Source organism: Aquarana catesbeiana, linkage group LG11, assembly GCF_042186555.1.
Source record: "Aquarana catesbeiana isolate 2022-GZ linkage group LG11, ASM4218655v1, whole genome shotgun sequence".
In the NCBI taxonomy this organism is placed as follows: domain Eukaryota; kingdom Metazoa; phylum Chordata; class Amphibia; order Anura; family Ranidae; genus Aquarana; species Aquarana catesbeiana.
This window is the reverse complement of record NC_133334.1, coordinates 210,722,251-210,794,339: the sequence shown is the minus strand read 5'-3', so window position 1 is coordinate 210,794,339 and position 72,089 is coordinate 210,722,251. Positions and strand designations below refer to the sequence as shown.

General features: G+C 45.4%; 1 protein-coding gene across 1 annotated transcript; it reads left to right on the top strand.

The window, feature by feature from the left end:
- The first annotated feature begins 15,629 nt into the window (after positions 1 to 15,629).
- On the top strand, positions 15,630 to 54,674 carry MRPL11 (mitochondrial ribosomal protein L11). The gene is made up of 6 exons (XM_073605243.1): positions 15,630 to 15,768; positions 26,592 to 26,716; positions 34,070 to 34,165; positions 41,207 to 41,300; positions 45,622 to 45,781; positions 54,318 to 54,674. Exons 2-6 carry the CDS (start codon positions 26,594 to 26,596, stop codon positions 54,421 to 54,423), a joined length of 579 nt encoding a protein of 192 aa, XP_073461344.1. The 5' UTR covers positions 15,630 to 15,768; positions 26,592 to 26,593; the 3' UTR covers positions 54,424 to 54,674.
- The last annotated feature ends 17,415 nt before the right edge of the window (positions 54,675 to 72,089 follow it).

The following is a 72,089-nucleotide window of genomic DNA, read 5'->3' as shown; positions in this document are numbered from 1 at the left end:
TATTAATTTTCCTATAATGCTATTGAGGCGTTTTGCTATTATTTTTGCTAATAATTTAATATCGAGGTTTAACAGAGAGATAGGCCGATAATTCACACAGGAAGTATCATCAGAAAGGGGTTTTGGGATCATACAAACAATTGCCATTAGTGTTTCTTGCCGAAAAGAATGTCCATCTAGAAGTTTGTTAAAAGTTTCAGTGAGAATGGGAGAGAGTATTTCTGAGAATGTTTTATAGTATAAAGCCGAGTAGCCGTCTGGGCCTGGTCTTTTGTTAAGTTTTAGGTCTTTTATGGCGTTAGCAACTTCATCTATAGTTATAGGCTCATCCAAACTGCTTTTTTGATTCTGAGATAACTCAGGTAAGGTTATTTTTGAGAAGAAGGATTCAGCCTCTGTAGGATTAAATTCATTGTTTGTCTTGTATAAAGTTGCAAGATGTGAGTGAAATTTATGGACTATTTTAACTGGATTACAAGTGTAAACATTTTTTGATAATTTCAAACGTATTGGTTTGAAAGATTTGTTAGTTGAATTTAATGCCCGAGCCAAATATGTACCTGGTTTGTTTGTATTCATGTAGAAATTGTGTTTGGAGCGTTTGAGGGATTTATCAACTGACTCAGTGAGAAATAGATCGTATTCCAATCTAGATTTTTCCAGATGAGATTTTGTACTCTGAGATGGATTATCTTGAAATGATATGTAGGCTGCATTAAAATTGAGTTCTAGTTTTTTTGCTAGATTTTTGCGTTCCCGTTTAAATAGTGCCATTTGTCTTTGTATTGTACCACGCAAGACAGGCTTATGAGCTTCCCACAGTGTTATTGGGGAAATGTCTGTTGTATTATTAATTGATATGTATTCCTTTAAAGCTTGTTCAATGGCCATCTGATGTAGTGGGTGTTTGAGCATTATGTCCGGTAAGTACCACGTTGGGTCATGCGCTTTTGGTATGGCTGAGGCTATAGTAGTGTATACTGCATTATGGTCAGACCACGGAATCGGAATTATATCTGATGCAATAATTTCTGGTATCATTCCTATTGTTAGAAAAATATGATCTATTCTGGTGAAGGTTTGATGAGGGTGCGAGAAATAAGTGAATTTCTTTTTCATTGGGTTACTTTCTCTCCATGAATCTACCAGATTGTATTTGGAAAGAAGTTGAGAAAAAGGTAATCTAGAGGTTATTTTGGATGGTGTAAAAGGTGATTTATCTAGAAATGGGAGGAGGACCTGGTTCGAATCCCCACACATTATCACTGTTCCTATTTTGTGTGTATTAATCACTTGTAATATATGTGAGAGGAATGGTGTAGGTTGTTTGTTAGGAGCGTAGTAGGAAATCACAGTGATTGCTGTATCCATTATATAACCCATGAGTATCAGGTATCTACCTTCTGGGTCTTTAATTTCTGATGATAAGGTGAATGGTGTGGATCGGTGAAATGCAATTAGAGTTCCCCTTTGCTTGGTACAGGCAGAAGCCGTGTAAATTTGTTGATAAAAAGGAGAAATATATTTTGGAGTAGAATCTTTGGTGAAGTGTGTTTCTTGGAGGCATACTATGTGAGCCTTCTTGTTATGGAAAGTACGGAAGGCTTTGGTCCTTTTTTGAGGGACATTTATTCCCTGAACATTCAGGGAAAGTATATTCAGTGGTGCCATGGCAATAGATCAAATAGTTTTGACTTACTTTTTGTTATGCAGAGCTGACTGCGCAGATCAACCTGTGTGGACTGAAGAGATGAATAGATAGAAAAGAAACCAGTGAATTCTGGAGTAAAGAGTAAACAAAAAACATATGAGATTAGAAGATACATTGTATAAATTATTTTTTGCAAGTAATCACAATTTACCCGTGAAAGAGAATAAATATCTCTCTCAGGGGAATAAGTGCCTTCGTCACACTCCCACATAATATGGTTGGGAGAATGAGGAGAGCTAATGGGGGTACACGGATCTTCCGCTTACAGGAGAGAAGTGCTATGTCAAAAGACATCAAAATGATGTTTCATTAATTGGAGTGCAGAATATAGTTTTTGTTGAAATTATTTATTCCAGGGTGGTTGTATATGGTTAGTCTTGCCCTAGGCTAAATAATTCAGTTAGAAAGGTACTGTTAATAACTTTGGTATTGATGAAGATAGTTTGAATTATTTTGGGATTTTAACCCTTTTAGAGTAAACAATTACATATTTTATTCATATGTAACTGTTTAGATATGTTAACTCATAAAATAGAGGTTGTATTGCTTCAGATTAGAATAAACAAAAACATAATTCTAGGAACTAGTTAGGTAATAATATATTTGTTTTAAGAAAAGAAAGAAAAAGCTTCCATTACTTCTGGATTATTGAATATATTTGTCCTAAAAAGTAATAAATCTATTGTTATTACTTGATAATATATAACTGAACAAGAATTTCCTTATTTCACTTATATATTCTAAGGCTATATGAATCAGAAGTAATAAGAAATATAACTGGAATGTAACATGATACCACACAGTGTGTGACTATCAGAATGCAGTTACATTCAGTTATAAATATAGGTTTTTTATAGAGAACCATCTCTTAGTATAATAAATGAAGAGATATCAGGAATTAGGATGTCAGTCCATTGAATCTTCTTGGTCCATGGATGATGTGGCATAACGGCCTCTTTTGTGAGAATGATGATTCCCATTTTGTTCTGAAATTTTCTGGGTGCTGCCTGAAGGTGAAGATGATGCCATTCTTCTGTGTGTGGGAGTGTTGCTGCTTGTGGGTTCTGTCAGATTTAATTTTAAAAGGGTTTGTTGTAGTTCATCTGCTGATCTGCTTCTGTAAATTGTACCTTGGTAGTTAAATCTGACTGAAAAGGGGAAGCCCCATTGATACATAATGTTGTGGCGTTGCAGTTCCATTAGTTGGGGTTTCATGGATCGTCTTTTAGTAATAGTAAGTTGGGATAGGTCAGCAAAAATTTGATAATTGTGTCCTTGAAAATTAAGTTCCTTTTTTTCTCTTGCAGCAATTAGTATTTGTTCTTTCGTTCTGTAATAATGAAATTTTGTGATTATATCACGTGGGGGTCCATCTTTCTTTTTGGCTGTGAGGGCTCTGTGTACTCTGTCCAGTTCTAAACGTTCAATAGGGATATCTGGCTTTAGTTCTTGTAATAGAGCAGTAATAGTAGATTGCAGGTCTGTCACAGTTTCAGGTATTCCCCTTATGCGCAAGTTTGAACGTCTGGCTCTATTTTCGTAATCTTCGAGCTTAGTTTGAAGTATTAAATTCTCTTTTTTTAATTGTTCCAATTCTGTTATATTTTCTTGGGTTGTAATTTCAATTTCATCCATTTTTATTTCTAAGGCTGCGGTGCGGTTTCCCAGCTCTCTTATTTCTTTGGTTAGGCTTTTTGTTATTTGGTCTGAGGTTTGTTTTAAAGCCTTATGAAGCATCTTTTCAAATTGTAATAATATTACTGGGGATACTGAGGAGGCTTGTGGAGAAGTTTGTGAGAGGATTTGTTCTGTATCTGACTCAAATGGAGAGTCTTGCTGTGACATTTTCTGTCTGTGAGAGCGCCCTGATGCTGTATCTTGTGAGGTGACTGGAGCTGCTTCAGCTGCAGTGAGTGCCTGTGAGCTCTTTGTGAGGTGATTTTTATTTCTGCCACGGCTTCCTCCCAGTACCATATTTCCTGCCCAAACTTTCACAGTTTGTTCCCTGGGGCAAAAAGGTTCAAATGGATACCTTTTGAGCCTGCAGGCTCCGCTTTGTCCTTCTCTTCTCTCCTCAGCGGTGTGGAGCTCTAACAATGCATGTCTGCTCTGCTAGGCTCCGCCTCCTGCCCCCTTGATCCCCTTTTTTAATGCATGCCAATATTCTGTTTGCTTTGTTAGCAGCAGCTTGCAGATTGCTGAGCCTATCATTTACTAGGACCCCCAGGTCCTTTTCCATCCTAGATTCCCCCCAAAGATTCTCCCCCCAGTGTATAGATTGCATTCATATTTTTGCCACCCAAATGCATTATTTAAAATTTTTCTACATTGAACCTCATTTTCCATGTAGTTGCCCACCCCATTAATTTGTTCAGATCTTTTTGCAAGGTTTCCACATGTCACCAATGAAAAGCAGTAAAACGCCTGTAATCTGCCAAAAAAAGAAGCTTGTGTACTTTTTTGAGCTACAGGCGTTTTGCTTAAGGTGACAGAACGCTCAGATGTGAACAGGGGCCATTGTAATGAATGGGATTTTTCTTGGGATTTTTTAGCTGAGGCTTAGAGCAGAAAATTGCCTGAAAACGCCTAGATGTGAACGGAGCCTTTGGTTCAATTCACATCTGTGCATGTTGCTTTTGAGCGTTTCTGCAGTGCTTTTTGCTGTGCTTTTTGCGTTTTTTTATTTTACCACATTTTGTGTTTTTTAACTGTTTTTTTTTTTTTTTTTTGCTTTTTTTTTTTTTTTTTTTTTTGGTGGGGGGTGATTACATTTGTTTTTAAGAACGCAAATCGCGGTAAAAACATACTACATGCTTTTCTGAAGCTTCTCCATTTAAATCTATTGAACGAAAAAAAAAGCACCGTTTTGCATTTAAAAAAGTCCCTGACCCTTTCCAAAAACACAGAGGCACAAAAATGCATTGATGTGAACATGTTCCAAAGGAACCCATGTTAAAAAAATGTCCTGCCTTATTGCCAAAAGCATAAAAAAATGCATTAGTGTGAATGGAGCCTAAGCCCTAGTTCACACTGGTGCAGCTTTGAAATCATGCTACTTCAGCGCAATTTCAAAGCCACAGACCAGTGAGATTTGAAACCTCCGATTTCTTTGCGACTTGATTTACCAGAAGTCTATGCAAGTCGCAAAGAAATCGACAAAACCTAGAGCAGGAACCTTTTTGCGTTGCAGCAATTTCAATGGTACCATTGCCAACAATGGGGTGCCACTTGTCATGCGATTTGGAACTGTAAAATTGCATGACGAATCAATGTATTCTCCGGCATGTAAACTGAGCTATGCATGCGCCACCCAGCTTACAATGCCAACCTGGCCTCTGTGTCCCTGGAGACTGACTCCTGCACATGTGCAGGGGTGACATCATCCTGCCCGGGCCAATGAAGATGACCAAAGACAGCCACACATCAGAAGAGGCTGGCGCTGGTGAAGGACAGGACTGTTGAAGTGTAGGCAAGTTTAGATCCTCTTTAATGCAGTGCAAGTTAACACAAGTGTGTGGATGGGCTCTTAATAAGGAGCCCATGTGACAATACTGGGGCACAGTTGAGAGACAGTCATTACCCCATATCAGGATGTTCCAAAACAAGCACCTTCATAACCAGTGGCTGACATAGCCGTCAAAAGGTCTCTGTACAAGAAGGTTAGGGCCACAAAAAAAAAATAAATAAAAAATGGCCCCATGGGATTGTCACCCCTATCACCCGTTTGTTTTTTAAATACATTTTACTCTTAAAGCGGAACTAAACCTTCCTTTTCTCTTCAGGCTAGGAAACTGCCATCTTGGCCTCTGTTTGATCTGTAACCGTCATGGTGCTGCACATCTGATCAGTATGATAGTTTGGTTGGAAGCACAAGCAAATGTGACAGTTAAGCCTGGAATACACTGACAGTTTTTTCCTTCAACCCAGCGGGCTGAACAAAAAAAAAAGGAGCTCGCTGTACTAACTATGCAATGGTAGTACAGCAATCCCCCCACTGAGCTATTGTGTTCTGAAAAGAGGAATGCCACCCCTCCGTTAGAACACACTGGTCAGCACTTGTAGCCATTGTCCCACTTGGGGAACACCCGTATTTGCAGGGTGTTCGGCGGGTGTTCACTCCGCTGAATGCACTGTGTGCTGCACAGAGCATTCTGCGCCCTGATTGGGCAAAGTTTTACCCAATCAGGGTGCAGTAAAAGCTGGTTGTTATAGAGTAGGGCCGGGAAGCTGAATGAAAAAAAAAAAAAATTGCAGGTAACAAAGTAGTAAAAAAACTATGTGGGGTCTCCCCCAAAATCCATACCAGACCCTTATCCGAGCATTCAGCCTGGCAGGTCAGGAAAGGAGGAGGGGTGCCCCCCCCCCTGAACCATACCAGGCCACATGCCCTCAACATTGGGGGGTACTTTGGGACAGGGGGAGCTCTGCCCCCCACCCCAAAGCGCCTGGTCTCCATGTTGATGGGGAAAAAGGTCTCTTCCCCACAACCCTGGGCTGTGGTTGTGGAAGTATGCGGGCAGGGGGCCAAGTGGCACTGCCCTTACCTATATAAGAGCTGTCAAGACAGCGGAGGAGGCAGTAGGCGGTCGGCCCTCGTGGATGGCGGGCGGCGTGATTGATGATGGATTTACATGTTTTTTGTTTTTATAATAAAGGAATTGTCAAAAACTGTTTCTGTGTTTTTATTACTTCTTGACACTTTTTTGGTGAATAGGTAATAGTTATTCATTCATATAGGGGGGGTGAGATCTGGGACCCCCCTTGTTAAAGGTGCCTTTCAGATTCCGATAAGCTCCCTGCCCTCATACCCCCACAACCACAGCCCAGGGTTGTGGGGAAGAGACCCTTGTCCTGTCCCCATCAACATGGGGACAAGGTGGGGGGGCAGAGCCCCTTCTGCCCCAAAGCACCCACCCCCCCATGTTGTGGGCATGTGGCCTGGTATGGTTCAAGGGGGGGGGGCACTCCCGTCCCCCCCCTTTCCTGACCTGCCGGGCTGCATGCTCAGATAACGTCTGGTATGGATTTTGGGGGAGTAATTCATTTTGGTGTGGGGTTCCCCTTAAAATCCATGCCAGACCCAGACTGGGGGGGGACCCCACACAGTTTTTTTTCTTAATTTTTTTACCAATAGCTGTGTGCCGGCAATTGCAACCGCGAGTCAGTTTAAATGTGATTTGACTCATTCTTTTTTCTTAAAAATTTCATTTTTGCTGCAGCATGCATGCTACAGATGCGTCACTTTACAGGCAGACTAAGGGGAACCACCAGAATTTTTTTGACGTTGTATAACGCAGGTGGGTATTATAACGATATTTTATGTGTATCAGATATGCCAAGTACCCCACATTGCCTTCTATATACTAATACAATTACAGTTTACTCATTTCATTAAAGCCTGGCTCCAAAAAGATAAAAAAATTGTCCCTTGCAGTGGGCTGTCCCTTGGTGTATTCACATTCAGTACAGGGCTATGGATATTGCTCTGTTCTTGATGATGTCAGAACCCTATACCGATGGAGGGTGGGGGTGTATAAGGTGCAGGGATCGATCTAGCTGCAGGGAGAGCTGGAGGATCGGGTAAGTACATCTGCTTTTATTATTTCACTAGATGTAGACGAGCAATTAACCCATGCAGTGTGTGCACAGCCCCACTGTCAGGGATATTTTTATGTTTGCCCTGAGTTGGGCGTTAACCCCTTAATATAAAACACAAAAGAGAGGACGCACTGACCTTATGCATTACCATAACCAGGGCTTTTTTTTCTCAGAGAATAGGTGCAGGAACTCAACAACGCCTCCTCCTCAAAACCATACCCCCCATCGCAGGGGGGACCACACTACATGAAAAGTGGGTGGGAAAGTCTACCAAAGGCATTGTTAAATGCCATGAGTATTATGCACAGGGTTCAGACATACGTACAGGGTGCAGGAGTGCGCTACATACAGGGTGCAGGACTTGGGATGCACTACGTACAGGGTGCAGGACTCAGGAGTGTGCTATATACAGGGTTCAGGGCTCAGAAGTGCTCTATGTATGGAGTGCAGGACTTAGGAGTGCGCTACGCACAGGGTGCAGGACTCAGGAATATGCTACTTACAGGGTGCTGGACTCAGGAGTGCGCTATGTACAGAGTCCAGGACTTAGGAGCGTGCTTTGTACAGGGTGCAAAATTTAGAAGCATGCTACATAAAGGGTTCAGAACTTCGTTCAGGAGGCAGAGTTCAGGAGTTAGCTGTGTATTGGGTGCAGGACTCAGGAGTTTCCTATGTACAGGGTGCAAGGCTCAGGAGTTTGCTACATACAGTACGCAAGGCTCAGGAGTTCGCTATGTACAGGCCAGTTTACCCCAGTACCCCCCCCCCCCCCCTTTCCCTAGTACAGAGCTGTTCGACCAAACCTGCCCTTACAGGACAAAGCTTTCTCACTCAAATCCTGTCTCCCCCCACCCATGGAGTACCAGAAAGTGCTGTCAAAGAGCATCTACAACTTACAGTGACACGTAGGGTTGCCACCTCAAATCCTTTTAAATCCGAACATATATGAATTACACAGGTTCTGAGGCTAATTCAAAGCAGATAAGGCACCAAGTGAGTTTAATTACCACCTTAATCAGCCACAGAACCTGTGTAATTAATATGTGTTCAGTTTTAAAGGGATGAGGTGGCAACCCTAGTGATGCAGGCTTTAGGAGAAGCAGCCACCGGGATGCTAGAGTGCCTGAGCAAGTCCCCAGCCCCCTCCCTCCTCTGCTCTCACAGGGATATTGCAGGGCAGGGAGGGCTGTGCGCACCACCAAGAGAGGAGCCTATCACCTGTACACACAGAAGCCAGGCTTCAGTGTGTGTAAGTGACAGCAGTGAGCTGCGGGTATAGGGCTAGCGCCGAGATAGCAGAACTCCGTTTTGGCACATTTCAGCCAAAAAAAGCCCTAACCATAACTCAATTTTATTAAGTAAATAAATAACAAGTGAATACTCACAAATGCATGTCATATATATGCATATCTTAAAAAGCTGATGAGACCGCCTCCAGATACACCATAATCCTCAGATGGCATGGGAAAACCCCATAGTGTACAGGAACGGCTGATGTGTTTTATGGGGTCAAGTCCTCTTCCTCATGGTTAGTATTTTGCGCATAAGCCAATAGAGGAATTGGCAGAGAGAGGAAACAGACACTAAGTGGTTGGTAAGGTGGGTGGGTCTGGCAGCAGCATTCATGATAGACTGAAGGGGGGATAGCCTATTATATACTGTATAAAGGTAATCCAATGAGCAGGGAATTGCAGTAATTGAGGCGGGAGATAACCAAGGAGGGAATTAGACGCTTTGTGGTGTCATTAGTTAACAAGGTGTGCGTATCTTGGAGATGTTGTGGAGGTTAAAGCAGCACCATTTGAACAGATATTGGATGTGGGGCCAAAAGGAGAGTTCATATTCTAACTATTTGGAATATGTTTTTATTTTTTTTAGGGAAGCGGGTACCTTTTTCAGTAGGTACTTGCTCCCACTTCTTAATTTCTCATGACAGCCGACTCCTGAATCCATAAGTAGGAACCTAAAGAGCGTTGAAGACTTTGGGTGCTAAAAACACAGAGTTGGACCCAATGGACTGGTAAGTGTTTGTAGCTGCTGACTTTTATTTTTGTAACGGTGAGTGAAGTTCCTCTTTAACTTCTCCACCTTTTGCTCCAATTAGGTCTCCTGCACACAGGCCAGCGTAGCCCATCCAGCGTAATTGTCCTGGCAGCCCAGGTGAAGTGTACAGCCTGCCATTGGCACGAATCGCTATGCACTGCTGTACTCAGGTACAGGCTATATGGCAGTACTATCATAAACCGGAATACAGTGTAGGAGCATATTTTTTTCTTTTTTGCATACGCCAGTACGCTGTACTTGTGTTTTACGATGGTACCACCATACAGCAGTACACAGTAGGGTTGCCACCTCATCCTTTTAAACCCAAATACATATTAATTACTCAGGTTCTGAGGCTAATTTAATGCAGATAAGGCACTAAGGCCCCTTTCACACTGGGGCGGTTTGCAGGTGTTATTGCGCTAAAAATAGTGCCTGCAAACCGCCCCTAAACAGCCTCCACTGTTTGTTCAGTGTGAAAGCCCGAGGGCTTTCACACTGAAGCGGTGCGCTGGCAGGAGAAGAAAAAATCTCCTGCAAGCCGCATCTTTGGAGCGGTGAAGGAGCGGTTTATTCACCGCTCCTACACCGCTCCTGCCCATTGAAATCAATGGGACAGCGCGGCTATACCGCGGTAATAGCCGCGCTATACGAGGGGTTTTAACCCTTTTTCGGCTGCCAGCAGGGGGGGGGTTAAATACCACTGTAAAACAGCGCTAAAAATAGCGCTGTTTTACCGCCGACGCCCCCTACCGCCCCAGTGTGAAAGGGGCCTAAGTGAGTTTAATTACCACCTTAAAGTGGAAGTAAAGTTCCACACTATAATAAGGCTTACCTATAGGTAGTGTAAATATCTCCTAAATGGGCATCGTTTAGGAGATATTTACATTACATGCAGCCAGTGACGTCACAGTTGCATCCTGTTCCTTCTGAGCCCTGTGCCCTAATCGGCGATTCCCGCACCCATGCGCGGGAGTGATGTCATTGCAGCTCCAGCCAGTCACAGAGCCGGAGTCCACGAACCTGGAAGCAAGACGGGCAAAGATGGGAGCCCACTGCAGCTCTGAGATCTCGGCATGGGAGGGCTTCATTTTGAGGTAAGTTTAAAGTGGTTGTAATCCCGGAAAAAAAAAAAGAACCCTGTAAGACATAGGCAAAATGAGCTCATACAAGCTCATTATGGAACAATTACCTTAGATCGAAGCTGTTGCAGCAGCCCCGCACACGCTGTGCCCGGCAACATGTCTCCTGGAGTTATTTCCGGGTTTGTGGGCTCCGACGCTGTGATTGGCCGGAGCTGCGATGACGCATGCGCGGGAGCCTCCGGTCACGGCACGGCTGCTGAAGAAACGGCACGAGCGAGCCGATTCTTCAGTGCGCATGCGCCGATGACGTTGGTGCAGGCGTATATGGTAAATATCTTCTAAACCGTGCAGGTTTAGGAGATATTGCCAATACCTACAAGCCTTATTATAGGCTTACATGTAGGTACAAGTGGTGTAACTAGGTTTACGACCACTTTAACCACTTAAGCCCGGACCATTTGGCTGGCCAAAGACCACAGCACTTTTTGCGATTCGGCACTGCGTCGCTTTAACTGACAATTGTGCGGTCGTGTGATGTGGCTCCCAAACAATAAATATATTAAATATCCCCAAAAAATATATAAAAAAACTTTTTTTTCTTCAGTTTAGGCCGATACCTATTCTTCTACATATTTTTGGTTAAAAAAAAAAAAAAAAAAAAAAAAAAAAAAAATCGCAATAAGCGTTTATTGATTGGTTTGCGCAAAAGTTATAGCGTCTACAAAATAAGTGATAGTTTTATGGCATTTTTATTAATAATTTTTTTTTTTTTACTAGTAATGGCAGTGATCAGCGATTTTTATTGTGACTGCGACATTATGGCGGACAGATCGGTCACTTTTGGCGCTATTTTGGGACCATTCACATTTATACAGCAATCAGTGCGATTAAAAATGCATTGATTACTGTGTAAATGTGACTGGCAGTGAGGGGGTTAACCAGGAGGGGGCGCTGCAAGGGTTAAGTGTGTCCTAGGGGGTGATTCTAACTGTAGGGGGGGGATGGGCTATGTGTGACACGACACTGATCACTGCTCCCGATCACAGGGAGCTGTAATGAGTGTCAGTGTCAGTAGGCAGAACGGGGAGATGCTTGTTTACATCAGCATTTCCCCATTCTTCCTCTCCGTAAACGATTGCGGGTATCCCCGTGGACATCGGGTCCGCGATCACACTCATAGGGCTCGCGGCAGGGTCGCGCACGCACCGCCGGCGGCACGCACGCGACCACATGGTGGCAAATTTAAAGGGACGTACCTGTACGCCATTTGCCTGTCCGTGCCATTTGCCTGTCCGTGCCATTCTGTCGGTCGGCAAGCGGTTAACATAATAATGTAGCAGGGAATGGCAGTGTGTATACCAAACCTGCTCCGTCTGATCCAATATAGCATACAAGAGAAAACCTAGTGCTCAAGGCATGGTGTTACCCCCTTGGATTTTAAAAGGCGGACCAGGTATTAATATAAAAAAATGTATTTATTGAAATCACACAATAAAATTCCATTAGCAAAAAAGTATATTAATCAAGGATATATGTACGGTATGCAATGTTAGCAGCAAAGAAATTGGATACACCCAGGGACGCCCCCCCTAATCCCTGCCACCACCTCCCTATCCATGAGCCCGGCCCCTTTCAGGACGCCGGACGCATGGACTCCTATGGCAGCGTGGGAGGGAGGGTGTTTTTTTTTAAGCACCTGATTAGAGCCTGAGGCTCTAATAGGCTTCAAAAAAGGGTGGGCTCGGGGTGCAGAGAGTTCGCCCTGATCCCACCCTGTTGTGTGACCATATCGAATACATTTTCGTTATTTTTACACAACAGTGCCTCCCCACCAATCAGGAGGCAGGTCAATGAGACCTGTTTCCCGATTGGCCAAAGCGCTGGGCATCCTATTGGATGCCGGGTGCTTTGGCGGAAAAGACACACGGGGGAGTAAGCTGGAGGATCGGACTCCTCCGCTGCTGCCTACACTGAGACACAGGAGGAGAGGACCCAACAGCTCAGTAACTGCCAGACGTTGTGAGTGCCCCAGCTGCAGCTGCCGCTGCCCGGGGGGGGGGATGGGGGGTAGTGCTGTCGGGACAGTAAATGTTTTGTGGCCAAAGTCTCCATGCTGTCTAATGTTTGCTGCCTGTCTCCTGCTTGTAGTAGTATTTTTACCTGCTCTAGTGACTTTTGTGACTATAGCTTAGCCCAGAGGTTTGGAGATCTGCATTGGGCTCAGAAGGACTTAGCACGATGCAGTGCTGTCAGTCCTATCTGGGATGCTGCTCTATATACTCTGATCTGTGGGACTGATCTATAAACTCTGTCCTCTGAGACTGATCTATATACTCTGTCCTGCGATGCTGCTCTACATACCCTGATCTATATACTCTGTCCTATGAGGTTGATCTGTATACTCTATCCTGTGATGCTGCTCTATATACCCTGATCTGTGATGATGATCTATATACCCTGATCTGTGATGCTGATCTATATACCCTGATCTGTGATAATGATCTATAATATACCCTGATCTGTGATGATGATCTATATACCCTGATCTGTGATAATGATCTATATACCCTGATCTGTGATGATGATCTATATACCCTGATCTGTGATGCTGATCTATATACCCTGATCTGTGATAATGATCTATAATATACCCTGATCTGTGATGCTGATCTATATACCCTGATCTGTGATGATGATCTATATACCCTGATCTGTGATGCTGATCTATATACCCCGATCTGTGATAATGATCTATAATATACCCTGATCTGTGATGATGATCTATATACCCTGATCTGTGATAATGATCTATATACCCTGATCTGTGATGATGATCTATATACCCTGATCTGTGATGCTGATCTATATACCCTGATCTGTGATGATGATCTATATACCCTGATCTGTGATGCTGATCTATATACCCCGATCTGTGATAATGATCTATAATATACCCTGATCTGTGATGATGATCTATATACCCTGATCTGTGATAATGATCTATATACCCTGATCTGTGATGATGATCTATATACCCTGATCTGTGATGCTGATCTATATACCCTGATCTGTGATAATGATCTATATACCCTGATCTGTGATGCTGATCTATATACCGTATCGGTAATGCTGATCTATATACTATCAGTAATGCTGATCTATATACCGTATCTGTAATGCAGACCTATATACCCTGATCTGTGAGGCTGAGCTATATACTCTGTCCTGTAATGCTGAGCTGTATAATCTGTCCTGTGATTCTGGGGCTGTATACTCCTGACACTATGGGTGGAAGCAAGTGGAATACAGGGGACAGAGTGGGTGGATGCTATAAAGGGTGGGACATATTAGAAGTGGGAGGGGTCAACAAGGAAGGGTGGGGTCTGGCGCCCCCCCATCCTAAAATTTTACCAGCCGCCACTGGATACACCCATTGGCATGAACCTAAGCTACCCTATGTGCGTTGATGGGCTAGCAAGAGTACATGCTACAAAATGACTCCAATGGTTGTATCCAATTTCTTTGCATAACGTACATATACTGTATTCTTGCTTAGTATACTTTTTTGCTAATGCAATTTTATTGTGTGATTTCAATAAATAAATACATTTTTTTATATTAATACCTGGTCCGCCTTTTAAAATCCGGAGGGGTAACACCATGCCTTGAGCACTAGGTTTTCTCTTGTCCACTTTAATATAATGTGCTAGTATGCGATGCCTTTACCTTGCAGGGTGTTACAAAAAAAAAAAAAAAAAGTCCAGCGGTTGCTTTAATCAGCCACAGAACCTGTGTAATTAATATGTGTTCGGGTTTAAAGGCGGCAACCCCATTGCACAGTCATTAACCACTAGCCGACCAGTGCATGACTATGTACGTCGGCACAATGGCATGGCTGGGCAAATGGTGTACAGGTACGTCCCCTTTAAACCGAGGCATTGTGGGCGTGCGCTGTGTACTCCGTGACCGCGGGTCCCGCTGGCTCGATGTCAGCTGGGGGGCCCGCGATCGTGTCACGGAGCGGTAGAACGGGGAGATGCCTTCATAAACAAGGCATTTGCCCGTTCTGCCTAGTGACATGACAGGGATCTACTGCTCCCTGTCATCGGGAGCAGTGATCTCTGTCATGTCAGTGGAAACCCATCCCCCCCCACAGGTAGAACACCTCCCTAGGACACACTTAACCCCTTGATCGCCCCCTAGTGTTTAACCCCTTCCCTGCCAGTGTCATTTACACAGTAATCAGTGCATTTTCATAGCACTGATCGCTGTATAAATGACAGTGGTCCCAAAATGGTATCAAAAGTGTCCGATGTGTCTGCCATAATGTCGCAGTCACGATAAAAATCGCAGATCGCCGCCATTACTAATAAAAAATAAATAAAAATGCCATAAATCTATCCCCTATTTGTAGACGCTATAACTTTTGCGCAAACCAATCAATATACACTTATTGCAATTTATTTTACCAAAAATATGTAGAAGAATGCATATTGGCCTATGAGAAAATTTGTTTTTTTTTTATACAGTTTTTGGGGATATTTATTATAGCGAAAAGTAAAAAATATTGCTTTTTTTTCAAAATTGTCTCTTTTTTTGTTTATACCGCAAAAAATAAAAACCGCAGAAGTGATCAAATACCACCAAAAGTAAGCTCTATTTGTGGGAAAAAAAAGGACGTAAATTTTGTTTGGGTGCAATGTTGCACGATCGCGCAATTGTCAGTTAAAGCAACGCAGTGCCAAATCGCAAAAAGTGCTCTGGTCAGGAAGGGGGTAAATTCTTCCAGGGCTGAAGTGGTTAATGCCAATGGCAGACTGTACGCTTCACCAGGGCTACCTTAGCAATTACGCTGAACCGACCCAGCTAGCTTGTGTGCAAGAGCCCTAATTGCTTGCTGTTGATAATACACTTCACTTCGTAAAATGCAGTAAATTCTTATAGTTCCTGATCTATACTCAAAAAAGCTGGCTAGGCTTCGACAATATGGCGTCTCTATCGAAGACACAAAAATACCAACTATCCTTCCCTCACATCCTCCTGTGACATCCCATGACCAATCAACACTCTGATTTGATTTTCCATGAAGCTGAGGCGCGGCGCTAGAGGTTTAAATGATGGATGGATCATCCTATCAGAGTTAAGTGTGCGAGCCCCGCCTCCGTAAACCTTTCCTAGAGAGCGGGTGAGCCGCGTTCTCATGCTGGTTTCCGGTCCCCAGTTCTGGGCTCGCTGTACCATATGCCGGTGAAGGTCGGAGAGGTGTCAGCCTAAGTTTGGATAGGGAAGCGGCGGTGGGTGCTACTCAAGACCCGGGCTTTTAGAACTAAGGTAGGTCACGTTTAGGAAAATATTGTTTTTTTTTTACAGCGCAGATTCGAGTCCATTGCATGAAAAGCAATCTACAGACTGATAATATACCAATTGTATGTAATGCTAAAAAAGATATGTCACCGCATCAAAGTTCCACATGTAATGATGATGGAAACACCCAATGAAAAATATTTAGGTGCATATTTAAAGAGTTCGGGGAAAGTCCACCTTTATACTCACCTATGCATTCCAGCTTTTTTTGTATATTAAAAAGCAGATCCCAGGTAGTGATTCTCAGTCTCCTCTCCTCTGTAGCTGCTGACTTTTAATAATAGGACACTTACCTGTCCAGGGAACCAGCGCTTTCCTAATGCGGGACGGTTTGCTGCTGGTCTTGGGTCCTTGGTGGCAACATATTTACTTTGGGAAGCCGGTGTGCTGTTGAACAAACGCAGAACGTCGGATAATGCCTCCGACGATCAGTGCAGTAGTGCCGTCCCTCGAGCTGATCCGCTGATGCGCCGTCCCTCGAGCTGATCCGCTGATGCGCCATCCCTCGAGCTGATCCGCTGATGCGCCGTCCCTCGAGCTGATGCGCCGTCCCTCGAGCTGATCCGCTGATACGCCGTCCCTCGAGCTGATACGCCGTCCCTCGAGCTGATCCGCTGATACGCCGTCCCTCGAGCTGATCCGCTGATGCGCCGTCCCTCGAGCTGATCCGCTGATGCGCCGTCCCTCGAGCTGATGTGACGTCCCTCGAGCTGATCCGTTGATGTGATGTCCCTCGAGCTGATGCGCCGTCCCTCGAGCTAATCCGCTGATGTGACGTCCCTCGAGCTGATCCGCTGATGCGCCGTCCCTCGAGCTGATCCGCTGATGTGACGTCCCTCGAGCTGATGTGACGTCCCTCGAGCTGATCCGTTGATGTGATGTCCCTCGAGCTGATGCGCCGTCCCTCGAGCTGATCCGCTGATGCGCCGTCCCTCGAGCTGATCCGCTGATGCGCCGTCCCTCGAGCTGATCCGCTGATGCGCCGTCCCTCGAGCTGATCCGCTGATGCGCCCTCCCTCGAGCTGATGTGACGTCCCTCGAGCTGATCCGTTGATGTGACGTCCCTCGAGCTGATGCGCCGTCCCTCGAGCTGATCCGCTGATGCGCCGTCCCTCGAGCTGATCCGCTGATGCGCTGTTCTGCTGATGTGATGTCCCTCGAGCTGATGTGATGTCCCTCGAGCTGATGCGCCGTCCCTCGAGCTGATCCGCTGATGCGCCGTCCCTCGAGCTGATCCGCTGATGCGCCGTCCCTCGAGCTGATCCGCTGATGCGCCGTCCCTCGAGCTGATCCGCTGATGCGCCGTCCCTCGAGCTGATCCGCTGATGCGCCGTCCCTCGAGCTGATCCGCTGATGCGCCGTCCCTCGAGCTGATCCGCTGATGCGCCGTCCCTCGAGCTGATCCGCTGATGCGCCGTCCCTCGAGCTGATCCGCTGATGTGACGTCTCTCGAGCTGATCAGCTGATGTGACGTCCCTCGAGCTGATGCGCCGTCCCTCGAGCTGATGCGCTGTCCCTCGAGCTGATCCGCTGATGCGCCGTCCCTCGAGCTGATGCGCCGTCCCTCGAGCTGATCCGCTGATGCGCCGTCCCTCGAGCTGATCCGCTGATGCGCCGTCCCTCGAGCTGATGTGATGTCCCTCGAGCTGATGCGCCGTCCCTCGAGCTGATCCGCTGATGCGCCGTCCCTCGAGCTGATCCGCTGATGCGCCGTCCCTCGAGCTGATGCGCCGTCCCTCGAGCTGATCCGCTGATGCGCCGTCCCTCGAGCTGATCCGCTGATGCGCCGTCCCTCGAGCTGATGTGATGTCCCTCGAGCTGATGCGCCGTCCCTCGAGCTGATCCGCTGATGCGCCGTCCCCCGAGCTGATCCGCTGATGCGCCGTCCCTCGAGCTGATGCGCCGTCCCTCGAGCTGATGCGCCGTCCCTCGAGCTGATGCGCCGTCCCTCGAGCTGATCCGCTGATGCGCCGTCCCTCGAGCTGATGCGCCGTCCCTCGAGCTGATCCGCTGATGCGCCGTCCCTCGAGCTAATCCGCTGATGCGCCGTCCCTCGAGCTGATGCGCCGTCCCTCGAGCTGATCCGCTGATGCGCCGTCCCTCGAGCTGATGCGCCGTCCCTCGAGCTGATCCGCTGATGCGCCGTCCCTCGAGCTGATCCGCTGATCTGACGTCAACACTGCGCATGCGCAGATTTCGGAGACATTATCCGATAATCGGCAAAGCTTGGAGGCAGGATCTGATAGTCCGACTCTGCCTCTCTCTCTCTGCGAGTGGTCTGTTATCTGTTTATAAGGTCCTTGTTATTACTACTATTGTGTATATACATGGTGCTGGAGGCCGATTATATATAATAGGATTGGTTGAGTGATGACACATGAACCATGCCGGCCCAGTGTTGGCCTGGTTTGTTATACTTTTACCTCCCATGGAATTCTGTGACACATATTCACTATGCTCTGTGAGTAGGCACTGCTGTGTCACACATTTCAAAGAATCTGCCTTCTGAACTACAGAGGTGCGGAGCCATTAGAAATGTAGGCTTTAGAAATTGAAAGTAAATGGTAGAGAAAAAGCTGCAAAGCATGCAGGGAGTCCAGGAAGTTGTAGACAGAGAGCCAGCTGACAGGCAGTACTCACAGCATGGAATGAGATTTTCAAGTAAGCCTATTTTGGATTGGCAAGAACAGACATAGTGTATAGTTCCTTGGTGCCCACGCACAGGCCACATACCACCCACTGGCTCTCTATGTGGGCTCGACACCTGTGGGGCACCTTTTACAGACTTTGCAGAGTGGCAGGAGAGTGCCAGGCACTGAAACGCTCTGCATTTCTACACCCAGCACTTAAATAAATTGTACTGTCCGACAGTTATCCCTGTTAGCTCCCATTCACAATAGTGCAACTTGTCACGCGATTTGAAAGCTCAAAGTCACATCCTATTTCTGGCTATGCAGCCATTCAAATTGGTGTGACTCCGACTGGCACCGACTTTGAAAAGGTTCCTGCACTATATTTGGCAATTTCATGTGCGACTTGCATTGACATCTGTGCATGACACAGATGTCGGCAAGCTGCACATGAAATCGCACTGACCGACAGCTTTGAAATCGCGCTGACACCAGTGCTGGGGATTATTATTGAAGTTGCAAACACCTGTCCTGGGTTTCATTACTGAGGTCACTGACACCAGTGCTGGAAGTTATTATTTCACCAACTGCCACCAATGCTGGAGGTTAAAATTGCACCCACTGACACCAATGATCACTCCTTGTGTATTGCTGTACACTGCAAAAAATGCAGCAGGACCAAAATTGTCAGAATGGGCTGTCTGACACTTGAGGCCCTCTATTATTTTCAAGTTGGTCACCACTGTTGTAGATTTCCTTGAAGCATCTTTTTTAAAACCAAAGGGCTGCTTTTTAATATACTAGAGAAGTTGGAATACATGGGTAGCTTTTGTTCAGAAAGATTATGAAAAGTTGAACTAACTCTTTAAAGCTGAAAGCTGATCTTGCTATTCTCCACTGTTTTACTCCACACTGTGGCTTACTTTTTGCTCCTTATTTGTAAAATGCAGGTTCCAATCTGTCCTAGAGATCTTTGTTATATAGCTCTATGTAAAAAGGACCTTTGCCTAGAAACAAAAAAAGAAAAAACAAAAATGCAAACAGGCAAAATTTTTATAGCAGAAGAGATATGCTAGAGAACTGACCATGCTGTGCTCTCCTGCTTATTATTACCAATTTCGATAAAGCAGGGGACTGGCAGGAGCATCAGGGATTTTACACAAAGGAAGCAATACAAAGAGAACAGGATACTTTTTCGTACAAGTACATGGTATAGTAGACACATATTAGGAATATGAAATGTTGGGTTTAAATGTGTGCTGAGGCCCATACACTGTGATTGGGCCATGTGTTTTTGCTGTGTGGAGTGCAAGTAGCACTTGAAAGTATATGGGGATGAAGCAGCTGCAGGCATGTGGGTGGGCACACTGGATGGCCCCCTGGATGTGCATCATTGGGATGCCTTGGACAGGATAATGCTTCAGATAAAAAAAAAAAAAAAAAAAAAAAAGAGTTGGACTTTCACGTGAAAAAATCCACCTATTACTAGGTCCACTTTAAGATGCCCACATGCTCTAGTCCGGCTGTAACATTTTGGCTCTTTATTCTTATTGCAAAAAAAAAAAAAAGTTTTTGACTAGATGCTCTAGTCTTAAGAGAAGAAAGTACCACAAGGTTTTAATAGTAGAGCAGTCCATATGTATCTCCTTTTTAGATATCCATCAGGATTTAATCTTGCATCCAGGTTCCCTCTAGATAAAAAGTTAAGCCCTGATAAAGGGTTTGTTTTCCCCCAAAACACTGGCATATTCCTAAGTGCCCTTTCACACGGACGTGTCCTTGTATGGGCTTTGCTCAGCAGGGATGGCTCAGTCGATCCCCGCTGAGCAGGCAGGTGACAGGTCTGTCTCTGCACACTGTGCAGGGACCGACCAGTCAGAGCACCGCTCTCCTCTATGGGGGGATGAAGACGGACCATAGAGTCAGTTTTCTTCTGATCCGATCCGCCAGATGGATGGAAAACATAGAGTTTCCATCTGTCGCACTTTAGCGGGTCGGAGCGGGTCGGATGTCAGCCGACATGTCACTGCTGACATCCGTCGCTCCATAGACCAGTATGGAGTGTCCGTTCAGGTCCACCTAAAAAACTGACAGACGGACCTGAACGGTTTGCCTGTGTGAAAGGGGCCTTAGACTTCATGTACACTGCTGCTGGTAAACGGATGTTTAGGAGCAGTTGGGTGTTTTTTTCCGTTTCCTGCCGCCGCCATCCGGTGCTTCTCCGGGCTCTCCCGTGCCATCGGGGGCCTGGAGAAAGAAACGGCCAGCGCCGGATGACGACGATAGAGATTTCCCTTGACCAGATGGTCACCATTCATCTCTATGACTGTCGAAGGCCCGGAAGTAAACAAAGCCGCGATCGTGGCTGTCAGCATGAGATCGGTGAATTTTTTTTTCTTGATCTCATGCTTTCCAGCCTGGAGGAGAGATGTGGGGTCTTATCTCTCCATAAAGAGGACCTGTCACAATAGATTCCTATTACAATGAGTTGTTTACATTCCTTGTAATAGGAATAAAAGTGATCAAAAAAAAAAGAAATGTAAAAAAAAAATTAAAAACGCCCCTGCCCCGGGAGCTTGCGTTCAGAAGCGAACGCACATGTAAGTCCCGCCCACATATGTAAACGCCTTTCAAACCACAAATGTGAGGTATCGCCGCATGCGTTAGAGCGTATGCAACAATTCTAGCACTAGACCTCCTCTGTAACTCTAAACTGGTAACCTGTAAAAATGTTCAAAGCGTCGCCTATGGAGATTTTTAATTACCGAAGTTTGGTGCCATTCCACGAGTATGCGCAATTTTAAAGCGTGACATGTTGGGTATCTATTTACCCGGTGTAACATCATCTTTCACATTATACAAAAAAATTGGGCTAACTTTACCGTTTTGTTATTTTTTAATTCATGAAATCCTTTTTTTTTTCCAAAAAAAAAAAGGCCTTTGAAAAATTATTGCGCAAATACAGTGCAAGATAAAAAGTTGCAATGACCGCCATTTTATTCCCTAGGGCAAGGATATGAAATTAGTGGACCTCCAGCTGTTGCAAAACTAAAAGTCCCATCATGCCTCTCGGTGTCTTGTCTTGCATACACACGGTCACACAAATCTTGTCGGAAATGCCGAACGTCAAGAACGTGGTGACGTACAACATGTACGAGAGCCGAGAAAAATTAAGTTCAATGGCCAGTGCAGCTCTTCTGCTTGATTCCGAGCATGCGTGGAACTTTGTGCGTCGGAATTTACGACAACGGATTTTGTGTCGGAAATTCCGATGGAAAATGTCCGATGGAGCCTACACACGTTCGGAATTTCCGACAACAAGCTCCCATCGAACATTTTCCGTCGGAAAATCCGACTGTGTGTGCATATGAATGTTAGCACTTAATAAAGTTTCTTGAATCTTGTGGCACGCTCTTCTTTGACTTTTAATCAAAGGGCCCAGTGCATGACCCTGGTTTGCTAGAACATTGCTTGCATGTAGCCAGGACCTCTGAATCCTATGACAGGGTCCAGCGCCCTACTACTTTGACTTCACCATAACTTATAGTGGAAGTTTTTTGTTTTTTTTTTTTGTTTTTTTTTTTTTTAAATGCTGCCAGCCCCCCTGCCTGTCTTACACTCGCCCATCTATGACCAAATTTGTTCATAAGTTATCTGTTTTACTTTTTTTTTTTTTTTTTGCTTGGCTTCAGAAGTTCTAGTACTTCTGATTATGCGGGAATGTGAGACATTACCACTTGTCTCCACAGTTTAGCACTTACCTGTCACATGGAGGGGTCCTGCAATAGCTCTGACGTGTTTGTTTTTGTTTTTTATAATGCTTTTTGCAAGGTGGCATGGGGACATATTTATAAAATGTTCAATGGCACTCTTTTTTTGGTAATTGATTTGTAGCGCAAAAGCATTCACTGCAACCTGTCCAAATCATGCCACCTTAGCCTTCGCAACATTTCTAGAATACGCCCCTTTTAGACTAATGACACCACCAAGCTTCTAATTCACTCCCTGGTTATCTCTCGTCTCGACTACTGCAACTCCCTCCTCATTGGATTACCTTTACATTGACTATCCCCCCCTTCAGTCCATAATGGATGCCGCTGCAAGACTCTTCCTTCTTACCAACCATTTAGTGTCCTCCACCCCTCTCTGACAATCCCTCCACTGGCTTCCACTCACCCAACGAATTCAATTCAAAGTACTAACAATAATTACACCACTAACTTACACCACTAACCTAGTCCCAAAATACCAACCAAGCCGCTCTCTTTGGTCCTCCTGCTCTCTGGCTCCCTTGTCACCTCCTCCCATGCTCGCCTCCAGGATTTCTCCAGAGCTTCTCCCATCCTTTGGAACTCCTTACCCCAATCTGTCTGACTGTCCCCTAATCTATCCATCTTTAGACGATCCCTGAAAACCCTTCTCTTTAAAGAAGCCTATCCTGCTTCTATCTAATACACTGTTTTACTTCCTCCATCAGCTCATCCCCCACAGCTATTACCTTTTGTATCTGTTGGCCGCATGCGGTATTGCATCCCATTAAAGTCAATGCGGAACAAATTATTTTCGTTTCCATTGACTTCAGTGGGAAAACTCGCTTTGATATGCGAGTACTTTGGATTATGAGCATACTCCTGGAACGGATTATGCTCGTAATCCGAGGTTCCACTGTATTATTTAGCAGGGCACATGGAGAATGTGACAGGTAGCAAATGTGTCATTTTCAGTAAGCTGCTAATCCCAGTGAATGCACAGGCTGGAGCTCCCCATAGTGCTGAAACTGTGTTTTTACTCTACCTGCCCATCCAATATCAGGTCTCAAACTAACCCATTGGGGAAAATGCTCAGCCCTTTGTACGTTTTTGATTCCTTCAAAAGTAATATCCTATTAGTGAATCTCAGATGGTATAGATTGAGGCAATGTTTAGAGCAGGAGTGCCCAACCTTTTGAAGAGCAAGGGCCACTTAAGCAACTTGGTAACCAGTTGCAGGCCACAATGAGCGGAGCAGGCGGATGACAGGTTCGTGTCCACTCTGAATATGCGGAGCAGACACGTACTCTTTAGGCCCTCCGATCCGCCCAGAGGGGACCGATCCCTTTTCTGTGTAGGGTTTTTTTTTTTTTTTTTTTATCGGCTTGGAGGTAGGCATGTGTAAAATGGACACAGGTCCGTTTACGTCTGCCTCTGCATAGAGGAGAAAATGGGGGGAAAAAGGGAGGGGGGGGGGAACGGGACTTTTCATTGTGGATCCTGTTAACTTGTGGATACAAGGTAAATAATTATAATTGAGTAAAATTCATGTTTAATAGTTCATAGCCAGGGTATATTATGGTAATAATACAAAAACCCCAATTCGATTCATACATGGCATGATACAAAATTGAACAATATGCATGATTGAACATATAAAAATACAATATAGACAATGTAATCTGGGGCCTCTCTTAATCCCCAACATTGATGATACACAAGATTATACAATAGGCAATAAAGGGTCCAATGGATCACACACTAATGCCCCATTGTGGGGCCTCATAGATCCCTATCATAGATACTAGTTAAAACATCCCAAGAGGGATTGACACAGACACCCATGGAACCTATTCTCTGAGGTAATAAACATGAAGTAGTTGGAATGGGTATGACAAAGTACACAGCATCTGTAGCTCGACACGTTTCATGGCTGTAGCCAATCTTCAGGAGTGAGGCACGTGAACTGGATCTATGGTAAAAAACTATAATAATTATATTGGTTCCTAAAAAAAAAAAAGCTTTTAGGACAATACTGATAAATGGCAACAATCGGGTGGATATGAAAAATCCCCCTAGGGCATGTTACTCACATGGTGTCTGTGTAGTGATTGTGTGGCACTGAAGGTCGCAAATCGCTCAGAGAAAGCCATTTCCGGGAGCTGTAGCGGCGCACCAACAGATGTTGGCCAACGTGAGACAACAATCAATGTGGGTAAGATCAATGATAATGGTTGGGTAGATCAATAAGGGCCTCTGTGAAAAATAATATAATAGATGAAATTGTGTAGATCAAAATTGTGTAAACTGGCCCAAATACATGATTGGCCAGTAATAATTATTATTCAACAGCGACTTATTAAGAGCCCAACTACAAGGTTAAAAATAAGAAGTGGGGACAGGGATGGAGGTGATTGACCCTACCAGGCCATTTCCTCATTTAAAGTCCCAAATTCCAATTCCTCTACTTTCTTATAATGCTCCCTAGAGGTGAATGGAGTGTTCTGATCGGGTCCGCCTGTTCGTTTTTCAAGCGGACCCAATCGGACCGATCATGTGAAAGGGGCCTAAGGCTGCTTTTACGCTGATGCGCTGCTATGGTGCGCTTTCAAAAAGCACACTAAACCTGCAGGTAATAACAGAAGTCTATGGTTTAGTGCAGGTAACCCGCAGGTGCACTGCGCTGCACCTGCGGATCAATATAAAAGCAGCCAAGTAACCACTGCAGTTATGCCCATATATACACTGTGATTTTAGTAATGAACTGACCTTTAACAGTCTTCTATTCAGGTATTGACGGCTGTTGCTGTCCCAGGCAGAGTGCATTTGGTATCGCTCTGCCTGTGACTGGAGCCAGCGCTATACAGGAAGCATCAGCTTATGCAGCTCTGCTCCTTCCACAGCCACTCGCTTCATCTACTGCCAGCTCCATTCATAACACTGATGCTCTGGGAAGGTCAGGTCTGCAAACTACAATCTGGGCTTGCCAACCCACCATCTCAGAGAAGGAGGTTGTGGGCCACCAGTTAGGCACCCCTGGTTTAGAGTGCAGGGAAGACCAAGTACTGATTATCATTCTCCTGCAAAGCAATTTGTTCATTTTCCTAGTATAAGCAAAATACAGGTTTGTTTTAAAAAGGAATTCCAGGTATATTTTTTTTACAGAGTTACATAGCTTGGACCAATGTAACAATGCATATACACCTGTAAAAAAACAAAACAAAAGCGCTGTAGGGGAAATGTACTAAAACTGGAGAGTGAAAAATCTGGAGCAGCTGTGTATGGTAGTCAATCCGCTTCTAAGGCCCCTTTCACACGGATGTTCCAATTGGGTCTGTTTGTTTTTCAGGCGGATGCGATTGGAAATTCATTCTCCTTTATGGAGCGGCGGGTGTATTTTTCAATCGGATCTGCCAAAAACGGATGGGGATCTGTTCCCTTTCCGTCTAGCGCAGGGGTCTCCAAACGTTCTAAACAAAGGGCCATTTTTTTTGTCCTTCAGACTTTAGGGGGGCCGGAATGTGGCCAGCGGGAGTGGAAATTTTCCTGTCATCAGTAGGAGTAAACCTTGCCACATTTAGTATTGGGGGAGGAATAGTACCCCATCGTTGGTATCAGTTTCGGTGGGAGAAATGGTGCCCTATTGTCAGAGTAAATTGGCAGAATAGTATATCATATCAGTGGATTAAATAATGCCCCAAGGGCCAGATAAAGGCAAGCAAAGGGCCGCAGTTTGAAGACCACCGGTCTAGTGGATTGGAACAGGTGACAGTTGGGTGTAAACAAACAGGTGGTCCATTTACATCTATTGAAGAGAGCTGTCTGTGTCCGCTCTGCATAAGTGGACACAGCAGACACTTGTTCAATTAAGCCACAAAAAAAAAAAAAAAAAAAACCTGGAAGCTGATTGGCTTTTATGCCGAGCTGGACCAAATTTTCTTCTCCAGTTTTAGTAAATCAACCCCTATGCATATATCATACCTGTGTTCACAATGCTACAGGGCAGTTGCTCAGCACAGGACTCGAAACGAATGGAGATCACTGGAGTAGTGGTATCTACTACAGTTATTTCCAGCTTCTAGAGCGATCTCACAGGTATGGTGTGTAAGCTAGACCAATGTAACTATGTAAAAAAAAATAAAAAAATACAATACCTGGGAGTATTTCTTATAAAAATATGCATATTATAAATTTTTTTTTCTTTTTAGTGAATGATAAATACAGATTTTAGATGCAGTCTTCACCTGTTTGCCAGTAACCCCCCCCCCCCCCCCCAGCAGTGGCAGTGACAAGCAAATTAGGTTGTCATCTGAGGTTTGCATATATATATTTACTAATTTAACAAGGCAGGTAACATTATAGGAGGACACATTAGCTGACTCTTATCTCCCATTTTTATTTATTTTCATAGCCATGTCTAAGGCTTCCCGGGCTGTTAAAACTGTGAAGAAAATAGATGTTTCTGGTGTGATTCGAGCAGTCCTAGGTGCTGGGCAGGCTGCACCAGGACCCCCTTTAGGACCAATCTTGGGACAGGTAAGTACAACTCAGATGAGTGGTGCAATGCATAGGATAAATTTTGTACATAACCCCATAATTGTACCAATGGACACAATGACTGAACTTCAAATATTGACAGAAATTCACTGTTGCATAATGTGTTTTTTAATTATGAAGCTAAATACCTTATTTCACAGTGCTGATGTGTGCTCACATGACCTCCCACCACTCTCCTTCCTTGATCTAAGGACTTCCCCTCTGATGTGAGCCGAGAGGTCACGTGACTGCACAGCGGTGCTGTGAAATAAAGTATTTAGCTTAACCACTTGCCGACCGCCTAACGTATATATACGTCGGCAGAATGGCACGGGCAGGCAGAATCACGTACCTGTACGTGATCTGCCTCCCGCGGGCGGGGGGTCCGATCGGACCCCCCCCCCCGGTGCCATCGGCGGTCGGCATCTGACTGGGAGCGTCGGGAGGCGAGGGGGAGACCATCCGATCGTGCCCCCCCCCTCGCGATCGCTCCCAGCCAATGGGAATCCTCCTCTGCCTGTGTGTAGTTTCACACAGGCAGAGGATGTGATGTCATCTCTCCTCGGTCTGGCAGTTTCCGTCCAGCGCCGAGGAGAGAAGACATGTAAGTCCACACAACACAAACACACACAGTAGAACATGCCAGGCATACTTTACACCCCCGATCCCCCCCCGATCGCCCCCCGATCCCCCCCCAATCACCCCCCCCCCCTGTCACAAACTGACATTAGCAGTATTTTTTTTTTTTTTTTTTTTTTTTTTTTTTTCTGATTACTGCATAGTGTCAGTTTGTGACAGTTACAGTGTTAGGGCAGTGAGTATTACCCCCCTTTAGGTCTAGGATACCCCCCTAACCCCCCCTAATAAAGTTTTAACCCCTTGATCACCCCCCGTCACCAGTGTCACTAAGCGATCATTTTTCTGATCGCTGTATTAGTGTCGCTGGTGACGCTAGTTAGAGACGTAAATATTTAGGTTCGCCGTCAGCGTTTTATAGCGACAGGGACCCCCATATACTATCTAATAAAGGTTTTAACCCCTTGATTGCCCCCTAGTTAACCCTTTCACCACTGATCACCGTATAACTGTTACGAGTGACGCTGGTTAGTTCGTTTATTTTTTATAGTGTCAGGGCACCCGCCGTTTATTACCGAATAAAGGTTTAGCCCCCTGATCGCCCGGCGGTGATATGCGTCGCCCCAGGCAGCGTCAGATTAGCGCCAGTACCGCTAACACCCACGCACGCAGCATACGCCTCCCTTAGTGGTATAGTATCTGTACGGATCAATATCTGATCCAATCAGATCTATACTAGCGTCCCCAGCAGTTTAGGGTTCCCGAAAACGCAGTGTTAGCGGGATCAGCCCAGATACCCGCTAGCACCTGCGTTTTGCCCCTCTGCCCGGCCCACCCAAGTGCAGTATCGATCGATCACTGTCACTTACAAAACACTAAACGCATAACTGCAGCGTTCGCATAGTCAGGCCTGATCCCTGCGATCGCTAACAGTTTTTTTGGTAGCGTTTTGGTGAACTGGCAAGCACCAGCCCCAGGCAGCGTCAGATTAGCGCCAGTACCGCTAACACCCACGCACGCACCGTACACCTCCCTTAGTGGTATAGTATCTGATCGGATCAATATCTGATCTGATCAGATCTATACTAGCGTCCCCAGCAGTTTAGGGTTCCCACAAACGCAGTGTTAGCGGGATCAGCCCAGATACCTGCTAGCACCTGCGTTTTGCCCCTCCGCCCGGCCCAGCCCAGCCCACCCAAGTGCAGTATCGATCGATCACTGACACTTACAAAACACTAAACGCATAACTGCAGCGTTCGCAGAGTCAGGCCTGATTCCTGCGATCGCTAACAGTTTTTCTGGTAGCGTTTTGGTGAACTGGCAAGCACCAGCCCCAGGCAGCGTCAGGTTAGCGCCAGTACCGCTAACACCCACGCACGCAGCATACGCCTCCCTTAGTGGTATAGTATCTGAACTGATCAATATCTGATCCGATCAGATCTATACTAGCGTCCCCAGCAGTTTAGGGTTCCCACAAACGCAGTGTTAGCGGGATCAGCCCAGATACCTGCTAGCACCTGCGTTTTGCCCCTCCGCCCGGCCCAGCCCAGCCCACCCAAGTGCAGTATCGATCGATCACTGTCACTTACAAAACACTAAACACATAACTGCAGCGTTCGCAGAGTCAGGCCTGATCCTTGCGATCGCTAACAGTTTTTTTGGTAGCGTTTTGGTGAACTGGCAAGCACCAGCGGCCTAGTACACCCCGGTCGTAGTCAAACCAGCACTGCAGTAACACTTGGTGACGTGGCGAGTCCCATAAGTGCAGTTCAAGCTGGTGAGGTGGCAAGCACAAGTAGTGTCCCGCTGCCACCAAGAAGACAAACACAGGCCCGTCGTGCCCATAGTGCCCTTCCTGCTGCATTCGCCAATCCTAATTGGGAACCCACCGCTTCTGCAGCGCCCGTACTTCCCCCATTCACATCCCCAACCAAATGCAGTCGGCTGCATGAGAGGCATTTTCTTTATGTCCTCCCGAGTACCCCTACCCAACGAACCCCCCCAAAAAAGATGTCGTGTCTGCAGCAAGCGCGGATATAGACGTGACACCCGCTATTATTGTCCCTCCTGTCCTGACAATCCTGGTCTTTGCATTGGTGAATATTTTGAACGCTACCATGCACTAGTTGAGTATTAGCGTAGGGTACAGCATTCCACAGACTAGGACACACTTTCACAGGGTCTCCCAAGATGCCATCGCATTTTGAGAGACCCGAACCTGGAACCGGTTACAGTTATAAAAGTTAGTTACAAAAAAAAGTGTAAAAAAAAAAAAAAACACATACAAAAATATAAAATAAAAAAAAAATAGTTGTCGTTTTATTGTTCTTTCTCTCTCTATTCTCTCTCTCTATTGTTCTGTTCTTTTTTACTGTATTCTATTCTGCAATGTTTTATTGTTATTATGTTTTATCATGTTTGCTTTTCAGGTATGCAATTTTTTATACCTTACCGTTTACTGTGCTTTATTGTTAACCATTTTTTTGTCTTCAGGTACGCCATTCACGACTTTGAGTGGTTATACCAGAATGATGCCTGCAGGTTTAGGTATCATCTTGGTATCATTCTTTTCAGCCAGCGGTCGGCTTTCATGTAAAAGCAATCCTAGCGGCTAATTAGCCTCTAGACTGCTTTTACAAGCAGTGGGAGGGAATGCCCCTCCCCCCCCAACGTCTTCCGTGTTTTTCTCTGGCTCTCCTGTCTCAACAGGGAACCTGAAAATGCAGCCGGTGATTCAGCCAGCTGACCATAGAGCTGATCAGAGACCAGAGTGGCTCCAAACATCTCTATGGCCTAAGAAACCGGAAGCTACGAGCATTTTATGACTTAGATTTCGCCGGATGTAAACAGCGCCATTGGGAAATTGGGAAAGCATTTTATCACACCGATCTTGGTGTGGTCAGATGCTTTGAGGGCAGAGGAGAAATCTAGGGTCTAATAGACCCCAATTTTTGCAAAAAAGAGTACCTGTCACTACCTATTGCTATCATAGGGTATATTTACATTCCCTGAGATAACAATTAAAATGATTAAAAAAAAAAAAAAAAATGAAAGGAACAGTTTAAAAATAAGATAAAAAAATAATAATAATAAAGAAAAAAAAAAAAAAAAAAAAGCACCCCTGTCCCCCCTGCTCTCGCGCTAAGGCGAACGCAAGCGTCGGTCTGGCGTCAAATGTAAACAGCAATTGCACCATGCATGTGAGGTATCGCCGCGAAGGTCAGATCGAGGGCAGTAAGTTTAGCAGTAGACCTCCTCTGTAAATCTAAAGTGGTAACCTGTAAAGGCTTTTAAAGGCTTTTAAAAATGTATTTAGTTTGTCGCCACTGCACGTTTGTGCGCAATTTTAAAGCATGTCATGTTTGGTATCCATGTACTCGGCCTAAGATCATCTTTTTTATTTCATCAAACATTTGGGCAATATAGTGTGTTTTAGTGCATTAAAATGTAAAAAAGTGTGTTTTTTCCCCAAAAAATGCGTTTGAAAAATCGCTGCGCAAATACTGTGTGAAAAAAAAAAATGAAACACCCACCATTTTAATCTGTAGGGCATTTGCTTTAAAAAAAATATATAATGTTTGGGGGTTCAAAGTAATTTTCTTGCAAAAAAAAATTATTTTTTTATGTAAACAATAAGTGTCAGAAAGGGCTTTGTCTTCAAGTGGTTAGAAGTGTGGGTGATGTGTGACATAAGCTTCTAGATGTTGTGCATAAAATGCCAGGACAGTTCAAAACCCCCCCAAATGACCCCATTTTGGAAAGTAGACACCCCAAGCTATTTGCTGAGAGTCATGTTGAGTCCATGGAATAATTTATATTGTGACACAAGTTGCGGGAAAGAGACAATTTTTTATTTTTTTTATTTTTTTTTGCGCAAAGTTGTCACTAAATGATATATTGCTCAAACATGCCATGGGAATATGTGAAATTACACCCCAAAATACATTCTGCTGCTTCTCCTGAGTACGGGGATACCACATGTGTGGGACTTTTTGGGAGCCTAGCCGCGTACGGGACCCCGAAAACCAAGCACCGCCTTCAGGCTTTCTAAGGCCGTAAATTTTTGATTTCACTCTTCACTGCCTATCACAGTTTCGGAGGCCATGGAATGCCCAGGTGGCAAAAAAATCCCCCAAATGACCCCATTTTGGAAAGTAGACACCCCAAGCTATTTGATGAGAGGTATAGTGAGTATTTTGCAGACCTCACTTTTTGTCACAAAGTTTTGAAAATTGAAAAAAGAAAAAAAAAAATTTTTTTTCTCGTCTTTCTTTATTTTCAAAAACAAATGAGAGCTGCAAAATACTCACCATGCCATTTTTTTTTTTTTTTGTCATTGTTCAATCACTTGGGACAAAAAAAATGAATATTCAATGGGCTCAACATGCCTCTCAGCAAATTCCTTGGGGTGTCTACTTTCCAAAATGGGGTCATTTGTGGGGGTTTTGTACTGCCCTGCCATTTTAGCACCTCAAGAAACGACATAGGCAGTCATAAATTAAAGGCTGTGTAAATTCCAGAAAATGTACCCTAGTTTGTAGACGCTATAACTTTTGCGCAAACCAATAAATATACACTTATTGACATTTTTTTTACCAAAGACATGTGGCCGAATACATTTTGGCCTAAATGTATGACTAAAATTGAGTTTATTGGATTTTTTTTAGAACAAAAAGTAGAAAATATCATTTTTTTTCAAAATTTTCGGTCTTTTTCCGTGTATAGCGCAAAAAATAAAAACGGCAGAGGTGATCAAATACTATCAAAAGAAAGCTCTATTTGTGGGAAGAAAAGGACGCAAATTTCGTTTGGGTACAGCATTGCATGACCGCGCAATTAGCAGTTAAAGCGACGCAGTGCCGAATTGTAAAAAGTGCTCTGGTCAGGAAGGGGGTAAAACCTTCCGGGGCTGAAGTGGTTAAAGTGAGAGTAAACTCCCATGCATGCATTTTGCCTATAATAAAACTTACCTATAGGTACTGTAAATATCTCTTAAACATGCACCGTTAGGAGATATTTACTGTAGATGGAGCCGATGACGACACCGACACATACGCTTTGAGAGAACAGCATACCCGTGCCGTTCCTTCAGAGTCTTGTGATATAAACGACTGCTCCCACACATAGGTGGGAGTGATGTCATCACGACTCCAGCCACTCGCACAGCCAGAGTCCGTGAAGATGAATCATTCTAAGGTAAGTTTCACATAATGTGCTAGTATTCGATGCATACTAGCACATTATGACATTGCCTTGCAGCTTTAAATAAAGTAAGCCAGTGGGTTACTAGTGCTTCAATAATTTGAAAAAAACCCACACGCTGTACTGTTTGCTGTGTGAATATTGATGGAAGGAAGCAGTCTTGCCTAATTTTAAATGGTTTGTACCACGCCTCTTTGTAAATTTTAAGATTGTAAGGATGGTTGACTTACTTGTGGCTGTGGGTCGTACTACGATGCTAAAACCTGAAAAATGTTCTGTGGCAACTCTGCTTTATTGCTTCCTCCCTAGCGCCCCCCCTTCCGGTGCCACATTTGCGCCGTCGCCCGAAAGTTTGTCCGCCTTCCTCCGCTGCCAGGCCGATTAAAAAGCGCAGCTTCACGGCCGGTTTCCCTTAGTGGTGATGGCAGCACCGGACAGCTGATCCGAAAATCAGCTAGGGTGCCGACATTGCTGGCTCCCTGGACCCGTAAGTGTTGATATATTTAAAGTCAGCAGCTACACTATTCGTAGCTGCTGACTTTAAAATTATTATTTTTTTCCCCGGTGGAACTCCTCTTTTAACTATGTTGTTCATTTACATACATTGTGTTCACTAATGTGTCAACATTTTTTTTATGGGTTATAAATGACAATAAAAAGTAATGTTTTTAATATAATCTGGTATTTTGTGTGTGTGTTTGTGTGTGCGCGTGTGTATATATAATGTATGTATGTAGTTGAGTACATGGGATGATGCCCTGGGTTATTATTTTGCTGATTTTGTTTTGGTTCCGCCACTTTCTTTAATGGACATAATCACTGTGGCCTGTGAGCAGGCGCTGCTGTTGCACACATTTCACAGAGCCTGCCTCCTGAACTACAGAGATGCTGAGAGAAGTTTCAGGAGGTGAAGTCAGTACAGGCAGCTCTGCTTGCAGGCAGCAAGGTACAATGGGATATGTAGTCCTTAGAAATTGAAAGGAAAAAGCAGAATAGAAGCCGCAAAGCATGCAGAGAATGCATGAAGTTATGGAAGGAGATGGCCACCAGACTAGCAGCACTCGCATGATAAAAGTGGATTTTATCATTTTAAGTTTATTGCTTGTGAAAAATAACAATCGCTATTTTTCATATCACAATGCTATGATGTTATGAAATGATAGTCTATGCTGTGACTATAGAACTCCTTTAGCATTTCACACTTTCTGTACTGTATACCTGGTGGTATATGGATTACTATGAACAATAATGATGTGCTGGATATCTAATTTTGGTTCTCCTTTTGCTATTTGAATACAAAGTGTAGCAGGGATGCATGTGGCAGTTTGACCTAGCTTAAGGCCTTAATACCATGTGCAGAAACGTCAGTTTGGGCAATGGCCCAAAAAAAAACCAATTGTTCGCTGTGTGCCTTGCTCACACCACAACACTAGTATGTGCAGATTTTTTTTTCTGTGGGAATATCCAACATGTATAAAACTTGCTGAAATATGCATGAAAACTGATGTACTAATTTTTTTTTTTTTTTTTCAAATGTCTCTGAAATCCTTGACTTTGTATTCCTTTGTCTTCCAGAGAGGCATACCAATTGGACAGTTTTGTAAAGAGTTTAATGAGAAGACCAAAGACATCATCGAAGGAGTCCCTTTGCGTGTGAAGATCTTTGTTAATGTAAATATTTTTGACATACATTCTAGTACTTCAATCGTCCTCTCCACTCCTCCCAAGACCTCCTGCTCTCTAGCTCCCTTGTTACCTCCTCCCATGCTCGGCTCCAGGACTTCTCTAGAGCCTCTGGAACTCCCTGCCCCGGTATGTCCGGTCAGCCCCTACCCAATTTATGTCAGTTTTCTTTTTCATACATCATGGGACACAGAGTCAGGCTAATATTCATTACCTGCTGGGTTATACTTCATCATTAGGTGAATGGACACTGGTTGACCAAAGGTCTTCAGACAGGAAGAGATCCCCTATATAACCCCTCCCATACAGGAAGTACTTTAGTTTTTTACCAGTGTCTGCAAAGTGGATGGCACGGTTTGTTTGAGCAGGTCTCTAGTCCCACAAACTGTTCCAAAAATGAATCCAGGGATTAACCGATCTGATCCATTTGACACAGGCCATTTGATGGCACCCCGCTGCGTGCGTTTACCTTTTGTATGTGCTTATATATGTTGGGGTGGGGGCAGGGAATTTTATATGCTTGGGTGTAACTTTACCTTTTTACATATGGGAAAAAATGTCAACCCTTTTCTCTCCATGCGTCTTCCAGGACAGCCCATGAGACCTTGGGCTCCTCCTACCAGGACAGGAAACGCGTCACCCCCACCAGATAAAAGGGCGGTCCTCCATGCCCATGTCAGTTATTTGTGTTTCCTCCGGACAGGGGGGGGGAGGGGTTAACATGTTCCTGGAACCTGCTCCCATAGGCCTTATAAGCAGGGGCTTTGTATGGCTATTTTCTGGGGCATATCTCTTACCTCTTCCTCTGCCAGAAGCAGCACACCGCTGGGGAGGTTGGCTGTGCTGCTGTTCCCTGTCCTCAGTGACTGGAGAGGGCCAGGACCGGTGTGAGGTCGGGCCCCTAGCGCAGTGCATTGCACTATAGCTCAGCTGAGCATCGGTTGTCCTTCCCTGCCGACAGCGTGGCTGATCTGAGCAGGGAATGGAGGAGGCCGCAGCGCTCGAGGGGGTGGAGCTATTGCGCTTCAAGCTGGCCCACAGGAAGTGCCTGGAGAGGGTTACTTCCGGGGCATATGACATCATCATCGGGCGCTGGAAACGAGGTTCCAGTCTCCATAAACGGCGCGAACAGAGAACGCTGGCTGCTGGTGTTTCTTGGTGTAAAGCAGCCAGGCTGTGGACGACCAAGAGGGGCAGAATGGATCCTCCTGCAGTACCTGCACAGGCAATGGATGCGGTTCCCAACACCAGCACCTCACAGGTAAGCCTGGGGTGTTCTGTCACCACCTTGCTATCCCTGTGAGTGTTCCCTCCCCCTCCCCCCTCTGTAGTAGTGGGTGTAAGGGGACACATTTCCTCCCTCCTGCACGTGGTGTTACGGAGTGATTGGGTGGCTTTAATTACATTGTGGGTCATTTATTTTGTCTTGTAGACCAAGACTCAGGACAAGGCCCAAGTGCAGCCACTTAAAAGGAAATGTGCGGTTTACGCAAACAAATTGAGCTCCTCATGGAGCAAAGCAGTTTGTCGCACCTGTATAGAAGACCTAGTAAAAGATGACCCGGTTGCCTCTTGCCAGAAGATGCTTACTTCTGTTAGGGATGAGCTTGCATCCACCTTCAGTTCTTTTAGAACGCTTATTGACAAGCTCCAGACTCCAGCAGAGAGTCCGTCTTCACTGAAGGCGTCAGTCAGCTCTCCGCAGCAGGCAGAGAGTGAGGACTCCGAGGCTGAGGTCAGATCTACCCGTTCTTCTCTGGAAGAATCACGGTCAGATACAGAGCCCAGGGATAGAGAATCCACTCGAGGCTCAAGATTTAAGTTATCTGTTGAGGATGGAGATGACTTATTAAAGGCTATCTATACTACCCTTGAATTAAAAGAGGAAGAAGTTCAGTTATCCAAACATGATCTTATGTATAAAGGATTGCATAAGAGAAAATCGAGAGTTTTTCCAGTTCATAGTTCTTTGCTTGATACCATTAAACTGGAATGGGATAATCCTGAGAGAAAACCATTCTTCTCTAGTAACCTAAAAAGGAGGTTTCCTTTTGATGAGGACACTGCGCAGCCGTGGAATAAGAATCCCAAGTTAGACGCACCTCTTTCAAAGGTTTCAAAAAACTCGGACCTAGCGTTCGATGATATGGTCACGCTTAAGGATCTGATGGACAAGAGAGGGGATATCCTTCTCCACAGAGCCTGGGACTCAGTGGTTGGAAACCTGAAACCAGCACCTGGCTTCCACTTGTGTGGCCAGAAATCTGGAGGTTTGGTCGGTTGACTCAGATTCAGTCACATCTGTCAGCAGATACCTCCAGAGAGCAAATTTTAAAGTCCTTTCCTCTCCTATTTCAGGCAGTGGGTTTTTTGGCAGATTCTTCCGCTGAGTCGGTAAGAATGTCGGCCAGGACTTCGGCTCTAGTGAACTCGGCCAGGAGAAGCCTTTGGCTTAAGACCTGGTCAGGGGACTCGGCCTCCAAGTTGCGCCTTTGTGTCCTTCCTTTAACTGGCGATCATTTATTTGGCCCAGGTCTACAGGAGGCACTGGAACGCACGGCTGATAAGAAAAAGGCGTTTCCAGAGAAAAAAAAGAGTTCCGAAAGCCAGAAAATTTTTTCGTGGCCAAAGCAGGCAACAGAGTCCTAGAGAAAAGGACAGCAGGCCGAAAAAGCATTGGACTGGGCACAAAGGCAGAGGCAAAGGGGGAGTGCTGTTTAACCCTCCTCAACAGCCCGCCAAGCCACAGTGACTTGTGTTCCCCGGTGGGAGGGAGATTGAGGGCCTTCATCCCACAGTGGGCAGTAGTCACTCTGAGCCCCTTCAACCTGGACCTAGTGACCAACGGGTACAGGCTGGAGTTTGTTCACCAACCACCAGAACGTTTGTTGGTCACATTTCCTCCACAAGATCGGGAGAAAGCGAGGGCTCTGGGTCTCCAGATAGGAGACTTATTAGATCAAAAAGTCCTGATTCCTGTTCCTCAGTCGGAGCAGGGCAAGGGATTCTATTCCCATGTATTTGTAGTCAGAAAGCTGGCAGGAAAGTTTCGACTTATCCTGAATCTCCGGACCTTAAACAAGTCCATCAGATACAAGCATTTCCGTATGGAGACAGTTTTTACAATCAAAAACCTACTATACCCAAACTGCTTTATGGCCACGTTGGACTTAAGGGATGCCTATCTTCACATCCAGCCTTCCAAAAGTTTTTGAGATTGGCAGTGAAGACAGGTATGGGGACCCGACATTTTCAATTTCAAGCCCTCCCTTTCGGTCTTTCCTCAGCCCCACGCATCTTTACGAAGGTGTTGGGGGAAGCGCTGGCTCCACTAAGGTTAAAGGCGATAACTGTTATCCCTTAGACGACCTCCTGATAGTGGTAAAATCATACCAAAGGCTGTTGGAGGATCTCCAGGCTGTACAGGACTTCTTACAGTCCCTAGGCTGGCTGATAAACAAAGAAAAATCGTCCTTGATTCCGGCCCAGAAAGTAACTTATCTGGGTTACGATTTTTGCTCAGTGAACCAAAGAGTTTTTCTTCCTCAGGAGAAGATTACCAAGGTGTTCCAGACTATGTCAGCATTGCAGACCAACTAGTCGGTCTCTCTGAGACAGGTGTCGAGGGCAGTGGGTCTTATGACCTCATGTTTTCCCGCAGTACCATGGGCGAGACTCCGTCAGCGTCCGTTACAAATGTTTCTTTTAAGAAGCGGGGACGTAAGGTCCCTGGAGTCAAGGATCCTGCTTCCCGACAGGATAAAAAAAAAAGCCTCTGGTGGTGGAGAGCTGGTCAGCACCTAGCAGGAGGTCTCCCATGGTCTTTTCCCATTCCCGAAGGATTACCACGGATGTGAGTTCCTGGGGATGGGGGGCCCACCTCAGCAATGCAGTAGCACAGGGGAGAGTGGTCCCCAGAGGAGGCAAGGGCCTCATCCAATCAAAGAGCTGCTTGCAGTCCACAGAGCCCTACAGTCTTTTCAGATGGAGATCAGGGGTCACAACCTCCAAATTCTTTTGGACAATATCGCGACAGTCGCGTATATCAACAAGCAGGGAGGCACGAGAAGCCGGAGTCCATTGCACAGGAGATCCTTTCATGGGCAGAGGGGAATCTAGCTTCTATTTCTGCCGTACACCTGAAGGGGACAAACAATTGCCTGGCAGATTATCTCAGCCGTCACAGGATAGACCGAGACAACTGGTCCCTTCATCCCGAAGTCTTTGCAGACCTCACCAAGAGATGGGGTTATCCCGTAGCGGATTTGTTCGCAAATCGAAACAACCGCAAGACGGAGATATTATTTTCCATGAACCCAGCAGACCAAGCCTTGGGGATCGATGCTCTGGCAAACCCGTGGCCTCCAGGCCTATGTTATGCCTTCCCGCCAATCAGACTGATTCCAGAAGTCCTCCGAAAGTTTCTGCTGGAAGAGACAGATCTGATTCTAATTGCCCCATTTTGGCCCAAGAGGCCATGGTTTTCCCTGCTACAGTCTCTGGTTTCAGAGCCTCCGCGGAGTCTTCCGAAAAAGGAAGACCTATTATTGCAGGGTCCAGTATCACACCCTCAGGTGGTTTCCTTAAAATTGACGGCCTGGTATCTGAAGAAAAGATACTGAGCGCCCAAGGGTTCTCTGACAAGGTAGTCAGGACTCTCGTAAATTGCAGGAAGCCGGGTTTCTAGAGCCATATATTCCAAAGTTTGGAAAAGGTTTAACTCATGGTTATCTGAAAATGAAAGATTAACTCATGATATTCCATCTATTTTGGAATTTTTCCAAGAGGGTGTCGACAAAGGTCTTTCTGTTAGTAGCTTAAAGGTACAGGCGGCAGCTATTAGTGTGTTCCTCCAGTTTTCTCTCCTGGAAAATCCCACTATAGCCAGATTTTTCAAATCTATCTCTAGGGCCAGACCAGTAGTGGTGAGAAGTTGTCCAACGTGGGACCTGTCCCTAGTACTTCAAACTCTGGTAGAATTTCCGTTTGAGCCTCTGGGAAGTATGTCAGTTAAGTTACTTACATTAAAAACTGTGTTCCTTATAGCTGTTACCTCAGCTCGTAGGGTAAGTAAGTTGCAGGCCCTATCAGTAAGGGAGCCCTTCCTCACTATTTTTGAGGATCGAGTTGTTTTGCGAACCGATCCAGGTTTTTTGCCCAAGGTGGCAAGTACATTCCACCGATCTCAGGACATTGTATTGCCAACCTTTTGTAGTTCGCCACAGGGCGACTTAGAAAGAAAATTTAGTTTTCTAGATGTAAGAAGGATTCTCATAGTCTATCTTGAGGTCACCAAGACCTTTAGGAAAACTGATGCCTTATTTGTCCTCTTTTCTGGAGTTCACAAGGGGAATAGTGCATCTAAAGCCACATTGGCTAGATGGATAAAGCAAGCCATCTTGGAAGCTTACAAAATTAGGGAGGTTCCTACACCTTTTGTTACTGCGCACTCAACTAGAGCCTTGTCTACATCTTGGGCTGAGAGGGCTGGTGTCTCACCGGAACAAATTTGCAGGGCTGCCACTTGGTCCAGTTACTCGACCTTCATTAAACATTATCGCCTGGATCTCCTATCAGCTCAGGATTAGGCGTTTGGTCGTAAGGTCCTTCAGGCAGTTGTCCCTCCCTAGACTGGTAAGTTCTGGCTCATCGTCTCATGGGCTGTCCTGGAAGACACTTCGAGAAAAGCCGAGTTAGACTTACTGGTAACTCCTTTTTCTGAGAGTCTTCCAGGACAGCCGGATTCCCATCCGGTATTGTCTGAAGTTATGTGTATTATGCATATGTTTTGCAGGGTCCTACGGTTCTTGAGAAGAATGACATGGGCCTGGAGGACCGCCCTTTTATCTGGTGGGGGTGACGTGTTTCCTGTCCTGGTAGGAGGAGCCCAAGGTCTCATGGGCTGTCCTGGAAGACTCTCAGAAAAGGAGTTACCGGTAAGTCTAACTCAGCCTTTTTTTTTTTTTTTTTTTTTTTTTTTCCCAACACATAGGGGACAAAAGTCCCCTATGTGATGATTTTTTTTTTTTTTTTGTGACAGGTTCTCTTTAATGAGACATCCAGGGTCTCCACTGAATGTAATGTAACGCACATTCTTGATGGCCGGGGAAACTGTCAACGGGGACCCGGAACTGACGTCACATGTCACTTCTGGGTCAACAACTAGAAAGGGAGGAGAGCGGATGTGCGTTCGCTCTCCTCCCTCCCCTGCCCCCTCTACCTATGCTAGCGTGGTCAGTTTACATCTTGTCATCACGTTCCCATCCTGCTGTCTATACTGTCTCTCTGTGCAAGACCACAACATGCCTGTGTAGTTCTGTGGTCTGTACAAAGCCATGCCCTCCACCCATCCCTTCTGCCTTGAATCACAGGGAATTCCCCTGCAACTCCTCCCCTCATGTTTGTTAATGCTTCCCCCTGCTGATGTATAGAACATATGTCAGAGAGGATCAGAAGCACTTCCCAGGTGTCTTACTGAGCTAAGGCTAGCAAGTAGAAAATGTCACATGACAGCTGTACAGCGGCAACCAAAGAGGTACTGCGTTTTTATTTTTAAAAAATAACTACACAGACATCATGAGAGCTGATTAATAGGAATGATATTGTGTTTACAATCACTTTAAGGAAATAAAAACCCTTTGTGTCCAGGAGCCCCATCCTGAGCTCAAATTTGCTCTGTGTCTGAGATCAGCAGCTCTCTCCTCACAGGGCAGATTTATAGCAGCGAGAGCCATTGGCTCCTTCTACCCTCAATCTATTCCAAATGCCGAGGGAGTGTGGGGCTGGGCAAAGATTGCTGTCTGTGTCTCTGGACGCAGGCAGCAGGGCTCAGAAGCGCGTGCACATTAATACCCTCCTAGCAAACCGCGGAAGGCAGGTGGAGTAGGGGACCCCAAAAGAGGAGGATTGAGGTTGCTCTGTGCAAAACCATTGCACAGAGCAGATAATGTTTGTTATTTAAAAAATAAATTTTGAGGTTTAAAATCAATTTTTAGATAGTTTTGTGTGTTTTTTGTTTTGTTTTTTTAGCCTGATCGAACATACCAAATAAAGATTGGGCTGCCACCTACATCATACTTCCTCAAAGCTGCTGCTGGCGTTGAAAAAGGTGCTTCACGGACAGGTTTGTAATGACTACAAATCTATAGTGATTGTAAAAATGTAGATTAACTTGAGCCAGGAAGTGGGGAGTCAGAGATGACTTTGATAAAGATTTCTTCATATAGAATTAAATCTGCAGTCAAATCAGTTTTCTTTTTCCCCCTGAGGGTAGAGAAATATCCGCTCCTCAGTCCATTTTGTGAGCCACAGTGAGGGGGTGGTGTGAAGTGCTTTTTACTATTTTATTCATGTCATTGCACAGCAGCTCTGTGCATTTCTCTGCTATGTTGTGACGTGCGGTGCCTTCCTGTGCGCTGTGATAAAATGCCACATATCTGCGTTTTTTATCACAGCAGACTACGATGCACCTGTGGGAGCAGCGCATGTAGATAACAGTTGTCTCCTATGTGCTGTAATGGTGACCTGGCGTCTTCCACTAGTGTGAACTAGTCATCGCACTAGTTTTAACAAGCCCGAACACTGTGCTCCTTTTTTGGGGCTGAATTACCTAATATGGACAGAAAATCTTAAAGCCTTTGTTAACCCAAAAAAATTAAAATAAAGATCCTGTTCCTTTTAAAGAATGTTATACAGTACAGTACAGTGCTTGTGCTGTGTATTTTGGCCCCCTGTATCACCTGAAATACCTGGCTGATCCTGCCAGTTTCTACCCTCCCCTTTGTACACTGACTCCGCTATATCAGGGCTGCTGAGCCCTGACACAGTTGCCAGTGTATGTGCCTCCGTCATACGCTGCTATCTGCAGCTCTCCACTGTCTCCCTCTGTCTTTCTTCTTTCTTCCTCCCCCTCACTATTGCTGATCTGCTCCTCTCCCTGCTGCTTCAAATCTAACTGATCTGTATATCATCCCCTTTGTCAGATAAAAAGCTCCTAGTGCCTATGCTGTAAAAAAAGGCTTTCTACCTGTTTTAACAGCATCTCCCAGCAATCACGACTCCAGGCTCTCTGCTCCTCTCTACCCCGCCTCCCTGACTGATGTCAGCAGGGGAATCTCGGCCCTGCCCAATGGCGACAACACACAGGGAGATCTTATCGCTGGGAGATGCTGTTAAAACAGGTAGAAATCAGGTTATTTTTTATTAATAAAGCACAAGCACTAGGATGCAGATTTTTATCTGACAGAGGGGATGATATAAAGATGAGAGAGTGGCTTAACAACCACTTTAAGTCTTTATTGGAAAAAAAAGTGTTTGCCTTGATGGATCCTTTATAGGGAAACAATCCCCCAAAAGCTTTCCCAATGGGACCACCAACAAAAAGGAGAATCTGTAACTGTCATTTGCTATATTTTTCTTGAGCTTCCACTCCAAATAGTAACTCCACTGTTTAAATGTAGAACATATACAGTAATTTCTACATAAGCTCCATTTCTAGTTCAGTCTTCAAACAGCTTTGATTTTGTGAACAAATTCTGTCTTCTTTGGAGATATTTAGTACTATTGGTGGTGGAACTCCCCACAAATTTCTTCTTTTTTTTGATTATGTGATTGATGCACTGCAGTCTTCTTTCAATGCAACGCTGAGACTTAGGGGTTGATTTGCTAAAGGCAAATCCGCTGTGCATTGCACTACAAGTGCAGTCGGTGTAGATCTGAGGGGAAGCGCTACTGATTTCTATCATCCAATCATGTGCAAGCAAAAAAATGCTGTTTTTTATTTTCCTTGCATGTCCCCATCAGATCTACAGCGACTGCACTTGTAGTGCACAGTGGATTTGCCTTTAGTAAATAAATCCCTTGGTGTAGAAGGAAGACCCTTCTACTCCGAAATCAGGAAGTAGAAAACTGTAAGTGGAGTTCATACGGAAGTTAGTACACATGGTAGCAATTAGGAATTTGCAAAAATGTGTAAGCCTTTGCAATATATGTAATTAACAAGGGAATTCGCACTTTCCCAAGTCATCTTCCAGAATAGCACATAAGCGAAAGAGCACTAATCTGTTATTGTGTTTCCTCCATCTGGAGGAGACCTGCTGCTTGGAAACTTGTGGAAGGGGGCGCCGTTCAGGGCTCTGCATCTGTATTTCTCCACCTACCTCCCTTTGTATTTGGCCCCCTAGGTGGACATGCTTAATGCATGTCCCTCCTTTTCTCAGGCTTCTGGGTTTGTGAATTCTCCTGGTAGCTAGTCTTCTATGGCAGTAAAAGGATGTCCCTATTTGGGGACATGCCGGGCACCAAATTCAAGTGGGGTTATGCCACTTCCTGAGCACTGTAGTTCCTGGTTCTGATGCTGTGCAAGGGGAAGAAAAAACTTTTCTCTTTTACAGCCTAGTGCCTTGGACAGGCTGAGGACTGGTACACCTGTTGGGAATAATGGTAGTCCTGGTCTTCATTTCAGCACATGTTCCAGGTTAGATGCTCCTATAATGCTTACATTATAGGGGGTATGTTTACTGAAAAATATAAATGATGATCAAAAACGTGGCTAACCGCGTGTCTTTAACGCTGCTTTTTCCTGGTAGCAGCGCTGGCGTTTTTTTAAATGTCCTGACCCCTTAGAGAGAACATCTGCAGCAAGGGAGAAAAGGCTGCATTAGTTTTTGAGTTTTTGAAAGACTAGACTGCTAGACATCGCAATTAATACTGAGGGTTGGGTATTGTTTTGCTTTCTTGTAAATTAGTAAATATATTCTTTAGAGATCTAGTTGACAGGTGATTTCTGTTTTGACCTGCGTTTGGAGTGCATATCAAACGTGGGTCTGCAGAATCCCACTGACCTTTTATGTGAGCAACACACAGGACAGGTCAGAGGCCGAGTTTCATCCTCTTTGTGTTGTGCTATGTTTCAATGGAAAAAGCAGCATATGGCTAGAACACCTGTCAATGCGAACCCTTAGATTTTACATTCCAGTGAAATGTGTTGGACAGACACAGAAAGGGTTATTGCCCTAAAGGAGGGTTAGATTTGCCAGTCTTTTATTGCTGTATGTCACCCAAATCAGGAGATTTCCCTAACTTTGTCTTGGTGTTGTATGTAAAAGGGATGGGAAATGAAGTGAAATATTTTTAGTTGAACAGAGTGCTGCAAAAATGTCTTGAATGAAAATAGAAATTGGGAAGCTTGCCAGCTTTTTTATTTCTGTATTCTTGTCCAACTGATGTCTGATTCCTGTATTTCTTCTCATAGCATCAAAGGGGCAGGGAATAAGAAATCTCTGAAATGTGATTACAGAAGGCTGTTCTAGAGATTCTGAGTTTTCCTATTCTATCTAAAATAAAAGTTTCACTGGCATTTTAATCCACACCAGCTCCTCCAAATTTAATAGCACATTGGCACTGGCTGCCCTGGTGTTTTAGAGAAGGGATTGGACTTCTTCCAAGCTGTTGATATTTTTTTATATTTTCACCACAAATAATAAAAAAAAAAAAAGTAAAGTAAATGAAGAATGAACTTCTTTTCTCTACCATCCATTGAGGGACAATGTTTTATGGTAATATGAAATCATGGGTTATACTTGCAACCTACGGGGGAAATGGACACTAGGCACATAGAAACTGAAGGCCAGTCCCCTAGAGTCTATGACCTCTCATAACTGTTGAGTTTTGCTTGGTGTCCTCGGGAGACTGGCTGTGGTTTCTTCAGCTCTGCTGTTTTCTGTTAGGCTGGCCATACATTGTACAATTTTCTTCCACAACTTTCCTTTTAGATTTACCAAAACCATATAATATGAGGGCAAACTTAAGCACTTTCAATGTTGTATGCAGTCAGGCAGGCCCTTGTACTATGTAGTTGAAGGTATATCCTAAAGCAAATTGAACAAGAAAAATGTATCATGTATAGACAGCTTAAGTTTTGGAAGATTTTGCAAACAATCGACAACTGCTGGTAGATTCATGCTGAATTGGAAAAATACTGCAAGTCTCTCCTGTCGGACAACAATCACAGGTTTTTCCAATCCATTAGTACTGGTGTCTCGCTCTGGGACAGCCCTGAGTTCTTTGTTGATTCTCCAGTCAGTTTGGAAGTGCAAGTTTTACAGTTCTCTAGTATACTGTGGTCTTTCAGTGATTGTCCTGTTGTCAGCAGTGACTACCTATCTGTGTTCTGATTAGACTCCACAGTACAGGGAATTCTTATGGAGTTATCAGGACCAGAGCCGAGACTTTTTTTTTTTTTTTTTTTTATTTATTTTTTTCTGACCCAATCTCTGAAGCCTTATTGTTGCAAGAGTACATAGAAGACCTTTGCTAGGTTGAGGTTTCTCCTGTTTAGTACTAAGGCTACACCGTGTTATTGCTGCTTAAACAGCTACTGGCATTGTGAAGTATTTTCCAGCGAGTACTAGAAATGTAATTATTTTCTTCTCCTGTGTCATTAGGTCATGAAGTTGCAGGGATGTTGACTTTGAAGCAGTTATATGAAATAGCACTGGTGAAATCTAAAGATGAATCATTTATTCTCCGGGATATGCCACTGATGGAAGTTGTAAAGTGTCTCCATGGCAGTGCCCGTTCACTGGGAATCAAAGTTGTCAGAGAGTAAGTATATTCTCTAGGAACACATAATGGAGAGGTAGTGTGTGTGTGTGTGTGTGTGTGTGTGTGTGTGTGTGTGTGTGTGTGTGTGTGTGTGTGTTTTTAACTTTTTTTTTTTTCATGCATTGTACATCTGCATAACTAGCAACATGAAAACAAGTACAAGTACCAGATACCAGATCTTTGTAGCCAGCTAGTTTACCACGGTTTGCAAAACATAATTTAAAAAAAAAGTCACATATGTCAGTGATGCGGTGTTGTTTTCCCTATTTCGTCTTTCAGGACAGCACCTATGAGAGACCTCGGCTCCTCCCTTCTCAGGAAACACCGCCTCCACCAGATCTTTAAGCCACTCCATCCCTCCAGCCTGTCAGTTTCGGTGTTTCCTCCGGCGAGGAGACATCGCTAGGAACCTGGGCCCTTTCAGCTGGGGAGGCTGTGGCCGGTGTTGTCCTGGAAGGGAGAGACAGAGGTCTCTCATGCACGGCAGCAGGGCTGGGGAGTCCTTTACCTGCAGTGACATTGCGCACCCTGTCCTCCCTTGGGGAATGTGGCGGCCTCGGCGCTCGTTTTCCACTGCCTGGGGAAGGTGATGGTGGAAGTGTCCGAGTTCCCCTCGCTCTAGGGCAGCCAGCATGGAGCTCAAGGCTGGTTCGGGTGGCGGGTGACGTCATTTCCGGCGAGGGAGGACACTTCCGGTTGACCCACGGGTTCCTGTTCCGACCGCGGGACGTAAAACGAGCGGCGCGACGGCTGGTGTGGGCTCCATTGAAGCTGTAGTGACAGCTAGAGGAGCAGCTTGAGGCGGACCACGCTATTTTTCTGGCCTGAAGGATGTCGGAGACTGACGGTCCCCATTCTGTGCCAGGTGACGCCAGCACCAGCCACACTAAGGTAAGTGGAACCCTGGGGTGGTGTTCCCTTACCATCTTCCCATCTAGCTCCACGGGTGAACCCCCCCCCCCATCTTGTGGTCAATGGGGAGGAGGTGTACGTCTGGGACCTTGGTGGTGGTCAGTCCTGGGGGGTGCACTCCTGGTGTCTTTCTGGTGTTTTGGTTTTTACACTAGCAGATGCTGATGCGGTGCTGGTTTTTGTCGTTTCAGGACAAGTCCACTGAAAAATCCAAACCCTCAAATAATTCCAAGAAAAAGTGCCCATCATGTAGGAGTACTTTAGAGGAGTCCTGGGGAAAGGTTTTGTGCAGGATTTGCATTGAGGGTTTAGTCAGGAAACATTCTACGGAACAAAGTTCTGACCTGGCGGCTTCTGTTAAAGAGCTTTCCAGCACTTTTCAATCTTTTAAAGCGTTTGAACATTTTCAACCTATGCAACCCCCAGCTAGTCCTCTGCCAGCGCAGCAAGATACCGCACCTGGTCCATTGGCAGGTCCCTCTACCAGTGAAGGGTTACCTGAGGACACCAGAGAGACATTAGAGGATGATCCTGACAGCGCATCCTCAGACTCCTCAAGGGAGTCAGACGGAGAGAAAATGGATGGCGAGTCCACCAGAACCTCCCGATACAAACTCTCCTTGGAGGAAGTGGAAGAGCTCTTGGGAGCCATCCACACCACTCTGGCTATCCAAAAGGAGAAGAAATCACTATCTCTCCATGATCAGATGTACAAAGGTCTTGGAGAGCAGAAGAAAAGGGTCTTTTCAGTCCATGAGGTCCTAATAGATCCCATTAAAAAGGAATGGCTAGACCCAGAAATAAAGCCTTTCTTTTCTAGAGCATTAAAGCGCAGATTCCCTTTTGCAGAGAATGAAGCAGCTATGTGGAACAAGTCGCCTAGACTGGATGCAGCTTTTTCTCAGGTATCCAGAAAGACAGACTTGGCTTTTGAAGATATGGGGGTGTTAGCAGACCCCATTAACAAGAGGATGGATTCCCTCCTCAAGTCTTGGGATTCCTCTCTAGGCAATCTTAAGCCTGCCATGGCTGTCACAGTGGTGGCGCGTAACATGGAGCACTGGCTAACGCACATAAAAGCACATACTGAGGCTGGGACTGCAAAAGAGAGGATTCTCTCCTCCTTCCCAATGCTTTTAAAAGGGATCGCATACATTGCGGATGTTTCAGCATAGTCGGTCCGAATGTCTGCTATATCCTCTGCTTTGGCCAATTCAGCCAGGAGAACTCTTTGGCTAAAAACCTGGCAAGGGGACAATGCATCTAAAATTACGTTTTGTGGAGTCCCTTTCACGGGGGATTTATTGTTCGGTCCGGACCTGGAGGCCGTCCTTGATTGAACAGCCGATAAAAAGAAGGCCTTTTCCTTAAAGAAAAAGTTGGGGGCACAGTCTAAAAAGAAGGCTAGCTCGCAAAAGAAGTTTAATTTTCAGAGGGCCGAGTCTCAGAAAAAAGTTTGGACCAACAAGCACAGAGAGCACGGGGGAGCGTTCCCTCCCCCCCCCCCCTCCTGAACAGCCCCGAAAGTCCCAATGAAAGGTTAACCCTGGTGGGAGGAAGACTGGGGGTGTTCCTCCCACAGTGGGAGTTGCTTACCTCCAATCTGTTCATACTAGGGTTTGTAAGGAAGAGGTACAGACTAGAATTTATACACACACACACACACACACACACACACGCTGCTAGTTACAGACTTTCCAAAGTGTGCGGAAAAGGCGGTGGCTATACTGGCCTCATTGGAGGATCTGGAACAGCAGGATGTAGTATCACGGGTCCCACCTGGGGAGATAGGCAGAGGGTTCTATTCCCACATCTTTGTGGTTCGGAAGCCCTCAGGGAAGTTCAGGCTCATCCTGAACCTGAAGCCCCTGAATCGATCAATCTCCTACAAAAAATTTCAGATGGATTCCATTTTTTCCGTGAAAACACTGCTTCCTCCGAATTGCTACATGGCGTCCATAGATCTAAGGGACGCCTATCTGCACATTCCGGTCGCAGAGGACATTCAAAAGGTTCCTCAGACTGGCAGTAAGGTCCAGGGAGGAAATAGTACATCTTCAGTTTCGAGCCCTCCCCTTTGGGCTATCCTCTTCTCCCTGGATATTCACCAAAGTTATGGTGGAGATTCTGGCCTTTCTGCGGCTTCGGGGAATCTCAGTGATAGCATACCTGGACAACCTGCTCCTTTTTGCTCCTTCGCCCGAGCAGCTGATCCAGGATTTGCAGGTAGCAAGGAGTGTGTTGGAGAATCTGGGATGGCTCTTAAATTTGGAGAAATCAAACCTGGTTCGATCCTAGAGGGTAACCTTCCTAGGTTACATTCTGGACTCAACCCAACGGAGAGTTTTCCTTCCAGAAGAAAAAATTCTGAAAGTAGGCAAAGCCTTGGCAGTTCTACGAAGCAATCAACAAATCTCCATAAGAAAGGCCATGTCAACTTTGGGATTACTAATGGCTGCCCTCCCAGCTGTAAGGTGGACGGGACTGCACTTCCGCCCTTTGCAGCTGTTCATCTTGGAAGTCTGCGACCACGCTCAAAGGTCCTTGGACTCAACGGTTCTCATTCCAATACAGGTGAAGAGGTCCTTGTGGTGGTGGAGAAAGGCAGCAAATCTATCCCAGGGTCTGGACTGGGTACTGCCAGTGTCCAAGATCGTCACAACAGACGCAAGTGGCACGGGTTGGGGAGCACACCTAGGGGTGAGTCTTGCACAGGGATCCTGGAGAGTCGAGGACGCGGGGAAGTCCTTGAACTGGAGAGAGCTGAAAGCCATTTCCCTGGCTCTTGGAGCCTTCCAGCAGGAGCTCCAGGGACATCACGTCTGGGTCAGGTCAGACAATTCCTCAGCAGTGGCTTACATCAACCGACAGGGGGGCACCAGAAGCAGTTCCCTTTGGGGTCTAACGGAAACAATATTCAAATGGGCTGAGGTCATTGTGCTCTCACTATCTGCAGTACACCTAAAAGGGGAGGTAAACCAGATGGCAGACTTCCTCAGCCAGAGGAAGCTGAGGGAGAGCAACTGGGTCCTGAGTCAAGTCATCTACAGGATGATTATCCAGAAGTGGGGGATAAGAGTCAGAGGACATGACCCTGATCTTGATAGCGCCACACTGGCCCAGGAGGCTACGGTTTTCTGTCCTATAGGAGCTGGCGGTGGAACCACCTTGGATATTACCCCTCTATCAAGGCCCAATCTGCTGCCCTCAGGTGGAGAGGTGGAATCTGGCAGCCTGGCTACTGAGGAGGAAATGCTGAGAAATAAGGGGTTCTCCGAAAGGTTGGTAGCGACTCTTCTAAATTGTAGGAAGGAAGAGATGCGCAAGATCTATTTGAAGGTTTGGAAGAAGTTCAATTCTTGGTGCGCAGAGAGCTCCTTTAACGTTCGCAGCCCAGTAGCAGTGCTGGAGTTCCTACAGAGTGGGGCAGATAAGGGACTGGCCCTTAGTACTCTTAAGGGTCAAGTTTCTGCTTTTAAGTGTATTCCTTGAACAACAACTAGCAGTGAATCCTTGGATATCCAGGTCCTTTAAAGCTTTAAGTAGGCAGAGACCAGTCAGCTCCCATCCTTTTCCGGTATGGGATTTCTCCCTAGTGTTGCAGGCTTTTACAGGGGAGCCTATTGAGTCTTGTACAGTGAAATTTTTAACCCTCAAGACTGTTTGTTTTTTTTGGTAGCAATCACTACCACAAGGAGGGTTAGTGAGCTAGAAGCCCTCTCGAGAAGGGCACCTTTTCTTCAAGTCTTTCCGGATCGGATTATTTTTAAAACCGATCCGGCCTTTTTGCCAAAGGTGGCTTCTAAATTTCATAGGAGCCAGGAAATCTGTTTGCCCACTTTTTGTTCAAATCCTGTGAGGGAACAGGAGCATGTCTTCCACAGGTTAGATGTCCGGAGATGTGTACTAAAATTCCTGGAGATTATGGAACAGTTTAAGAGATCCGATTCCTTTTTTGTTTCTTTTTCAGGGGCTAGGAAGAAGTCCAAAGCCTCTAAACATACTATAGCCAGATGGCTGAGGTTGGCTATCAGTCAGGCCTATATAGCAAAGGGGGTGGAGGTCCCGAAAGGTATTAGGGCCATGGCAACGTCACAGGCAGTGGGCTGGTGCTACACCAGAACAGATCTGCAGAGCAGCAACATGGTCAAGTTTTAAGACTTTTTTTTGTTAAGCACTACAGAGTGGAATTATTGTCTGCCCAGGACCAAGCCTTCGGGCGTAAAGTCCTGCAAGCAGCAGGCCCACCCGAGGGTAAGTGCTCACTTATGCTCTCATAGGTGCTGTCCTGAAAGACGAAATAGGGAAAATTGAAGTTACTTACTGGTAATGTTGTTTCCAAGAGTCTTTCAGGACAGCACCGGTACCCACCCAAATGATATTTTGCCACTAGGACATGAGAGCATCAGGAGTGTGAAGGTTGGTATGATGTGTTCTTGTGTCTCCCTAGACTGGCCAGAGGTTCTCGTGGAAAAACTGACGGGCTGGAGGGATGGAGTGACTTAAAGCTCTGGTGGAGGCGGTGTTTCCTGAGAAGGGAGGAGCCAAGGTCTCTAATAGGTGCTGTCCTGAAAGACTCTTGGAAAAAACGTTACCGGTAAGTAACGTCGAATTTCCTGCACTGCATGGTATTTTTCATGAAAGCACCGAATGTCCTGCATGCAGGAATTTTGGTGCACTGCACATGCGGCACAGGAAAACTGCACTGCATAAGTGTGAAAGGGGACCTTTACCTAATAAGTATAATTATTTCACGATCCATCAAGGATGATTTTATCTACTTAAGTTTGTTTTTCAAGGTTGTGTGTTTTTTTTTTTTTTTTTTTTTTTTTTTTAAAAGGCATACATCCTTCTAATACATGGGTGCTTTTAACACCTACCTGGCGTCATATTAATATAAATCATACTGTAAATTATCCCTCATTCAGTGTATGCATCCTGACATCATGAGTTTGGTAGGGCCCTCCATGTCCCCAAAGATGTGAAGCCTAAGAAGTGCCCTTTCTTCCCCATAATCCCTGAAAGCAGGCTGCATCTTATTGTGTGATGCTTCCACGTTGTGACCTTTGCATTTGGCACCTTAGTGTAACCTTATAAGCTGACAGACATTAGAAACAATGTACTATAGCATCAAGTGCAAAAGAAAAATAGGTAGATGAGCAAAAAAGCAATATTCAGGTAGAATCATATTACGGGCAGAAAGTCAATGTATATCTGCCAGGAGAAACGTACAGATCCTGTTGTTGCTAAACACCTTCTGCAAATACTAGAGGGCAGTGTCTAGCTTTTGGTCATGGTCACAAAACCATATGCAACAACAAAAGTTGGAATTCAAGATCTCTGTGCTTGTTCGGTGTCAGTGACTCGAAGTTGTGAAAGCAAAAATCTGACCACGACTGCCAAGCAAGTACCATTTAAGGTGATGCCAGCAATTTTAACCTATATTTTGGACATGAAAGATTTGCTTTAAAGGCTAAGTTCACCTTCCCCTTTTTTTTTTTTTTCTAAATTGCAGCTCCCCTATGCACCAATGTAGCATTCATGTACCTTTTTTGCAAAAATATTAAAGCTTTCCATAAAATCTAAAGATGCATACCTTGCTGTCCTCCGTCCATGATTCCAAATGTGTCTATTGCTTCTGTCTTACGTCCTTTACAGACTGTAGATCATGACACAGGAAAGAGTTGAGCAGCTGATCTCATTAACACACACCCTGCATTATCCACCCTCCCACTCCCAGCTGCACGTTTTTTAAATGAAATGCAATCAATCAGTGATCACCCTTCTCACTAAATACACAATCAGTTTGCATAGTGTATGGCCATCTTTATACAAGTACATAGAAGGTAGTGGACAAACACTCAGCTGTTAAGCACCGTTCACATCTCTGCATAGCGGGAACTCGCATTCTTACATGCGTTTGTTTGTTTATTTATTGTTTGTTTTGTTTTTTTTAAGCGAGGTGGGGAGGTGTTTTGGAGCATTTTCACTTATCACACATAGGGCCGCCCATTCACCTGAAGGTGCTGCCCTACACACCGCAATCGCCCCAAAGAAGCTTCAGAATTTTATTTTAGAGCAGAGCTGGGTGCGTTTTTTACTACCATTTTTGGTGCAGCGCATTTCTGAAATGCAAGGAAACTCACAGATGTGAATGGAGCCTCATTGTTCTGGTGTTATTGCACCAATTTCATTCCCAGGCCCCATTCACATCTAGCATAGTGGGAGCACGCATAGGGCAGCCTGCTGATTTTTAAATGGGCTGTGCTATATGTGGCTTATGGGACATGTTGGCCTTTTGTGGGTTGCATGTTTTTTACTGTGCGTTTTGCAGCATTTGCCATTCGTTTTTTCACATGCTAAAATTTTGCTTCTGTGATTGGTGTATTGTTACCAATTAATGGAAATGAAAGCGCAACTAGTACTTTTAGGTTTTATAAAGGTGGCCATACACTATACAATCTGATTGTACAATCTCCTTTTTAGAACACATATTTTGCCAAGTGAAAAAACAAATGGCAAATGCTGTAAAAAACACACAACCCACAAAACGCCAATATGTGCCATTAGCCAAATATAGCACAGCCCATTTAAATCAGCAGGCTGCCCTATGCGTATCACAGGAAAAACAAGCCACAAAATGTGCGCTCCCACTATGCTAGATATGAATGGGGCCTGAAAGTGAAATTGGTGCGATAACACAAGAACAATGAGGCTCCATTCACATCTATGCATTTCCTGAAGCTTCTTTGGGGCGACTGCTGTGTGTAGGGCAGCACATTCAGGTGGATGGGCTGCCCTTTGTGTGATGAGTGGAAATGCTTCAAAACGCCCACCCCCTGCTAAAAAAAAAAAAAAAAAAAACATGTGGGAATGCGAGTTCCCACTATGTAGAGATGTGAATGGGGCTTGGCAGCTGAGTGTTTCTGTCCACTCCCTTTTTATGTACTTTTATAAAGATGGCCATGCACTATGCAATCTGGTTGTGTATTTAGTGAGAAGGGCGATTACTGATTGCATTTCATTTAAAAAAAACGTGCAGCTGGGACTGGGAGGGTGGATGATACAGGGTGTGTGCTAATGAGATCAGTTGGTCAACTCCTTCCTGTGTCATGACCTACAATCTGTAAGGATGTAAGACAGAAGCATTAAATGCGTTTTGAATCATGGATGTAGGACAGTAAGGTACATGTCTGTAGATTTTTTAAAAGTACATGAATGCTATATTGGTGCATAGGGGAGCTGGAAATTAGAAGAAGGAAAAAAAAAATTGAACTTGGCCTTAGGCAGGAGGACAGGCTTGTGTAGATATCACTCACAGAACAGGATACAGAAGACAATAACGATTAACCGAAACCTTTTAGCTTAGGCACTGTTGTCCGCTGAAAATTTACTAGCCTGTCATCCAACATTTGTTGGCCAAAAGTTAGACAACAGTTTTCAGAAGGAGCGTACTAACGGTCAGATTTTAGGACAACAGTCTGTCAACAGACAATCCCCTGCCAACTATCTGATCGTGTGTACGAGCTTTAGACTTGCTTCAATACTTTTAATCTGAAACAAGTATGCAAAATATTATTCAGGCCTTTTACATCAGCCTTTCATTTGGTGTTTGCCTCCACAGCCTGTGCCCAGAAGAGTATGGAAATTTTCTAGAGGAGCGTCGAGCTGTCCTTCAAGCTGCTGCAGAAGCTCGACTAGCAGAAGCTGCGGCAACAAAGAAGAAGTGATGTGACCAGAGAAGTTGAACTCAAGTACTGTGTTATGTCACAGAAAGCCATGTTCCCTGCTGCTGTGTCTAATTTTGTACAAATTGCAGCCTAGTGACTGTACAGCAATATATTGTAAAGAAGATTGCATGGAACCGGTATCAATACTTAATTTCTAGTGTAAATAAAGAGAGGTATCATATGCTATGAACCTTTGCTAGGTCCTAAAAAATTGTTACTTGTGCCGTTTAATAAAAGTAAACTAAAACCAATAGTCTAGTAACTACAAGAGGCTGGTTGGTGTTCACGAGATCATGTAACCCTGTTTAGCTAAAACCTGTCCTTCTTTCTTTTTTTACTACTTCAGTAACAGGCACTTATACACCTTCCTGCCCAGACCAACTTTCAGCACTATCACAATTTGAATGACAATTGTGCGGTCATGCAACACTGTACCCAAAATTAAATTTTTATCATTTTTTTCCCCACAAATGGAGATTTCTTTTGGTGGTATTTGATCACCACTGGGTTTTTATTTTTTATGCTACAAATAGAAAAAGACCGAAAATTTTGAAAAACAAAAAAAGGTTTTTCTTCGTTTGTTACAAAACTTTGTAAGTAAGTTTTCTCCTTCACTGATGAGGCAGTACTGATTGGCACTGATGTGGTGGCACTTGTATGCAGCACTGATATACAGCACTGGTGGGCACTGATGGGCAGCACTGATCAGGAGGCACTGGCAGGCAGTACTGATGGGTACAAAGTGCCATCCCTGATGGGCATCCCTGGTGGCCATGGTTGGGCATCCCTGGTGGCCATCCCTGGTGGGAGGGGGGATGCACTGATAATCAGCGCAGACCCCTCTGTCAGGAGAGCAGCCAATTGGCTCTCCTCTACTCGCGCCTGTCAGTGTGAGTGGAGGAAAAGCCGATACAGGGAAATTCTGTCAGAAAAAACATGGATGGTTTTCCGACAGAATTCCGCTCAAGCTTGCCTTGCATACACACAGTCACACAAAAGTTCTCTGAACTTTCGACCGCCAAGAACGCGGTGACGTACAACACTACGACGAGCCGAGAAAATGAAGTTCAATGCTTGCGAGCATGCGTCGAATTGTTTCTGAGCATGTGTGATTTTTTGCACATCTGAATTGCATACAGACGAACGCATTTTCGGATAGGAACTTTTTCCGACCGAAAAATAGAGAACCTGCCCTCAATCTTTTGCTGGCTGGAATTCTGCCAGCAAAAGTCCAATGGAGCATACACATGGTCGCAATTTTTGAGCAAAAGCTCACATTCGACTTTTGCTGGCGAAATTTCTGATTGTGTGTATGGGGCATAAGAGATGGTTAGAGACTGTGGACAGGATACAAGAAAGGGTTAGAGACTGCATTTTTCTTGAGCTTTTCTTGCACTAAAGGTGCCAATAATGGCCAACAATAAATGCATATTAATTTAAATTGATATTAATTAAAAAAAATATAATACAATTATATATAAAAAATATAATTAAAAAAAAAAAAAAATTACAGTTTTGGTTTTCGGCAAAGTGTATCCTGCGTTTCGGCACCAAAATTAAAATTCGGTGCACCCCTAGTTTATGAAAAGAGTAAAGTTCCACTTTAACTGCAAATAGTGATTCAAGAAATATTTCCCCGACCCCCCCCCCCCCCCACTGGGAAATTAGTGGTGATACTTAATGTATGGTGCTGTTTATATACACATGCATGCCCTATGCAAGCTTTTATATTCATGTGTGTGCTTGTAACCGCTTTTTGTCATTTACTTTGTTTCTATTATATGGGGGGGGGGGGGGGGGTGTAACAAGCCCTCTCTGTGATAGTATAGGCAGGTGACAGGTTTTCTTTATGGAGACAGCAGAGGTCTATTAGATCCCTAATGTCACCTCTGCCCTCCACTACAGTTAGTCAAGCACACATCATTCCTAATTAGCAGCAGGTCTGATTTCGGTCCAAATTTTTGGCTGAATTTGGACCTGAAACGGACCAGAAGACACACAGGACACCTGTGCAATTCACACCGCAGCCGACCCGGAGATGTGTGAACCGGCTCCATTTAGAGCCAGTTACAGGCTCCTGACGTGAATTGGATGCGGAGGAACTACAAGAAAAACAGAAATGGAAGGCGTGCACCTAGTGCATTACCAAAGATTTAATAAAACATTTTTATATAAAAGTGGGTACTCACAAAATGCAACTGACAAAAGGCCATAAACACAGTGCATGGACATGCACAGAACACGAGGTTAGTCTTTGGTAATGCACTAGGTATGCACGCCTTCCATTTCTGTTTTTCTTGTAGTTCCTTTCGGATTACCCCATCTGAGGAAGGCAGCATCCACCCAGTTTTGGATACCATATATACACCTTTCACACCACCATTTTATCTGACATCTGTTACTACGCACCTTGGAAGACTCATTAGCGCTGGAAGTGACTGTGTTTTTTGGATGCAGGGAGAATACGCATCCAATTTGCAATAGTGTGAACCCAGCCTAAACCATTTACCATGGTCCTGGGATACCTCGAGCTTGTTTTAACCCCTTGAATACCAGGATGTTTATAAATGTACCATGGTAGACAAGGGGTTAAAGAAGAACTTTGGTTTTAAATTAATTTTAAAATATGCGCAAAGCAAGTGCCCTGTTTTCTGTGTAATGTCTTTTAATAATCTTTAGTTCTGAGATAAGAATCTACAAGCCACACTTTAGGACCGCTATGGTTAATGGTCCTACCCTAAACATCAGGGAGAGGAAAGGAGCAAACGTGGAGAAAGCGGTAAATTAAAATAAATGTTTTTTTTTACTTTTTTTAGAGAGAGTTTACTTAAAAAAAATAAATGCACATTTTTTACAGGTTAAAAAGAATAACATTCTTTTTTCTTAGGAGCCTGCGGAGCACTGCACCATCAAATTTCAGGCCTCTGCACTCAGTACATTTGTTCATACCTGCAGCCAGTTACTGAAGTGCAGGAAGAATAAGGAACTACGAGGGCGTTCATCAGCACCCTTGCAGTTTATTGAGAGCTATAACCCATCTGCTGCAGTAGAAGGGGGGACTTGTTAATTTTATTCACAGATCTGTGTGAATGAATCATGCGGACGTGTGGGGCGGAGCTGTTTTCTTAAATTGTGACAGCGGGTCTGGAAAGAGCATTCCCCATCCGCTGTCATGGGGAGAAATCGGTGAGAGGTGCACAGTAACATGTTTTTTAATTATTATTTTTTTATTTTATTAGTCATTTCCCAAATGATACAATGTCAACAAGAAAGCAATAATAAAAAAAATATATCAACAACTTACACTTTGATTACATTATTGCACTTAACCATTCTTTTTAAAATATATAAAAAATATATACACTATACCATCGGTAGGTAACCCCCGGCACTGGTGCCGCAAGCGCCACGTGAAGCTTCTTTTTCCGGCACTCAACTCCCTCCCCGTCAGCAGAGCAGCACAGGGAAGTGTGAGTGAGACACTAATGTATTCCAATTTCAGAATTCCCCACGCTGCACCTGCACTGAGGGGGAGGCACTGCGCCCCCACACATTGTAAAAGATGGAAACATTATTTGGTTCTCTAACTTTGCTGTAGCTGCGATCATCAGATTTTGTAATGGCGAAGAGATTGGGTGCAGTTCTGCTGGGGGGGGGGGGTGTTTCCAGGAGGAGGAGGAGGACTGTCATTGGCCACTGCTAATGCGAATCACAGTCCTGCTAGCCCTGCCCACCATCTAGAGGAAGATGACTCGCTTGGTTGCCACTATAACCATAATTAGGTGACAGTTTGTGGAATTACTGTTGAGCATGTGGGAACTTTGTTGAAATTATTCCTGAACCTTTGCATCCTTACTACTGAACCCCTGCACTCTGTGTCCCTTTAAGCCACAGCCAATATTCAGCGCAATAAAAAACACGCAACTTTTGCTGTGGCTCTGACGTACGGGATATACCAAAGCTAATATAGGGCAGGAGAGAACAAATGAAAAGAGACACTGACAATCAATGAAAACCTTCTAAAGCCAGAAAGAATTGATCTCTCTTGTCCCAAACTTGCTGGTCGCATATTTAGCTTGTAAGGTAGAAAGAAGGCAGCAGCAGACCTTCAAGCTAGCCCTTACCTATATCTTCCAAGCAATCCTGGCATAACTGCCCCAAAGGCTGCCACCCCTCTAGTCAAATAGGCTTGCAATTGTTTCAAATCAGAAAAGCATACTTCCTGCATGCCAATCTAATCACCCTGGAAACCATACCTCCCAACATTTTGAGATGGGAATGAGGGACACCCATCAGCAAAAGTATGCAGGCATAGGAGACACCCCTTGCTACGCCCCCTTAAAGGAGAATTGTACAAAAAAAAACAAGATTGGTTAAACCCACAAGTGCTTTTTTTTTGCTCCACTACTATTGCTTTAAATTGGCTTTTGGAATTTACAAATGCAGCAATTGGATAAAAGGTTTAGTGCTGGAAAACACTTTGATAGATAAAACGTGCATTTTATAAACATCCATATAGATCAGACCAAAATGAGGGACAAATGAGGAAAGAAGGACAGAGGTACATTGCTCCAAATCAGGGACAGTAACTCGAAAACAGTTGGTAACCCAAGAGTGGATGACTCTTGAGGGCCTGATGGCTAAATGAAAAGGATTGTACACTTTACTCTTTTGACCAAGTACACTGTTAATAACTCGAGCATGTGTAAGAAAACTGAAGTCTTCCTGCTGAGCACTCAGTGACTCTCATGTGAAACTCGGAGGGACTACTTCCAAGTTTTCCTGGAAACTGGATACCACTTTAAAATTGAACTTTGGAGATAGGGATACTATGTCTTTCTCTTGTAAAAAAAAAAGACACCAAAGTGCCCTCAGTGCCATCTTAAGATCATTATAGGCCCCCGGTCAATACAGTGCACTGGGGCCCTGTCTACACAATCACGCACCCCAGGGCTTATGGAAGGTAATAAAACACAGTATCCCAAGACCAGTAGAAGGTAAAAAAAAAAATACCCCCTGGGACATGCAGAAGGTAAAGGAGCTGGCAAAGGTAATACAAAAAAAAACAGTACCCTAGGACCTGTGAAATATAAAAAAAGAAAAAACAGTGCCCCAGGACCAGAATAACCATACAAATTATAATCTGAGCACAATCTACTTTAGATCTACTAACAACTATAGATCTATATAGGGCATGTTTGATACAGATTGATTGGTTCGTTTACGTAGGCCCTCATAATTACATAGTTTTGATCAATCTAAAACTTTATAAAAACGGTACAGTCGGATTGCAAAAATGTATCTGATGGGGCGTTCTGTACACTTCGGGGTAGCCAGGGCCTTCAAAAGTGTAATAGGTAGTCAACGAATTAGATGTGTAATTTATGCTCCTAGAACACCTGATGGTACTCCCTACTTACTATCCTATCAAAGTAATAAACCAATAGTGGGGATTGGGATGGAGAAGGAGGCTGCTGTGACCAGGAAGTTGTTTGCAGGAGAAAAGTGCGCTAATATTCAAGAATCCTGGAGGCTGGATTACTGGACAAAAGATTAGAAATGTCAAGTATCAGGGTTTTTTTCTCTGTAATTTACCCACTCTTGCCACTGCCACACTATTTGCCCAGTAAAACAACTCCTTTATTTCTTGATTTACCTACCGTTTCCTGTGGCAAGGCAGGCAAAATATCCGACCGCGGTGGCGATGGGGGTTGTAGCACACAGTAGGCTGGCTGCTCTGCTCTCCTCAGAGTGACTGACTCCACCCCCCGGGAGCAGGCAGCTTGAGCACGCAGCCGCCGCCGCCGCCGCCGCAGACTACAACTCCAATAAGCAAAAGCGCGGCCGTCTAACGTCACCTGACAGACTGACAGTCAGTCAATAGTGAGTCATGATTCAGTGGGCGGAAACTCAGACAGCCGCGGCGCCGGCCGGCGGCCATTGTTTTGGTTATACAAACAGACATGTTTGGCTGGGGTCGCTGGACAGGTGGGGCCCCCGTGGCCAGCGTGCCCCTGCGAAAAGACGGCCCTGAGGGCCCTTGCAGGAAAGTGTTGCAATCTTCATCTTCCTTCTGTCTGAAGTAGTTGCTGTCAGGAGAACTAGTTTTACCATGAGGTAATTCAATGGAAATTAAACCTATTGGAGCAACGGGTGCTCTCAGATCCAAGCCCAAGTCCCACAGAGGGAACAAGGATTTCCCTAAAGGTCATATATAGATTGTCATCTGGAAGAAGCATCTGGTCATTGGCTTTTGCACCCATCTGCAGTCTTGCCATAAAAGATTTCATTCGACCAGGGCCAAAGATCAGACAGAAAATTCCATGGCACTGTGAACGTATCTTGTGTGACGGAGTCTTTGCATTGGTATCCTCTTCCAAATATCAAAAGCTGCATGTTCAGCAAAGTCTCCCTGAGAACTACTGCCGGGATGCCCCATAGGGCCAATATTGATATGAGGCACTTGTAGAAAAAAATATTCTACCGAACCAATAATTCGATTTTGCTTCCCTGGCAAGAAGACCAACCTTAACTGACTAAGTGGTTCTCTGCCCCATGAGAAGTTTCTTTGCAAGATGTAACAAGAAAAGACTTTTGGTGTCTTTTGTCTTTTGTCAGGCAATGTAGGCTACTACAATCTTGTAGTCAACCTACTCAGCCCCCTGGAAGATCCTGAAAGGCTTGCAATGCTAGAAAAGGACTTCCTTCCATTTAAGATACTTGGGGAGTCTGCATTTCACAGCGTTTCAATGACCTTGCACATCTCCTGGGCTGAGAGGCATGCCTCCGAAAGAAGCACAGTGCCGATGTTCAAAATTCCAGTTCTTGTTGAATTAGTATAGGCACAAAGATTTTCTGATTCATAGACAGCCCAGCTGATAGGTTAAATAAGGCAACTTGAAAACACCTTCATGTGCCACCTGTCCCAAGGTACCACCATTGCCAACAAGATCTTCAAAAAGATTCCTGGGGCTGTGCAAATTCTGTAAAAGGCAGACAGCTGAACTGGAACTGACATCTGGCCACCGCAAACCTCACACGCCTTTGGTGCTCGGCATTGATCGGTACATGGAAGTATGAGTCAGCCGGTCAATTGATACCAACTGGTCCTCCTGCTGAACTGTCCCTGTGACTGCATGGACTCAATCTTAAACCTCTTGGTGTGTATGAACTCATTCGATGCCTTCGAACTGAAACAGGCCAGAAGGCTCCTACCTTTAAGTACTAGAAAAACTGGGGAGAAAGGCACACAGATAATTCTATGTTTCTGGCATCATGCATGATGGCCTTGTAGCAGTAAACGTTGCAAACATTTTTTCTCTTCTGAGATCTGTTGAACATAAATTAAATGAATTCAGTGGTCATCTTTGGAATTCTCCATTGTACTCCCATCTGTCTTCTGGGCCCACTGGTCTTTGATGATTGTCGTCAAAACTCTCCAGAAGGCAGCTGCAACCATCAATTTCACTCAGGCCCCCTGGTCCCAACTGGAAGAGTCTGGTTGGTCACACCTTCAAAAGTCTTTTCAGCCATCTTGGCAGCTTGCTCTGGACTTGATTTCATGTCAAAAGTAACTTTGAGATGCCTCCACTGTGATCTGTTAAATCTGTAGCCTGTCCTATAAGGTTTGGCCTCCTGCACCTTCTGAAGTTCAGTAGGCTTGAGTGAAGGTTGGCGGCTTACTCTTACTAGTCTGTGGCCACCGTCCAGACTTTTCCTCCGGTCATTCGCTGAATTGCATTGTTCAGTGTTTGGCCAAACAATAACCTGCCATTATAGGAAATGTCAAAGGCTCGTGTAGAAGTTCCACCTGCCCTCCAGTGGCATAACCATAATGTTCTCATAGCAGTAACTGAGTGCGCCAGCTAGGTATATCAAAAGCATCAACCAAAAGTCAGTTGCCAGATTCCACTCTTTCCAGAAACAGTGCCAAATCTTGTAGTTTCCTGTGTTGGACCGAAAGTTCGCACGAACATTTGAACACCGTTAAAGTCTATGGGACTCAAATGTGAGAAAACAAAAGTGCAAATTTTAAAGGCTAATATGCAAGTTATTGTCCTAAAAGGGTTTGGGGACCCGGGTGCTGCCCCAGGGGACATGTATCAATGGAAAAAAGTTTTAAAAACGTACATTTTTTCGGGAGCAGTGATTTTAATGATGTTTAAAGTGAAAAAATAAAAGTGAAATATTCCTTTAAATATCGTACCTGGGGGTGTCAATAGTATGCCTGTAAAGTGGCGCGTGTTTCCCGTGTTTAGAACAGTCCCTGCACAAAATGACATTTCTAAAGGAATAAAAGTCATTTAAAACTGCTTGAGGCTTTAATGTAATGTCGGGTCCTGGCAATATGGATGAAAATCAGTGAGACAAACTGCATGCGTACCCCCCCAGCCCATTACCAGGCCCTTTGGGTCTTGTATGAATATTAAGGGGAACCCCGCACCCAAATTAAAAAAAGAAAAGGCGTTGGGCCACCAGGCCCTATATAATCTGAACAGCAGTATACAGGCGGTGTAAACAATACAGGGACTGTAGGTTTGTTCTTATGTAGAATCTGTTTGTAATTTGGAACAGGTACATTTTGTAAGTGTAGCTCCAAGCCAAAAAATCTATTTTAAAGCTTTTTGGAAAACATAAGGGAAGGGTTATCACCCCTGTAGCATTTGTTTTGCTGTCTGTGCCCCTGTTCAGAAGATTTCACCTCACTTTCTGTTCCAATGACAATTGGATTTTGAAAATTTTGGGTTTTTAATGGAAACAAGGATTGGTGATAAATCAGTGGAGGAGACACCTTTTTCCCATATTAACTCTTACAGGAGAGAATTTCCCTTCCTAGGGGTAGATTTACTCTCTCTTCCTGTTGCCTCCCTCCGTTTGTAAGTAGGAATCGTTTGTAAGTCAGATTTTTCAAAATAGGGGCCCGCCTGTATATACTATACGGCCTGCCCTATACACTCTGTGGAAAATTGGACCTTAGGTGTTGGTGGTACCTGAACACTGTAAGCCCTCACAGTTACTCTTGGTGGGCGCTGGAACGGGCCCTGCTGTGAAATATTATATTAGGAATTGTAATTACATGCCCCTGTTAAACAGGGGCAGAAAAATTGGGCCTTAGGCGGTGGTGGTGGTGGTGGTAGCACAATACTGTAAAGCCTCACAGATACTTTTGTTGAGTGCAGGAACAAGCCCTGCTGTGAAATATTAGATCAAAAATTATAATTACACGCCCCTGTTAAACAGGGGCAGAAAAATTGGGCCTTAGGCAGTGGTGGTGGTGCCACAACACTGCAACCCCTCACAGATACTCTTGTTGAGTGCAGGAACGAGCCCTGCTGTTAAATATTTGTTCAGAAATTGTAATTACACGCCCTTGTTAAACAGGGGCAGGAAAATTGGGCCTAAGGCAGTGGTGGTGGTGCCACAATACTGCAACCCCTCACAGATACTCTTGATGAGCGCAGGAACGAGCCCTTCTGCAAAATATTACAGCAAAAATTGTAATTACACACCCCTGTTAAACAGGGCAAAAAAATTTGGGCCTTAGCCACTGGTGGTGGTGCCTAGAACCAAAAATGTTCTTAGAAGCTATCAACATGAACATTGAGGAGGAATAGGATAGTCACTCAGCATAACAGGATAGTCACTCAGCATCAGCATAGGCAGTCTTGAAGGGATCTCACATTCATAAAAAAATTAATCGGTTACATCAGCATCAGGTGCTTGGTAGCTGGTGATCCAAGACTGATTCATTTTTATGAAGGTAAGCCGATCAACCGAGTCGGTGGACAGGGGCACTCTGTGATCGGTTACAAAGCCTCCAGCAGCACTGAATGTGCATTCTGAAAGAACGCTGGATGCAGGACAGGCCAGTAGCTCAACTGCATACTGTGCAAGCTCTGGCCAGTGATCCATTCTCAAGACCCAATAACCCAGTGGATTTTTGGTTGGAAAGGTCTCCAAGTCTGATCTTGCCCCTAGGTATTCCTGCACCATGTACAACAGACGCTGGCGATGGTTGCTGGAACCGATCAGACCATGGGGCTGCGGACTAAAAAATTGTCTGAACGTATCGGTCAGACAGCCGCCTTCTCCACTGCTCCTTCTGTGACTGACCAAAGGCTTAGCAACACGTTGTCCACGAGTACCAGGAAATTGTAACCTCCCAGGCTCTGGAAACACATTGCACAAAACTTTCTGCAAGGCCTCCTGATGATGTTTCATCTGCTCCCTCTGCGATGGCTGGATAAATTCCGCCACCTTACCTTTGTAACGTGGATCAAGAAGGGTTGCCAGCCATTACTGATCCCTCTCCTTGATACCACGAATCCAAGGGTCCTTTCGCAGGCTTTGCAGGATCAGGGAGGCCATGCAGCGTAGGTTTGCTAAGGCATTCGGTCCGGAGTCCTCTGGGTCACTAGAGATGACCTGATCCGCAGCCACCTCCTCCCAGCCACGTACAAGTCCATGGATTTCTGAGGACTAAAAACGATCCCTTGAAGACTGCTGCTGAGTGCCAGGCTCCAGCTCCATGCTGACACAATCCTCCTCTTCCTCCTCCTCTGCCTGTGTGATAGGTGGGCCTGCAAGAATACTGTCTGGATAAAGGGGGCCTTGAGAGGTAAGGAAGTCCTCCTCTTCCTGCCTCTGTTCTGCCTCAAGTGCCCTGTCCATTATTCCATGCAGCGTGTGCTCCAACAGGAAGACAAGAGAGACAGTATCACTGATGCACGCACTGTCACTGCTCACCATCCTCGTGGCCCCCTCAAATGGTGACAGGACAGTGCATGCATCCTTGATCATGAGCCACTGGCGTGGCAAAAAAAAGCCAAGCTCCCCTTACCCTGTCCTGGTGCCATACTCGCACAGGTAGTCATTGATGGCCCTCTGCTGCGTGTGCAGCCGCAGCAGCATTGCCAACGTTGAGGTTCACCTGGTGGGCATGTCACAGATGAGGCGGTTCTTGGGCAGGTTGCATTCTTTTTGGAAGTCAGCCAGCCGAGCACTGGCATTATATGACTGGTGGAAATGCCCACAGACTTTCCTGGCCTGCCTCAGGAGATCCTGTAAGCCCAGGTACCTGCATAAGAACTGCTGCACCATCAAATTAAGTACGTGAGCCAAACAGGGAAAATGGGTGAAGTGTCCCTGTCAGAGGGCGGAGAGGTTGGTGCCATTGTCGCAAACCACCATTCTTGGCTGCAGCTGGTGTGGCGTCAACCACCTCTGAGCCTGCCCCTGCAGAGCTGACAGAATCTCTGCCCCAGTGTGGCTCCTGTCCCCTAAGCAGACCAAATCAAGCACCGCATGGCATCTTTTTTCCTGAGTGCTTGCGTAGCCCCTAGAACGCCTACGGAGCACCGCTGGTTCTGAGGACAAATCTGCACAGGAAGAGGCCATAGAGGAAGAAGAAGAGGAGGGCGTGGAGGAGTGAGGTGTGGCAGAATCACCACTACCAGCATTTTGGAGGCATGGTGGCGGAACAAGCTCCAACAATACTGCACCCTGTCCTACATCCTTCCCAGCTGCCAGCAGGGTTACCCAGTGCGCCATGAAAGAAAGGTAACGTCCCTGTCCATGCCTGCTGGACCATGAGTCAGCAGTCATATGCGCCTTACCGCTGTCCAACAAGGCCAAGACATTGCCTTCCACATGTCGGTAGAGAGCCGGACTGGCCTTCCGAGAAAAAAATTGGCGTTTGGGAACCTGCCACTGAGGTACCGCACATTCCACAAATTCTCGAAAGGGGGCAAAGTCTACCAGCTGAAAAGGCATCAGTTGGACTGCTAGCAATTTAGCCAAACTAGCATTCAGCTGCTGAGCATGTGGATGGCTGGGACCGAATTTCTTTCGCCAGTTTAGCAACTGGGGTAGGGAAATTTGCCTGCTACAATTGGATGTTGGTGTAATGCTAGCAGATTGCCCGGAAGTGCTTGGGACACCTAATTCCACACCTTCATTCTTCTCAGTGCAGGTCTCTGAGAGGACTGAAGTTATAGTGGGGTTGGAGATCCCAGCTGATGAGAAGCAAGGAGAGGTCCGCCTTGTTCTTTGGTGTGGGTTTTTTAAGTACTTTTGCCAATGAACTGCATTGGAGCTCGACATATGTCTGGTCAAGCATGTGGTGCCCAAGCGGCTGACATATGTTGCAAACAGCAACGGTGCGATCTGCTGCACACGTCTCAAAAAAGGCCCACACCAAAGAACTTTTGGGAGAAAATGAGGAGTCAGCAGCGCCCTGCGCATGCGGAGCTCTGCGGTGTGATGCAGTCGGTTGGCTGCCCTTAAGCTGGCCCCTGGAGGGCATCCTGCCTCGTTGGAGATGTGCCTCCTCCTCCTCCTCTCTTCTATCTGGCACCCACGTAGAGTCAGTGACCTCATCATCCCCTCCCTCCTCGCCACTGGAGCAAACCTGGCAGTATGCTGCAGCTGGGGGAACATGACTGCCAGTTTCTTGTCCTTCTTGAGCACCCTGTCTCTCTGAGCTCACGTTACTACCTTCATCCTCAACCTGGGTACCATCATGGAGATGGTAGAGATGGTGGACATCTTAAAGAGGGCCGACTATGATGGGAAGTATGGACCGTACGAAGATAAAAAGGTGCGCCAATCTAAGTGCAGTATCCAAAAAACTTTATTAAATGTATAAAAATGAACAGCCAAATGGCTACTCACAATGGATCAGTGGGGATAAGGCATGTAATAACATAGAGATGGCCCATAGGCAAAACCGCAGCAGCTCTCAGTGCGGTGTCCCAAGATGGTGTGAGATGCTGTGGGAGATGTGAGCAGGCAGTCTGTGGTGTGTAGTCCTCTGCTGGTGGGGGCTTAAACATGGAGGGAGCGGGATAACCGCGGTGTCAGCAAGGTCAGACCGGCGTCTCCTCAGGAACCGGAAGACAGAAGTTGGAACAGGATAGCTCCCTCCATGTTTAAGCCCACACCAGCAGAGGACTACACAGAGGACTACACACCACGGACTGCCTGCTCACATCTCCCACAGCGTCTCACACCATCTTGGGACCCCGCACTGAGAGCTGCTGCGGTTTTGCCTATGGGCCATCTCTATGTTATTACATGCCTTATCCCCACTGATCCATTGTGAGTAGCCATTTGGCCGTTCATTTTTATACATTTAATAAAGTTTTTTGGATACTGCACTTAGATTGGCGCACCTTTTTATCTTCATATTGTCTTCCAGAGTTTTCGCTTCTACTCTCTAGGGAGCTGCCACTGGTGCTCAGTATCACTTTCATTTTGAACTTTCCATTATCTTGGGACTTCAGCTTCCTAGCATATTTGGTTTTAGACATTACCATCTATTTTTCATATACGCTAATATTACGGTCTTATACCGTTTTTCTGGACATTATTATCATTTTATACATTTTCTTATCCTGGTTGTTTTTTCATGTTTGGCTGGTATTTACGCCATTTCGCCTTTGTTGTTAGTATGGACCGTACCCCAACCCAAATGTGAGAAAGGCCAAGATCATGACTAAAGTTGTGAGTTGTGAGTAGCCATTTGGCCGTTCATTTTTATACATTTAATAAAGTTTTTTGGATACTGCACTTAGATTGGCGCACCTTTTTATCTTCGTATTGTCTTCCAGAGTTTTCGCTTCTACTCTCTAGGGAGCTGCCACTGGTGCTCAGTATCACTTTCATTTTGAACTTTCCATTATCTTGGGACTTCAGCTTCCTAGCGTATTTGGTTTTAGACATTACCATCTATTTTTCATATACGCTAATATTACGGTCTTATACAGTTTTTCTGGACATTATTATCATTTTATACATTTTCTTATCCTGGTTGTTTTTTCATGTTTGGCTGGTATTTACGCCATTTCGCCTTTGTTGTTAGTATGGACCGTACCCCAACCCAAATGTGAGAAAGGCCAAGATCATGACTAAAGTTGTGAGAAGTCTGCACAGGAATTTTTGGGGTATGACGATCCAAGGAGCAATTGAGGAAACGCTGGTCAGACCTGAAATTGAGGGAGCACGATCAGTACAGAAGGATCAGGAAACTGCTTCTAAAAAGTAAGTATTTGTCGTTTGTTCCTATTATTATTATTATTACTTGCATGCTGCTCCATGTGCTTTTCTTTACTGTTGTACAGTTTAAAATGGCAAGTTTTAGGTTCGTGGGCACAGTAATCGTTGGTAGTAAACATTGTTCGTTCGCCCACTAATACAATGTTTTTGGCAGATGCAGGTTAACTACATTTGTTCATGCCTATTTGTAGTAAAAGAAGTTTAGTACATTGTTGTCTAGTTGGGTTTGTTACTAGAATGAAATGCAAACTTGATTCAGTGTATAAGGAGAGGACACTCAGCAGCTGCTTACACATCTGGACGCAGGAGCACTAGTGTGGGACACCAGAACAACTTTTTTAGGGTGTCCCACACAGGTGCTATACTAGGTGAATACTAGGGGTCTCTACATGTGTGATACTTTACCAAAAAAGGTAAGTATTCCATCTTTAAGAAAGGGAAAAAATCATGTTCTTCAGCTTGCCAAAACAAGCAATTGTACGACACTCTGCCAAAACAGACAATTGTACGACACTTCCAAGCAATGTTTCATAATCCTATTTCTTGCCTCAAATATCTGTGTGCTAAGTATACCTTTTTTTTAGGTCCCCCGAACTTCAAACTCGGTAGTTAAGGGTTCCTAGATGCCCCCTAGCTACAGCCAAAATTTGGGGTCTCTGGACCCAAAGGGTCCCGAAATGACATTGCTGCTGATGGACACAGTTGACTGAATTTGGGGCCCCATATCTTGGTGCCATTTGGTGCTAGAAACCCCAAATTTTGTGTGCAAACCCAGTGGAAATAGCACTACAACATAAAGCTAGGGTTCCTAGCACCAAGTGGCCCCGAGATACGGGGCCCCAAAGTCAGTTCGGAAAATGTCAAGCACTTTTCTGCAGCAGAGAATAACATTTCCCGAACCGACTTTGGGGCCCCATATCTCAGGGCCCCTTAAGCTAGGAACCTCAGCTTTGGATATGTTGTAGTGCTAGTTCCACTGAGTTTGCACACCAAATTTGGGGTTCCAAAGTCAGTTTGGAAAATGTCATTCTCTGCTGCAGAAAAGTTCTTGACTCGAGTATAAGTCGAAGGGGGCATTTTCAGCACAAAAAAAGTGCTGAAAAACTCAGCTTATACTCGAGTATATACGATAATTCATGGTGCTGAAAAGGATGAGTGTAAGGCTGACCGCAGGTCAGCCTGTAATTGTAGGAGGAGTCAGGCTGCATAAAGCCTGCCCTCCTTTGCCTCCTTCCCTGTGTTCGTAGGATCTCGTGTCTGAGTTGGGATGGTCAGAAGGGGGTGGAGGTGTGGCTCGTTTCACGTCACTTCTGGGTCCATTGCAGAGCGACAGTCGGCTGCTACAGTGGTTGCGGCGGCGGTTTTGCTCTCGGGGGTCACACCAGGCACCACCTGGGAGACCGCCCGCCAGGGGCGGATCTAGAGTCTAGTCTCGGAAGGGGCACTGCCGGAAAATATATTTTTTTGGGGTACATCTATCGGGGAAATGGCTGGTGTTGGCGCTTCAATCATCACAGCACCATGGTTGTTATGGTGTCAGGATGATTGAAGCGCATTATTACTATTATTACATTGTTATAAAAAATTAAATAGTTTAACTCACCATAATGCAGAATCAGTGGGAGCCCCGAGTGTGTCACTTGCCACGTCACCTGTCACCAGATGCAGATTGTCACTTGCCACGTCGCCTGCCACATGTTGCGGATTGTCACTTGCCACGTCGCCTGTCACCAGATGCAGATTGTCACTTGCCACGTCGCTTGTCACCAGATGCAGATTGTCACTTGCCACGTCGCCTGCCACGTTGCAGATTGTCACTTGCCGTGTCACTTGCCACGTCTCCTGCCACATGTTGCGGATTGTCACTTGCCACGTCGCCTGTCACCAGATGCAGATTGTCACTTGCCACGTCGCTTGTCACCAGATGCAGATTGTCACTTGCCACGTCGCCTGCCACGTTGCAGATTGTCACTTGCCGTGTCACTTGCCACGTCTCCTGCCACATGTTGCGGATTGTCACTTGCCACGTCACCTGTCACCAGATGCAGATTGTCACTTGCCACGTCGCCTGCCACATGTTGCGGATTGTCACTTGCCACGTCGCCTGTCACCAGATGCAGATTGTCACTTGCCACGTCGCCTGTCACCAGATGAAGATTGTCACTTGCCACGTCGCCTGCCACATGTTGCGGATTGTCACTTGCCACCTGCTAAGGTGGTCTCTTGTGTCCCAGAGACAGGCAGCAGAGAGATGATGTAATCTCTCTGCTGCCGCAGCTGCCTGCATGGTGGGGGGGAACTGCAGGGATGCAGGGCGGGCGCTGGGCGGTGAGAGATGATGTCATCTCTCTGCTCCCCCGCCCGCCGGCCCCCTGATTGGCCAGCAGCCTGCCCACAAACACATCGAGCGGCACATGTCACCAATTGAGCCGCCGGGCCAGCCCGCTGTCTCTCTCCTGCGGAGCTGCCCGGCGGCTCTCCCTCTCTCACCTATGGAGCCGCCCGGCGGCTCTCTCACTCACGGAGCCGCCCGGCGGCTCTCTCACTTACAGAGCCGCCCGCCGGCGGGCTCTCTCACAGTCACTCACCCGCATTTCTCGGAGGGGGCAATTGCCCCGTTGCCCCCCCTGGATCCGCCCCTGCCGCCCGCCCACCTTCGTATCACCCCAGGGATATCTGGCTCCACAAGGGGGCCGCCCGCTTCTCCTGGTGTTCACACGGGGGGGGGGGGGGGTGTTTGGCCACCCTCTGCTCCTCTTCTTGTGCTACTCCGGTTCCATAAGGGGGCCGCCTGTCCGCTCCTCCTGGTGCTCACACCGGGAGGGGGATCGTCCACCTGTCTGCTCCTCTCCCTGTGCAGATCCAGCTCCACGTGGGAGCCGCCATCCCGGTGCTCACGCTGTGGGGGAAGGTCGGCCGCCCGCCTGCCTGCTCCTCTCTCCCTATTGGCGGTTATGAGCACAATGGGGATTATGTCAGTTTTTTTTACAAGGTAACAGCTGTTTTTGCAAAGGTATTTAATGCATTAATGCGGATGGGGGTGTCCATGGTAGTACAGTTTGCAGACAGGGCCGCCTGCGGGTGCTGCCTTTTCACTTGCATGGGGCCACGCTACTAGTGCCCGGTTACCTCATGCCACACATGCATAAGCACAGGGTTCAGGGGTTAATTCAGGCTGTGGGGTTGTCATGACACTTGCTCATCGCCTGTCATCTCATTATATTCTGTGGCGGTCCTTTGGGGGCATGCAATTTATGATTTCTCATGTAATTTATGGTTTCTCATGCATTTTACGGTTTTCATTCATTTTGCGGTTTTCATGCAATTTACGATTTCTCATGTAATTTATGGTTTCTCATGCATTTTACGGTTTTCATTCATTTTGCGGTTTTCATGCAATTTACGGTTTCTCATGCAATTTATGGTTTCTAATGCAATTTACGGTTTTTCATGCAATTTACGGTTTCTCATGCAATTTATGGTTTCTAATGCAATTTACGGTTTTTCATGCAATTTACGGTTTTTCATGCATTTTAAGGTTTTCATGCGATTTACGGTTTCTCATGCATTTTACAGTTTTTCATGCATTTTACGGTTTCTCGTGCATTTTA

Coding starts and splice junctions, on each gene's coding strand:
- MRPL11 (XM_073605243.1), top strand. CDS start 26,594: ATGTCTAAGGCTTCCCGGGCTGTTAAAACTGTGAAGAAAATAGATGTT. Junction 41,301..45,621: donor AAAAGGTGCTTCACGGACAG/GTTTGTAATGAC, acceptor CTGTGTCATTAG/GTCATGAAGTTGCAGGGATG. Junction 45,782..54,317: donor GGAATCAAAGTTGTCAGAGA/GTAAGTATATTC, acceptor TTGCCTCCACAG/CCTGTGCCCAGAAGAGTATG.